General features: G+C 34.9%; 1 long non-coding RNA gene across 1 annotated transcript; it reads right to left on the bottom strand.

Moving 5' to 3' along the window:
* Positions 1-47,618: 47,618 nt before the first annotated feature.
* LOC110478553 (uncharacterized) lies at positions 47,619-49,408 on the bottom strand. The gene is made up of 3 exons (XR_002466775.4): positions 49,266-49,408; positions 48,395-48,448; positions 47,619-47,821 (listed from the first exon to the last, which is right to left on the bottom strand). It is a non-coding gene; the product is annotated as an uncharacterized LOC110478553 (long non-coding RNA).
* Between the last annotated feature and the right edge of the window lie 22,681 nt (positions 49,409-72,089).

Raw genomic sequence — 72,089 nt, 5'->3', positions numbered from 1 at the left:
AGAGAACTGAGAGAGTATAATATTCTCTGCCTACAACCCATGTCTCTGTCAACCAAAGGATTCATGTAAGAGTTGCACTGCCTGAATTTTCCCTGGAACTGGACAAGGAACTCACCATGGTGTTGAGCTGCTTTTTGCAAGGCCTCTCCTATAATAGTTGGCAATAAATAATTACAACTAGAGAAATTAACTCAGTTTAGTAAAATGGGATATAGTTAAATGGAATTGGAGTGATTCAGAAGAGATAAAATTTAAGATCTATTTCAAGAAGCATCTCTGAAACTGACCTTTATTAAGCTGAGGGAATTGCTGTCCTAGTGGTCATAGTTTCTCCAGATCACAACCTCATTTCTTCTCTGCATCATTTTCTCATTTTCCTATAAATATTCATTTATACAAAGTGTATTTCATACCTCAAGCTATTTGCAGATATGATTAAAATGAATTTTTATTTCATATTTTACTTAGTTCTAAGTTCTTCACTGAAGCACTTTGCTGTTGTTAGTTATGTGATATTCATATTTTCCATAGCCTGATCCAAGTGCCCAATGTTCTGAAGGTATTATGATTAATATCAAGAATAATAAATACTAGTAATCATAAATAATAAGAATGCAAAACATGAAGGGAGCTAATCAAACCTTCACACCAGTTACTACTGTGTGACATCTCTGACACATGTAAGAGGCTGACTAATTCAAATTAAGAGGCCTGATAATGGAAGACAAACAGAAAACCCTGTGTAATTTTTAGGCAAAGACTGTCATTTCAAGACATCTCTTAAATATCAATATCTACAGAAACATCAGTTGAGTACACAAGGAATAAGGAGTCAAAACATGCTTATATTGTTCAAAATATGCAATAGATGAAAATTTTAGAATGAGGGAGGTCAAAAGCACCTTCAAGAAAACAAAAGTCTTGCTAGACTCAAGTGCAACTGTATTTTGCTGGTAATACTTAGCATATCCTATGTGCTGAGAATTTTATGAGGAAAACTTACTGTTGCATATGCACAGCAGAAGAGTGGATGAACAGACAACATAATAATTTTCCAGGCTATTGCAGGTATCCCAAAGATATAGAAACATTTTGCTTTTCTCAGATGAAATCCATGACCAACAGTGCCCATGAATATTTGTTATACTGAAAAAAAAAGAAGTGAAAATTCCTGACTGGCAAGTTTATTATATCAACTACTGATTCCTGAAACAAACAAACAAATAAAAAAAGCCACTTTGCACACAAAGTGCATAAACCACAAGATCACTTTTTATCTGATTCCGTTTTCATACTGATATAATGAGAATTGGGAATAACATGGAATTGCAAGGCAATTTATTTCATAAATACCTCTGTGATTGTGTGAAGGAGACCTCTCACTCTCAGCCAGGTACTTGTTTTAACAATCAAGGCATTTACTTGTCTGCTTTTAATAATTTGTGACTTAGCATTAGTTATCCTTTGAGGAAAAAACAGTCCCAGCTCCACTGCCTAAAGAGATCTTTTTACACACCTCAAGCTGATCTTAAACTGTATGGAGAGTCAACTGAAGCTCTCTCTGACAAATAGAGATAAGAAGTTCTCAAATTATATCTACGTGCAGTTTGTATGAAATGTATGAACTTTTGTACCCGTCAGTGAAGATCAGACAGTGACAACGAAAGGTCTGCATTTAACAGAAACACAGGTCATTGAACTCCTCCCTCTTCAGAAAATGATATTGACTTTGTACCTCAGTAGTTCAGTAGAAACAGAGAAATTAGACCAAAGGCAAGTATATTTAGAAAATGTAAAACGTGCTTCAACTTTCTGATTTTACAGTGCATGTAAACTCCACTAAACATGCCCTTCCTGTCATGTGTTATCTGTAGCTAATACTAGACTGGTCTTTGAAAGAACTGAAACAATTTCCCAGTCTGACCAGAAAACCTGACACTGGACTTCACTCCCAGAAACAGAGGCTGGCAGACAGAGTGTACTTAGACAAAAAAAGGAAGGATATTGAAGACCTGTTTAAGGTCTCAGCAATTTAAGGTACATGGTACACAGTAGACTTCTACAGATATGAGGGAAAGTATTAAATACTAGAAAAAAGAATGGCAGGAAAAAGGAGCCATGATGGAAATCCAATGCTTATATGAAGACCAGTGGCAAAATCTATGTATAAAAAGAATCTTGGTAAACACCTTCATCTTTTGCTGTGGACATGCTGTTTGCATGATTAAAAAACAAGGTGCTGTTTAAGATACAACTTCTAGGAAATCTACAGGAATCTGCAGCAACTCTTTCAATCCTTATCAGCTAGATTAGTTTTCAAGGATAGCATATAATATTACCCAATAATTTAGGAAATGTAAAATAAAATAATTTAGGTGAGTATGCTGAAGGGGTAGGTATTCTTGTACTTCAACTTTGGTTCTTAAAAGTAATAAGCAGATAGTACAATTAATGTAGGAAAAGTATTCATTCATTCCCTGTCCTTCATTATGAACTTAGCAATTAGAATACGAGTTCCATCCTCTCTTACAGCTACTTTTCTTACCACAGGATGCTGGTTCCTACCTATAGCAAAGAGAAGGTTAGGTGGCATGGGGCTGCTGTGAATTCAAGACTAAGCATAAGAGGACAAAGGCAAGAATAGAGCTGAAGTCGAGGAGGGTGCAAATAGAGATTAACAGTAGCTGAAATCCCCAAAATTACTTGCTTATTCTTATACTGTACTGTTTTGTATCATGTCCCTAATGGCTTTATTTAGAAAATCTATTAGTCATGCTCTACAATTTCACAAAATCCATAGGATTTAAATTATCACTTTTAACTCATGTTTCTTAGGGAGAAAATTGTCACTGTATTCTGCAGAGAGATTAACACAGAATTAAAAAAAAAAAAAAGGAACAAACTTCTCTAAATTAATTTTATGAAAACAGAATTATAAAGTATTTTATATTTAATTCTACCAGAGGCAATCCTAATGTAGAACAGGCTTCTGCAGCTGTCATCATTCTTTATGTTTGTGTCAATGTTTGTTCTTTCAATTTACTGACTAGGACGTGGTGAGAAATCAGCACTTTTGCACTTCTGCTAAAGAAGTATTTGGATCAGATCTCAAGTTATGCATTCACATCCAAGTAGAGGTATTTGCTTGGTTTTAATTTATAGCTGCAACTTATGCAGCACAAATAAGATGCCTTCATCACCACATATGCACTCAAAAATATTGATCTCATTTAGAATTTTTTCTTGTCCATACCCACTTTTAAATATTCAGCCTTTTTTAAAAAAATCCATGAGGAACAGAAGCAAAAAGCAAACGAGACCAAAGAAGCCATTCTTAAAATAATGAGGAGGCTCATTAAATTTATTGCCATTAGAAAAATTTAAGATATTCCTGTGAGATTCTTAGATGTTGATAATCAGAATTTTCTGAATGCAGTGTCCTTAAGGCAATTTGAAAGATCACACAGTACATATTTTAAGTTTGGGCCCGGAGTATGGCTTATTTATGCAATTTTTCTCATAAAAACTTACTAACTTTCTTAAACAGACTTAATTTTTGTAGACCAAATTTTGGTGGATGCATTAATTTAATTACATTAACCAAGACCAGACCAGTTTTGTGGCATAGCTGGTTGATATAACTGAAAACAACCCAAAAGTTGACACAATACTTATTCTTTATTAATCTAAAATTTCCTTACAGTGGGAATAGTTGAGGTAGTTTACAATGAAAGCTTTAATTGTATATATGGTACATAACAATGACGTTTACAGGTATAGAAATATAGAAGCATATGTCATTAAGCTATTTTAAAAACAGTGACCCACTTTATATCCTGTAATAACAGAATATATACATACTGGTACTTTTCCTAAAAGTATTCTTAAGTATTAAATGCTTAAGAATGTAAACTACAGTGAAACACTTGGAATAATGGCAATGAATAAATTAATAAAGGATGGATGCAGTGTGAGATTTCTCATAGAATTTTGCCTAGAACCAGAAACTTATAATAAATTTTATCACTCAATGGTGATGGCAATAAATACAGTTCAGTGGCTGTATATCAAGTATGCCTACTGCAAAAACATTTTTCAGTATAATAATTTAAATATTTATGACGGGATTTTTTTTTTTTAACTGAAGGTGTTGCAGTGCTTTTTAATGCTTGGAGAACTGAAGGCTTGATTTAATGAAATAGAGCTAAACATTGTATGGGTACGTAAAGAATAAGCATTTTTATTTCTGGGCATTTGTTCCTTTTCCTCAACCAACCTTGGTATTACAATCTGAAAATGTTTACCAGAATATCTCAGTTTTGCAAGTCTGAGATTCTATGTCCTGAAGAAACATTCCATAAAACCTTTAGTAAAACCTGTATTCTAAATTCAAACTGAAATAACTCTGCAGAAAGAGAAAAGCAAATAGGCTGAGTGTCGTGGTTTGACATGGAAAGAGAATATTCCTTAGATGGGGAAATTTTATTATTTTAGGAGTACTAACCACCATAGCTGCTATACAAGTATGGGTTGTTAATAAGCAGTTAATTTCCTGGTAATTAAACTAAATAAATGATGAGCAACAAGGTAACTTTTACCTCCAATTAACCTGCCCTTTAACCTATTAAATGTAATTGTACTCTTGCCTATACATTGAGCATAAATTTCACTATATTTTATAATCTTGTTAGCATTCATGCTTTGTTAATGAAATTTGATCAGCTTATTAAAGATGTTGAGTTTCTGCAGTTTACTCACATCTGTTGTCAGAAGTAATTAGATCAGGTGGCAAATGACAGCACCTTTCCTGACAGATGCTTTAATGTTGTGAGTTAGAATGCCCTAAATGTCTCTTTGAATAATGCCAAGATTTCAGTTAGGGTTTATTTGCCTTGAGCTTTCAAAGTGGAACTCTGGACCAATCTGACATAGTCCCAGACAGGAGTATGTGTGGCTTTCACTTTCAGTGTTAGAGGAAAAGAGAAAGAAACACCTTCAAGATGATTTTTAATAAAGATTTGTCTTGGAAAGTCAGAAGATAATGTTATCAAACCTCTCAATTTGTTTTCCTTTTAGCATATATACACATAGTCTGTTAAGACACAAAAGATATTGCATTATGCATTTAAGCATATCTCAGATAGTAAATTACACTTCACTCTAATGATAACACCATTCAAATAAATGTGCTGACAAGCTGGTAAAGATAGTATTTTATGGCAGGCTTTTTCATCAGACAGCCATGAAATAATGCTGGTTTTTTGCTTGTGGATCAGATAACACACCTTTTTAATGAACTTACCTCATAAGTAAGCACTGTAAAATGCACTATGAAAGTGTCTCTTACATTATTTATCCACAACCTAGTTAGCACACAGATAATAGCAGTGTGAGCTTCCCAGGTCTGTTTGGAAAGACACATTTATGCTTCCTGGTCCATATGATTATACTTAAAACAAGAATTGTATGAATGCCTTCAATCAATTTTCTGCATTGTTTTATGCTTACAAACTATGGTGAAATCATGAGTGCTCACCAGATTGACAGTTCCTGCCCATGCACCATCCAATGCCACCAAGAACGTATTCTTTTTTACTGGCACCCCATGCAAAAATGTCGTAGGAATTTTGGTAGTAGAAAGAAAGATTGTTCTCTGTTAAAGAGCAGAGTGGTCTTTCTTTTGTCTCTGAGACATGAATGTCAATGATGTCTCTCTTGCATTTATGGGTTTTTTTGTCTCCACATCCATCACAGTACTGTCTGGGTCCATACAATTAAAGATACCCCTATTAAATTTGATGAGACAAAAATGTTTTACTTACTGCAATTAATCCCTAAGCAGTTTTGATGGGCAGAATAAAATGAAATTAGGTCAATCCCATTTAACCATGCTTAGGTTTCATTGGATGTCTTCAGCAGGTCACTGCTAAAGTAATTTGGGCCCATACTTCTGGATTGGTTCCTCATTGGTTCTTCATGCTCTTAATAATTCTTTACACTTGGGAATTTGCAAAACAGCAGTCATACTATTTTGCTTCAGTTCCTTCTAAACTGGTAGATTTTTATCAATATAAATTGTAGAAACAGTGATATCATCTGGACTGATAAAGAGGTAGATTATAATCTGAAGATGATACTTATGTCATTCCATTTTTGTCTGTCTTCTTTATCCTTATGTAAGACAGAATAAACACAAGAATGGACATTCATTGCAGGTCAGAAGCATCCTTCAGGAATGGATATTCACAGTGACAATAATTTCCTGGTCTAAAAATGGGAGTAATTCCAGCTGCCCTTTAGCATTGCATTATGTCGCGTCTGGTTACATTTGTATAACAACACACACCAACATGACAAGTCAGTGCATCATATTGGCTTAGTATGAGGAGATAAAGCATAAATGGAAAATGACTGGCTAGGAATGTGATGTATGATGCCTCTAAACAGAACCTGAAAAGAAGAAAAAGTACAAGCCTCATACGGTATGAAAACAGGCAGAAAGATGGCCAAAATATTCATTGGTCCAAATTTAAATGTAAGAAATTGGTAGAAGGAATATAATTTTTACTTTAAAACGCCATTCAAGAGTACAAAGATAGTAATTTATGCACAGATCAGTAAAAACATGAGAATAAAGGTGTAAGATATTGCACAGATCATTAATCTAAGGAGGCCAAATGAAGTGGGGAAAGTCCAGTGCAGTGTCTGCATACAGGGATCACAGGATCTATATGTACTGAAGTATGCTAGGTCCTGTGGCACACTGTGTTAGGTGTGCCAGGCTTCTGGCAGAGAATATGCTGTGTAGCTTTTTCTTTGAATTAGAGTTTCGTGTTGAATTTTCAGTGACATGTCCAATGCCACTGGACAGCACTGCAACCCCCCATAGATAAGGATTTATACCAAGCAGTAGCCTGAAGTATGAAAGACACAGTACCACCTAAAGCAGACAGAAACTACACAGAAAACTGACAAATGTGTGATTTTCCTACTTATCTCACAAGACAGCGAAGGGAGAGGAAAAAGTTTCAGCATAAATGCTTCTCCAGAAGCTGTTGGCATGTTGTCAGGGGCAGCAGTAGGTAAGTGCTGATTATACCAAGACTTGTTATATGATGCAGCACTGAAAATTTGTATCACATCAAGAGTGACAGACCCTTATGCAGACAAAAAGCAAAATTAATCAGATCATCTCCGCATTTCTCTATTGCTATTATTTTGTGGATTTTTATTACCAATCCTTGTTTGAAGCTATTATGAGAAACTATTTCACTCCAGTGAATAAAATGTTTTTTTTCTCCAGAATTGAAGTACTGGGGTCTCTCAATATCTTGGATTTTGGTGACTGAATGATCTTCACAACACTTGCTTATCAGTATGCTTATCAGTATACATGCTCTGTGCTTGCTAATAATTTCTCTATACCAAACACCCCAGTTAGAAAAGACAAAAAAGAAGAAGAAAGCCAGAATGATTTGGGATATTTCAACTGACATTCTATACTCTTGCTTACTGAAACTGACAATTTTTCAAAGTCTTATTTGTTGATATAGTTCTAACCTCCATTCAGTTTAGCTTGGGGATATAGCCAGTTTCTCTTGAACAGAGTCAACTTTGACCTATAGCCCACATGTTCTTACTTTTTGTACCACATATACAATTTATTATAGTAGAATAGTGAAATTCAGCAGTTGTAAAAGGCAATTTTCTATAATTTTCATTTTAAAAAGCATTCTCTTTATTATTTATTTATATCTCTTTATTTAAAAAGGATATTCTTTTATTGTTGCTCTGTAAAATCTTACTCTCCCATACACTGTCATTTCCACTCAAGAAAAAAGCCATTCATTTTTTTCCCTTCAGAAGCATAGTAGAAATCCATTGTACTTCAGAATTAGTTTTTTTTCCCAAATAAATTTAAGTCATTCATTTACTAACTCTTGAAGTTGAGAAATTGTGCAGAAGTGCTTTATGCAGTCAGTATGATAAATTTCAAGTTGTACTGCTAGAAGAATGCAAATAATGGAGAAATTATTCACGAATATATTACCCCCTAACTTTAAAGAAACCATACATATTAAGTTCCCTTATCCACTCCAGGAAAGAAAAAAATGATAAATAAATATTTCTGGACTAATTCATTAAAATAATTTATTTTAAAATTATCCATGCCCTGATTGAAACCCTTTTGAAATAATTGATCTCTCTTCTGCCTGATCAGCTCCATAAAGAAATGCACAAGAAGCTCCAGGCTTCAGGCTCTTTTAACTTCTGTCAACTTTTCCCAGTTTAAAGAATTCTTTTAGTCCCTAAAGACTCAATTTTGCTTCTGACTTCCCCATTCCTTCAGTTTTCCTTCCCCTAATTCTTTACAATTTAAAAATGTCATATTGAAAAGTGTGTGACACAGTTATTTCTTAAATTATTCTGATGGCATTTTGTACTCTTTATTTAACCGAATTGGTACACCATTATATGACAATTACTTATTTTGTGCCTAGTTTAGCAATTTATTCCTTCTGAACAAAATGTTATGTTGTGCAAGTAAGTCTGTTTCACTTTTCCATAACTTTAGAATTGAATCTTCAATACTGTAAAAATATGTGGGTTGATTTTTTTTTAATGAAGAGATTCATATAAGCACTTAAATAGATTCAACACAACACAACAGTAAAAGTTAATTAAGTCCTTTATAATCCAAAGCTTAAGTAAATAAGCCTTCATGTCAGTTGTGTGTTCCAGAGCCTGGAATTAGTTTCTTGGAGAGGAGCAGGAGAATGTGAATGTCTCCCATCTGGGTCAGCAACTCTCTAGATCCAGATGGATTAGGACACTGTCCTTGTCTACAAGTAGATCCTTTTTTCTTGTAGGTTCATATACGGAATGGAGACATCACAGCAATAAATTCTGTAGCACCTGACTATTACAACTGCCTTATTAGGCAGTAGCTTCTTTATAAAACACGTAGAGCTTAGGAATGGCAGCCAAAAATGCCATTGTATAGCTCAGTACCTTAAGCTAGAAACTAAGGAATACTAAAAAACCCCATGTGGTTTCACATCTCTTGTAATGTCTTTCTGTTAGGTTCAAACAAGTTTTTTATTCTAAATCAGAGAAGGGGTAATAATATTTAGGGAGGATAAAGTTTAACTAATCAGCACTTCAACAGCTAGAACATTGTTTTAGGACATAGGACACCTTGTTAGGGTTCCTCCACCTGACATATTTTAAAACCTGTGTTAATGGCTGTTCATTCAATACCATCTTTGCTGTTACTTCTTTATGCGACGGTCCCCAAATATTTTATAAAGTGCACTGTATCTAGCTTAAACACTTGCTGCATTGCTCAGTACCATGACACTGCTGTTTTTCTGTAGACTTAGCCCCAGGTGCTCCATATATTTTATGTAATTTTAAACACACAGAAGAATCCATTACTAATTTAAACATTTCAAATTCTCCTTTTCACCAAAGATGTAAAGCAAATTTCATATGATATGCAATTATGCTGCTTATTTCAGACTACTTTCATTACTGATTTTTTTACAGATTAGCAATTTAGGTCTCAAGAGTACTGGTAGAAGAGATTGCTTAACATTGTTCAATCCTTAATCATTGTAAACTGCCTGGGAGCAAACTTGTACCCCACAGTTATTTTTCAAGATACAAAGAGTCAAGGACCAAAAACAAGAGGGATGGAAGCTTTTATATATTCTTCAGAAGATCTTTCCAGGTTTAATGTCAATTTTGGTTCAAAAAATAAGGAAGGATTTATGGAACCTTTTTTATTTTTGAACAAAATGGATATTTGTGTGACAGTATGGTTACATATACATATAAAATTGTACATATACATAAATAAATTTATAAATAAGTTTTCAGGCTAGAATTTGATCAAAAGTTGAAAAGTCAATAGTTCTGATATTCCTCCAGAATACGAAAGAACAAAGAACAAGCTTTTCCCCTCTTTAATTCAGAATAGAAATATTTGACAATCCATTTGAATGAACTTTTGAATCCATGGTTACTCCATGAGCAGTGTTTCTCCACATCAAACTACTCTTTACATATATTAAAATTATTTAGAAAATGTTTCTGAATCGTGGTTGCTTGTCTTTCAAATGAGGTAAAAGTTTACATATGGGAATTTTCCTGAACTTCTGTTCAAATGTTTAAAAGTGTTGTATGATGCTGAAGTACCTTTGCACAACATGTCTATAAAAAGTTCAATGGCTTCTAAAAATCAGGCCCTAAATTTTATTTTACACATTTATGCTTGGAGTTAACCTGTACATATTTATAATCAGAAATGTCAGTGCCTTTTATCCAATATGCTCCTCAAAACCATTTCATTTTGCAATTCTCTCAGCCAACTTACTCTCTCATTGATATGCATTTCAGATAAGAAGATCTACATAATTTTTTTAATAAATTAGTTCTGAATTAGTAGTTCTGTTGCCTTTTTTCTTTTTCTTTTTTTTTTCCCATTTCTCTGAGATCTCAGAAAAAAATATAAGTTAACATTTGATACAATACAAAGCATGATATTGTGTGTGAGAAAAATGTCATGATAATTTTTCATCAAATTGCAATTTTTTAGTATCTATAGTTAAGTTAATTTTTTTAAAAAATCACATCTTATAATAATGATGATTAATTATTCTATATAGTAAAATAAAATATATTGGGTTTTCTTTTTCCTTGTATTCAAAACTGATGATTTTTATGGTATTGTTAAGGACATAGTACCATTAAGGTGAGATTCATGGCTGTGTACAGTTTATTTATACTTGTAATGAAACATTTTCAAGTCTTTCTTTTGGGGACTTAAAGATATTTTTCATAGTGTAGAACATTTCATCTACTTTGCCAATCATCACAATTGGAGAAAATCTCTCAGTTTCTCAAAACTTTGGTCTTTGGAAATGGTATAAATCAATGTTAATCCATGAAGGGCAGTAGAATTAAAGTAGAATTATTTTAGTTGTAGTTCTTAATTGTTTGCTGTATGCATAGGGTTTAAATTAGGTTTTCAGGCATACTTATTATAAATTTTCCCTAAGATCCCCTTTGTTTCACATTTAAACACCAAGAAGTAAGATTATGGCTTAACATTTGTGATTTTACGGTTTTGTAGTCTAAGTCATTTAGTTGTTGAGGTGTTCAAGACAGCCACCTTAAGAAATTAATTCAGTTTATATGATGAGTGTCAATGGAAAGTTTCATTTCAGAAAAAGTTACACTGTACCAGGTTAGTTGAGGACAGAATTTCATTAAAATATTCTTTAATAATATTATGTTAGGTCACAAACTGAATGGTATCATCTTAAAGGGAAGAAGGTGTAATGAAGTTCATGTAGACAATTTTTCCATTCAGAACTAGCAAATAAATCACCATATATTAATTTTTCATCTGCAGCATTGAAAATTCCCTAAACCTTAAACCTGAAAAAAGTGTTATATGCTGCAAAGATATGATACAAGATTTGCTTTCATAAAAAAAAGAAGCAACAGGTTAGTATATGTTTTCTAGAGCTTACTCAGCCCCTCAATAATTCTCTCAGATTTTTGACATGTTTAAACTATAGTATCATGAACTGATACTATATTTTTGATAATCTTAGTTCATGGTTTAGTATTCCCACAATCACTAATTTTTTAGTTAAAAGTGGTTTATCAGATATTTTTTGTAAATAGGCAAGGATAAATGTATCTTAACTGAATGACAACTCAGATAAATATGCACAGTGGTAGAGAAAAATATGAAAGTGCATACGAACTAAATGTTTTCTGTTTATTCCTTGTCATTCCTCCATGAATAAAATGAGAAATGAACCAAAAAAGTTTTAGAAAGATGTGATCAGCACCTGTTTCACCCTCACAGTTTTTGAGTATAAGATTTTAGAAATGCTCTTTGGATTGTTGTGCATTTTGAGACAGTAATTTATAGATTCAATTATACAGTAGATGAAAAAGGCAGTGTCCAAACCCTGCTTCCATATGAAGCCTTTTTAAAGCCAGTCTATTATATATGTGATTCTCACTCAAATTAATATTAAAAAGTGACTACATTTTAATCAAGGCCTTCCATCTGTTGGTCAGAAATGGTAAAATTTTATGTATTGAGTAGATTTATACACTTGATTCTGTTTAAAAGTGCAGTGACAAAATACACATATTTCATAATAAGGGCAGAATGTGGTAGAGAGCCAGAAAATGAGAGAAAACACATTATTTGTGTCAGGACCAAGATGTGACTTCATTTTAATGTTGATTCAGATGTTTCAGTATATATAAAATACACATTGGGTCTTCCTCTCCAACCTGCATTTGAAACTGATTTAGTTACAGGAAATTAATTACCACTGAAACACAGAAATGCAGCGTGCAGAACCCAAGCAGCCAAACGCACAAACAGGAAGAATTGTCTGAGGGGAAAGTCACAACAGTTTCTGCAGGAGGGTGGTAGAAGGTGCGCTGGTTTTGGTTAGGATAGAGTTAATTTTCTTCAGAGTGACTAATATTGAAGCTGTTTCTGAGATGGAAGAAAGCATTAAAAGTTCTACAGCTTTTTGTGAAATTAAGAAAAATAGCATTTCAAGATGTATTTTTAGACCAAATACATGACTCATGACCTGTGTGAGTGCACATATTTCAGTTAGAATTTCTAAATAATCTGTATCTATTTTCAGAAATGCTTGGTTTCGTTTGTTGCTTTCATTTGTTGGTCAACCAGTCTTTCACAAGACTATTACTGTTCAGTTTAGAAAGTTCTGGTGGAAGTTGACAAATTTTTGTGCTTCTAAATTTTACAAGCCTTTTCAACCTAGAGAATCTATTTCACTAATTCAATTTAGTAACCTTCAGCTGACAATATCATGAAATCTGAATGTTTTAGTCAAAATATTATTTCTCTTTATTTCAACAACTACTGAAAACCCAGAAATACTCTTTCCAGTAACTGAGCAGCAGGCTGAGTTGTTCAGTACAAACAGGTATGATTATAAGTTGAAACAGATACAAAAATAAATCAAAGAAAACTTTTTCTGAAGGCCAGGAATTGTAAGTAGAGCTTCTGTATAATCACTCCTTCCATAGCAGCTATTTTTCTTCTGTAGAAAATAGATAATGGTTTTTGCAGTGACATTTATTTCTCTACAAATTTTTCCTGGATTTTTTTTTTTTTTTTCCCCTCATCCTAAGAAGTCTCATACCATTATGTTCTACTGGGTACTGAATTGGCTGTGCAGGTCCAATTGATTTCCAATGGTATTGGATTACATCAATTTCATCACATTTATGTCACTATGTTACCACAACTTTGGCTTTTGGGTAATGACATTTCTGGAATTCCATGAGCAGTTTCATGGACTACTGAAATACTGTCTCTGGAAAAGGAAAAAAAATAAAAGGGAGTTGGTTATTTCCAATCATCTTCCATTCCTTGATTGCTAAGCTAAAATGCTGGTAAAATTGCAGGCTCTGTAGAAAATCTGTAATTGAAGGACAAATCAGGAATAATTTCTCAAGGAGCTGAAAAATTTAATCTTCAAATGGCTGCTTCTAGAGTCTTGCCAAGAGTCACCTGGAAGTGATAAATCTAAAAATATAATTACAGAAAAAAGCAATCTTAAGGGTGCTTTACTGCTAATAGAGATGTTGTGTTACCTACCAGTCATTATGAAGACGTGACAGCTTACAGATCAACTAGTTTAACAAATGAGCAAAGATTGTTTCTCTCAAAGAACAAGATTAAAGAATGTAAGTTTTGAAATGGGTATGCAGTCTCAAACTCAAGTCCTTAGCAGTATTTATATGCAGTAATAAAAGGTACATATAGTAGCTCTCAATCTACATTATGGTGACTAACTGCTTGGTAGTACCTTAGTGATAAGGTGGCATTCTGCACTGAATATACTATTCTTTTGGGGTTGTTGGTGTAGGTGCCTTTAGGCAGCCTGTTAGTTAAACAAAATTCTTTTCTTGGATGGAACTCATATCTCTTACTGTTGCAAGATCAGTTAGTGACATTGGCTGGATGGTCATTTACTTCACTGGGTATTGTTATCTACATGTGCTTTCTAGAAAACATATTTCCACTGAGGCCTAAGACTTCTGATGATCACAGTATCTACTTTAGTCAGGAAAGCTGCTTTAAGTCTTGTAGGCCAAAGACCACTGAAAAATATATAGATATTTATGTAGGTATCTGAAGGGAGTGTGTCAAATGGATGGACCAGGTTCTTTTCAGTGGTCCCAAGCAATAGGACAAGAGGCAATGGACCAAAACTGATGCACAGAAAGTTACACCTGAGTATAAGGAAGACCTTTATTGTGTGGGTGACTGAGCACTGGATCAGGTTGTACAGAGGTGTTGTGCAGAGTTTCCCTTGTTGGAGATATCCAAGAACCATCTGGACGCAATTCTGTGCCACGTGCTCAGGGATGACCCTGCTTGAGCAGGTAGCTTGGACTGGACAACCCTCTGTGGTTTCTTCCAACCTGACCCATTCCATGAAAACATTAAAGAAAGACATTTTTTTGTTTTACTTCAGCTACTCCAAATTTAAAAATAAATAAATAAGACTTGCACATATATTCATTAAAAATTAAATACGAACACAAAAATATTAATAAATCATTTCAATCAGTAATGGAACAGGTAATGTTTGATAGCAATATACATTCTCAGATTTTGTTCAGGGCTCAGAAACCCCAGTTATTTACATGCATGGTGCATTTACACATACAGCAATTATCTGAAAGAGTAATTATTTAAGACATTATAAAATATTGTTGACCATTCATGTATAATAACCTGAGTAATAACAAAAAAGCACCAGTTATAACAGTGGAAAATAAAAACCTGGGAAAAAGGAAAAGCAGGTACAGGAAAAACACAGAATCTTGAAAGTAACCTCTTGAAGCTAGAATGCCTTTCAAAAATACTTGAAATTACTTTGATGAGAATTATGCAAATTATACTAGCAGTGATAAGATTACATTTGATTTTAATATGAATGATTAGAGAAATTAACTAGTGTTGGATGGAATAAACACTTGCCCATAAGAATAAAAAGAACTTAGTGCAATAGCCCTCTACAAAGGAATGGGCTATGTAAGACCATGATGCCAAAATCCCATTGTAATTAAGTGAAAATACTGGTCGTATTCTTATCAGTATAAATCAGCATGTTTTACTAGCTTGTTTCTTTTTCATAATAAACATATTCTTGTACTTGAACCAAATAACAGGAAATGAACCTATGGAATGGTTTTCAATGTCTGCATTCCCAGAGTATGAACTTCATGAAATTATAATCAAACTAGTTTTAGCTTAATTATAACCTTATAATAATGCAGTGAATTTTCCCCCACTGCCCTGGTGAATGATTTCCACTTCTGCCATGGTGAATGGTCTCCACTTCTTCTACCTGCGACAGCTTCCAGTTGCATACATCTGTTATGAAAAGCTATAGCAAAATCAGAATAGTGACAGCAGATAAAGAGGTTGTAGGCCTGTTTGAAAGGCTTCAGAGGCACTGAAAGAAATGGCAGGAAAAGTCACTGAGCATGTAAAAACATCTCTACTGGCTTATGTCAAACCTTGCCTATATTAGCAGCTAAAAACTGACAAGATAGGAGACTAAATTTAGTATGTATGGCATATTTTGTGCATGGTCAATCCATAACCATTTTGGAAGCTTTCTAAGTCTCCCTCACTTCTGCCTACCATTAGATTTCTCTTCCTTACACACATCTAGTCTGCCCTTCAACTAGTTTAAACTGCCATCTTTCCAGAGTGGATATTGTAGGAGGAATTGTGGCCTTTACTACTATTGCTATTATTATCATCATAATTATTTAATCGCTGATAATATATTTGAATCACTCTCTTATAACCACCTTGACTTTGTAGACCTATATCATATCTCCCTTGATTGCTTGATAGTCCTAGTTCATTTAGTTGCTTCTTGGATGCAAGAAGGCCCATCATTGTGAATAATGTAGAGACCTTCTTGAACCTGACCTTTCAACCTGTTCTTATATCCCTGAGATAGGGAACCAGAATTTAAATAGCAGGTGAAACATAAATTTATTCCATGGCACCGTAATTTGCTATGTTTTGCACTTCATTCTTCTCCTAATAACTCCTGACATGCAATTTATATTTTTGCTTTACTTAATTTGCTTTCTCTAGGAACACTTGGAGAAAGATTGCCGCAGAATAAAGTTACTGAAAAGATATGGAAGAGAACGAGTTCTTTGCAGTTTAACAAAGGTTTCTTTGGCTAGAAAGCAATGGCATGTAAAAAGACAGAGTTTTTAGATTTCATGGCGGAAAATTATCTTAAGGACATCAGATTATAGTCAAACTTCCAAGTTGAAACTATGTTTCTTATTTTTGTAGAAATGAAAATTTGCTACAGCATTTGAATGCTGAAACAAGACTGTTATATGTTGCTTGACCATGACAGACCCACAGATTGCTTGTACAGCAGGACTCTTCATGCTTACTTCCTGGTAAATTATGATATTCCTTCAGAAGCTATCCCATTCTAACAAATTATAAAGTAAGCTAGATGTGATAATGCAAAACTATTGTGCCCTAAGGAGTTCAAGCCTATTGACAAACTGATATTATCCACAAAATTAGAACTGAATTAGTAGCAATTCACTTTCTTAGAAAGGATGTTGCAGTATTACTAGCAGGTGTTTTGAAAATGTGCCAAAAACTCATTATAGTGATTAAACTTCAACTGATATTTACAGGTGTTTTCCTCACTTACCAGTAAAGAAACTGCATGGTTTAATAATATTTTGATAGATTATAAATGCTCATTTCTTGCCCTAAATTTGCTCAGCCTCTGTAAGCAAAATTTAGAACAGTCTGCTCAAATGCAGTGTTTTTAAACTGTTTACCTGATTTACCCTGTTGGTTCTGCTAGCATAGCTTTTGCATATTTGAAAACTCAACTTGAAATACTATCTGGTAGCGACTAATAACTTAGCCTGACTGCTGAAGATCTGGTATTATATCAAGTGTTCTTGTCAGTGGATACACATCTGTAGATACAAAGAGACTTGACTGGGTTGCCTATATGAATTGATTGTAGAAGTGGAACTCTAAATGGTACTTAGAAAATCATTCCCTGGGATTCTGTAGGTACTGTAGGTTGGGTCAAATGGTGTATACACTGCTTTGGAACTCCTCTAAGGCAGTACTATATGGCCTAAGAGCAGCACTGCACCTTTCTGTACTGGCAATTTCAAATTATAGTGGTATGTCAGCAATGGAAAGCAAAAAAAATCTAAAGACATTAATGCATACTTCAAAAAAGTAACAAATATGCAAAGAAATATGATTTCACATATATACATAAAATTTTTTTTGTTATGCCTTCTTTGTAAGTAAACTTATTGATATATATTGTCTTCATTATGTTTGTCTGAGGGGAAAATTAGTCTCAGAATATTCATCTGGAGTTGGATATGATATAATAATAATAAGGGTTACATTACTGAAGTGCTCTAGTTTTCTCTTATCCTGGAGAGAATTTTTTCAGTGTTCCCTGTGAATGGAGAGATCGGGTTTTTTTATTTAAGATTTCATAAATTGCATGTTTCTGATCCAAACTAAGTAGTTTTTGACTTGGCTTTCCTCAGGGTATTGTTCAGGAGCACCACTAATCCTACCCCCTCCATTTTGAGGTATAGAATCAGGGTTGAGTAAACAGCATCTACTACACACACATTGAGGATTTGGAGGAAGAATCCAGCTCTATAATATGACATGTGTAAGTAATCACACTAACTTTTGGTGTAATCTTTTTAGAAGTATTTCCACCATTGTCATATAAACAAGCACAAAAGATTCAGAACAATGGGAATTTAGGACCATCATCTAAGAAGTGAGCTTAACATGGAATTATTTGGGATTAATACACCTTCCTAATCAGCTCAGCAGAGGATTTATTTTAAATTAACACAGTTCATGAAAACACAAGCTTTGTGGTTAAGGTGTTATAAATGGTGTACAGTCTTTAGCTAAGCCTGTTAGTGGCATGAAAATAACACTCCTGTTTTGTAAAAGATATTTACCAAACAAGCCTCACAACCCTGCTATTTGACTTTGTTGAAGAAAAACAAAAATGAACACGTTAATTAATCTAGAATGTTTAAATTTATTTCTCTTATATAAAACTGTTATGATTTAGCAGTTGATTTATTGAATATGATTTTGAAATAAGTTGTGACAGTTGAGGTGTGTGATGCTTAGCACAGTTTTTAGTAAACACATTAAATCCTGGAATCAACAGCTAGTGTTTTCTGTAAAGTCCAATCCTCTATGAGAGACATGTACTGCCTTAGCAGGTTCAACATGGTGTAGCTCTGTATTGTGCTGGTTGCTATTAATGGACCACATCCTTGTACTAGCTGTGGTTAAGTTTAAATCTTTTTAAATGCTGTTGGGCCTTTGGGCATAATGAGTCAAATCTTGGCTCAATTAGCACAGGCATCTACTCTGAAACTTGTGACGCAACAGAAAGGTCTTACATATTTTTTTTTTCATTATCCCTTCCTATAATTTTCATCCTGTCCTATCCCACCACCCCCAACACCCCCCTCAAGTCTCCACATAGATAATTTTGAGTTTTAATTAATTGATTTGAGATTTTTTCCCTTGTTTTTCTTGGTGTGCTTTAACCATGTAGTAAAATGTAGACTGAGTCTTGCCAGCAAACTTTGTCATGCTGCCTCTTTGATATTAAACCTGGTTTTGCCAATACCTTTGATGGTGATTCTTTAAACATCCTTAAAACACTCATTCATGAGAGATATATAAAGGCCTAAACATTTGCTTGCCCTTGTCTAGACTTGTCTGGTCTTATTGTAGCTAATCTTGGTTGAAGCAGAAAATTGGAAAATAGGTGACTAGAGTTTAACTTGCTTTAACTGGCTTTATTTTAGCTTTATACATCTAGATTTAGCCTGAAGAAATTACACCATATACTGCAAGTGTCTAAAAGGTCAAAATTTTGAGTTTAACATTTGTTAGACACACTTCCCAGAACAGTCATCACAGTTTTTCTCTAAGCAGATGCCTTCAGGTCAACAAATATTTCTTCCATTCAGAGGAATAACTTTGGTTTACAGGACAGTTTGCTAGGAAAGGTGCACAGCTGAAGCTGCTGTGATGGATGAATTTTGCCAGAACCCATGTGTTTACATGGTTGGTAATGCTTTAAAACCCTGGCTGTTGCTGAAATAACATTGCAAACCTGCACCTGCTACATATTGCCAAAAATAACACAGGGTGGGAACAGTTGGTCTTCTGGGTAGATTTAACTTTTTCTGATCCAGTCCTTCCTCTTCCTCGCTTGACCTTTGATATTTTTTTCTGTGTTTTTGAAAACAGCACAAGTTGCCAAATATATTAGAATTCCTTGATAGTGAAGATAGAAATAGAAGAAAACAGGGTTCCAGTGGGAGAAGGGCAGGTGGCAACAGCAAAGGTAGAGTTTACTTTAATAGATTTTCCACATCCATGAAGGATTGAGAGGGAGAGAAATAAATAATTGCCTTTGCTCTGAGCAGATAGGTTAAATCACATTGCCCTGCTCCAACATTTCTCATCTAGAAAAACAAAATCCTGGACGGCAGTCATAGTCCTGTAGTGGTAACCCTTGCCAGAAAACATACTGAAGGTTATTTGCTGCATGCACAGGAGCTCACTGTGCCCAAAGCAAAATAGATGCATCTTCTTGCCCCAGGCACACACAACAACAAATCTCTTCTGGATATCTGAGAGGAAGGACTGATCATGTGGAATACCTTAGTCAGATTAAATTTCAGAGAAGAAAGAAGGTTGTTATATCCTCAACTGTTTCTTAGACATTTAAAGTAAGCAGTACAAAACAATCTACTTATTTTGTTTAAGGTTATTTTAGATTTCATGAGATTTCCCTGCTCAGCTCTCCCCCAAGCACTGTATGCCAGAAGTAATCAAGAATTGACACAGACATGCTGGCAAGCAACCTGAGTTAGTAGACCAGAAATCCTCATGCTGACTCCTTTCTCTTCCCTTGGACAGCTGTTAGCTACATGAGCCATCCTGTACCACTGCTGCAGCCTGAAAAGTGAACTTACTCTCTCTGGCCACAGAGGATTTGAGAGCAGCCAGCTTTAGCTCTCATTAATTTTTGGTTCTTAAGAAATTGATAAGGAGTGTAAATAAAGCACCTAGTACACACTGTCCACCAAGTAGTTGGGCTTTCAGTGTCTGAGGATGCTTCTTTATCTTTCAGCCTTGAGAGAGACAAAAGTACTTACATCCTTTGTTCCTCTATTTCTGGACTCTAAGGAAGAGAGTGGTGTACAAAATACCCCTCATTCAAGACAGATTATCTACATCTCTTTTTAGAAGGAGACAAGAATGTTTTGACCTCATCCTAACTATTAACAGGGCTAAGGATGAGCAGTATCTTACAAAACATATCCCAGGACAGGTCTTCAAATCTGCAGAAACCATCTCCTTGGGCATAAACAACTCATCAGTTCTTCCAAATTTAGGGTCATAATGATGGAGGAACCTATATCCCATGATGTGTTGAAGGTGTCATTTTTTTTTTTTTCAAAGAAGTGCTTCAGATTTTTCTTCATTTTAAGAATTTATGTTAATTATTTGCTATTAATTACTAACATGTGAATCTCCTGCTATTTCCAGCTGTGTCTTCCCTTCCATAAAAAAAAAAAAAAGAAAAAATCTTTCAGTAAAATTTTTTAGCATTTACCCTGATCCTTTCTACTTGTCTTGGTAATGTAATGGATAGCACAGGAAAACTGTTACTGACAGAGAGGTGATTTCGCCAGCTTTAGAGAGCTGAAGTCAGCTCTATCTCATTGTGGTAACCAAGTAGCAAAACCCTCTGATCTACAGCTACAACACTGGGGGTTTGAACAATTCTTAACCTTGTATTTGGGAACTTCTGTATGTCAAGCATCTCAGAGGAGACCCTTCTATTAAACATATCTGAACCTAACTCTAAATTGTGAGAGCAGCAGCTGAGAATTAAGCTCCTGTTCTGGCTAGGTCATTTCTGCACATAAGCAGAAGCTTTAAAAGCTTCCCTGAAAGGATAAACTAAGCTGAAATGAATAAGGACAGTCAGAAACCTTAACATGGGATTCAGACCTAAGATGGTAGTTTGAGTATGGTCTTGAGGATGTTCTCTTTAGATTATTCTTCCAAAATAATGCTGTTTTCATTATGTCAAACCTTGCTATTTTCATCAGTAAAGTTTTTTATAATGCAGAAGCATATGCCAATTAGTTTCAAAATATCATTGTTTTGTTTTAGTACCTGAAAACAGGGAGGAAAGGATAGGAATCACAGTGTTGGGATGGTGAATATGATTATCTATATATAGCCCCAAAGTGTAAACCATATTTTTAAACTTTGCTTTGGTACAGAAAGAAAATAATTCAAATATAGTGAAGCTAGTGTTGAAAATGAAGCTTGGTTATGACAGTAATGGGAAAACCCTAAAACAAAAAAAGTTGTGGATTCTTTATTGTTATCAAAAATGCACAGAGGTACCTTGGATATACTTCAAGTTTGATTTGAGTAAAGGGTAACAAAGGCATTCCTTTCCTCTCTGGAAAAGAAACAAATTATGTCTATCTGCCACAAAGCAAAGTAGCATTGACCTGTGATTTTGGCATTTTCTTTTAGCAGCTGAGTCTCTTCGACTGTTGTTAGAGTTGTTTCTTATCTCCTTTCCCACATATCAATTATAATAACTTCTTACTCTCCAACATGTTGTCAAAATGCCTAATGCCTTTCTGGGTAGCTGCTCAGTAGGGATATCTGTTTTGAACATCTAAGATCCTAAAGTTCTGTGAGTCATTCTCAAAACACAGCTGGAGTTGATAGCTGTGCTATTGTCCTAAATAAAGATATTGGAATAGAGTGCAGTCTGAAATATAAGTGAATGAACAAAGGAAGATAAGGAGAAATTCTCCAGAGAGTCATACTGCACAGGATGTATTACATTGCAGGTATGCTGTGAATGACAATATTTTCATGGTTATTGCACTAAATTTTAATTCAGCCTTCTTAATGATAAGTGTTTGTTTCTATTATGTAGCAAACCTCTAAAAAGAAATGTGAAAACACTAATTTTATTTAAGTGTCATCTTCCTCTTGCTGTGCATGTGGCAATAAATCAGAACTTATTCTGATGACATTATCAGCCATAAACATTACAAACTGACACATTTCTTAGTATGCTCAGCATTATAATGAACTTTGCATACTGCACATTGATATTCAACCACTGTAAAATGCTTTCTTACAGGACATTTTTGTGAGCCTTCAGTCATGTACAAATCTAACCAAAAACAATCTGCAGAGTTAAGGTTTAGTTTGAAATGTCAGTTACTATTCATAAACATCAATAAAAAGTATTTGTCCTAATAACATTTGGAAGCAACAAAAAATAAACCAATTTGTGCTTCAGAATGACATCATTGAATGATTGCTTAACACACTGAAAACTCCGTTGCTGCATATTTGCTCTTTATTTTTAGAGCTGTTAGGTGTACTTCAAGCCCAAATTTTATGTTTTTCAACACTCATAAAAATTGTTCATATATAAAAAAATCATTGTATTATTCCACTAACTGATGTACTAAAGCTCCAAGCTCCCCTTATCCTTCATCTAATACAGAGTTTTGAGTCATATTTCATGGTAGCATGGTAAGTTCAGTTTTTATAAATTTTATAGTGGAAGAAGGGGTTTGAAGCAAATCAGAATTTTTTTTTGCTCAGCCTCAATGTTTGGTTTTATTCTACAGCTGGTGTCTTGAACTAGTTTAGTAACAAACTTGCATGGAGTTTATGACATAACACAAAAAGTTCTTGAAACAATGAGATAATGACTATGTTGAAATTTGGCACCTACCAAAGTAAATAGCTGTTCCTAAATTGAAAACCATGCTTATTTCTTTCCTTATTTATGTATTAGCTCATAATCTATAATGAACTTGACATTTAAGAAAGGAAAGTTAAGAACAACCATTTTACATTTTTGCCCTCTTGAGAAAACCAGCAACTGACAAGTACAATCAAATTCCCTGAAATAGAAGAGGTTTTGCCTTTAAAAAATGTTTTAATTACACTTACAAACAAACACTGATTTCACAATGGCTTCTAGAAGGTTGGGCCAAGAATATAGATAAAGAAATTATTATACTAGCTTAGTACACACTTTGAACAAGATGATGTGAAACAGAATACTGTCTTGTAATGAATCTGTACAAAGAACCAGGCTCCCATGGAGGGATGAACATGAAAGTAGGAACTGGGACAGTCACTCAACTGGTAGGCCAGAAAGAACTGTGCTTGGAGTGGGGGTGCAGAGGACACACACACACACAAAAAGGAATTGACTCACCATTATGCCAGCTTTAAATCTTTTCTCTTTTACTGTCAACAGTCTGTTTCAAAGAACTTCCTTTTGAAAAGCTGCTGCTTCAAAGGGAGTTAACAGTTTCTGCTGTTACCTGTTTCTGTATTTCAGACATCAAAAATCCCTGCAGTAGGTCAGAAGCACAGAGAATTTTTAGCTATAAAATAATTCCCTATATGGGTCTAAACTGCAGCACCTATTTATACAAATACAACAAGAAGCAGAACTGACTCACAGTGGTCTCTCTCCTCTACAGACACACATGCTTCTTCTGGCTTATCTAGTTCTAGTAATTTTTTACATGCTCCTTCCTATCTGAGACATAGAGTAGAATGTACTATGTTAACTTCAAGGTGAAGTTATTCAATTGACTTCATACATGTTTGAAATCCCACAGGATAAAGAAGGCTAAGATCTGGAGTTTGCTTGGATGCCAAACTCCTTTACAGACAATACCATTTCTGTGGCATTCACATTCTCCAGACAGAGAAATATAATTCTGTCTCTCAGGAGAAGCACAGTGAGGAAGACAAAACAATCTTTATCTTTGCCCCTTTGTTTTCTCCATGTGGAATTTGGTATGAAGATTCTTTACCAGAAGTGATTGCTTGATTGGATTCTGGTGAAGGTTGTTTGGGTTCAATGACCAATTGGATCCAGCTGTGTCTCGGGCTCTTCAGCAGAGAGTCAGGAGCTGTTAGTTAGTTGATAGGTAACTAAGGCGTATGTATGTAGAATACGATAGTCCCTTTTGAAATAGAATATTAATGTCATATAGTATAGTTTTAATAAAGCTTTCCTTCAGCCTTCTGATCTGGAGCCAGACATCATCATTTCTTCCCAGTCAGGGATGCCCTTTTTTAGTATGCCATTTCCTTTATCACTATTTTAAGCCCAGAGGGTTGGTACTGATAAAGTCCATCCAAGAATATTAGTCTTTCCCTGGTTTTAGGACATAATGTAGAGGAACCTCAGTAGGCTGATAGATCTTCATATTCCTCCATCAGGCAAGGAGAAATGGGAAGTTAAGCCATACTAAGCCTTTTTATTTACTTTGGTTTGTTTGGAATTTTTAATTACCTTTTTTGATCATGGGAGCTTTAGCATTCATTTTCTCAGATGCTTAGTTCTCAAGCTGTTGTAAAAGAAATCAAGCATTAATGGTGGACACTAATGCAAAGAGTCCACCAAAGCACTAAATAGATCACCTTTGAAAAATATTAGAGTCAAACAGCTGTGCATGATAAAAATTGAACTGAAAGCTACCACTATAATTTTTCACTTCAGAAAGAAAAGCTACATATAGAAATAAAATAGTTACAATTAAAATCAGAAAGAAACTGAAGTGAGTCAATATCTAAATTGTCTCAGACAGTATAGAAAAATAAAAACTTTACAGGAGGCAACATTTGAATACTGATTTAAAAGATTAAAAGGTGCTAGTAAACAGCTAAATGTAAGGGATTGTTAGAAATGTTTAAAAAATAACATCCAAAACCAATGATAATGGAAAAAATACACAAAAAAACCTTCAAACAAACAAAGAACACCCCCATAGTTATTCAAAAGATAAAGTTTGAGTCTGAATGAAGAAAGTAGGAGAAAAGAGAATATATGATAGTGAGCTAAATGTTGCTGTTTTGAAGTGTTTAGGAGTGACTTACTAACATCATTAAAACATACAATAGAGGATTTTTGAGCACAGGAAGTCAGGAATACAGTCAAAGATTCAATGAGGTTCAAAAGATGATACAAGTGCTAAAGACTCAAGGAAGAAATGTGTATAGCACAACAGCTAAAAATGTAGTGTATTTGTACTCCTAATGTGTCTTCATAGTGGTTCTCTATTTTTTAATCAAGGAACACTTTAGGAACTATCTCAAATTAAATTGTCAGTAAATGACTACTAAGATAAACCAATAAAAATATTAATAAGACATTGACGTGAAGAGATGATATTCAGCCAGGAACACTAAAGGTAATCAAATATGAAATTGCTAACTTCCAGTTAAAATCAGAAGGATGGAAAGGATCAAATAGGACATAAATTTTAAGACTCCAGGACAGAACTAAGAAAATGAACTGACAAATCTGATTTAATTTCAGGCAAACTGTTGAACTCTAAGACTGGAAAGGGGAAAAAGAAGAGAGAGAGAGAAGAGACAGAGAGAGATGGAGAGGGAGATGTAAAAGGGAAAAGAATCAATGGAGATAGAGAGAGAGCATACTTTCCATCTAAAATCAATACAATACTCTAAAAAATCAGTGGCTACTTTGGGAACATTCCTAGGCAATGGAGCTCGATTTTATTTACCAATAAACTGTTAGAATACTCTGTGGAAAACTAGTGACTCATGCCAACTGTCACTGTCCTGTTTACAATTTAAAAGCTGACACAATCCCCAGAGAGCATTCTCAACATGGAGCCATGTTTTGGAGAATATGAAACAAAAACTGTGCGCTTTTCTGAGATCAAGTGTCAGAGAGCAGTTGTAAGCACATTAAATATGTTGGTATTAATATATCCCTAAACTTTGAGAATAATGAAGATCTAATTGTTAGAATGTGCATATATTTGCAGGTGTTAATAAGGTTTTCCATCAAGGTGCCCTACAGAAATGGTAACAAATTCAAAAATGAAAATCTGTACCTGGAGAGAGTAGAAAGGATGGGAGAAGGGCACTTGTGCTAACTCTACACACATAATAAAAGAATTTCATTTCATTGTAACTGATGTAGAAATATTTGATGTTATTTGGTGTCATTTAAGAAGGGTAAAAGATTTCTGAGAGCAGCCAAGAAGGTAGAAAAGCTGTTTGGTGTTACTGTAAATCAATGAATGATTGAATTATTTAGGTTGGAAAAGACCTTTTTCTCCAAAGTAATCTCAAATCATTGATTCATGTAAGAATTTTATTAGGCCCTTGGGTCTTTAACATTCACTTACAGAATTCATAGAAATGAAAATTTTATTTGCTGTTTTCAATATAAAATGTTCAATAAAATATAATGGGGCAATGCCACTTTGACTTTAAGCAGACAGTTCCATACTTGCTATTAAAGCCTCAAAAGAATGGAAAGTGAAAAAAATTATTAGGTATCAATACCTGAAGTACAGCTGAAATGTGCAACATGAAATTAAATTAAAATTGAGGAAGTACAAAAGTGATGCACAAAATAGTGTAAGAAAATTTAATATTTAATATTAAGTCTTGTGATTCTATGGAAAAGTAAAAGCTTCTAATAAACAAGTAAAAAGTTCTATTAAGTAATTAGTAAATATTTAGCATTATATAAATAAAAAACAAAGTTAAAATGCAACTTATATCTAATCCAAAAACTATAATAAAAATAGAATAAAATAATTCATGATATGAAAGTAAGAATAAAATTCCTACATTCCCAGATAATTATAAAGTTAGCAAAGACCAAAATAGCCTCTGGTACTTTTCTTGAAAACGCTTCCTCTGGTATTTTTCCTCAAAACATAATTTCATGCCAGGAGTAGAAGCCTGAGGGAAAGGTCATGTATAAGTCAATTTTACTTTCTAATCTTTTTCAGCCACCACTGTAGGGATTGCTTTGAGGTTGTACCTGGATAAAAACCCCTTCAAATATACATTGACAATTCTAATTTGACTCAATTGTTTTTAATTTTATAAATTTGTTCTAGCTTTTCTTTTTTTTCTTGTTAAATTCTGAGTTGTGAGAAAGCAATTTTTTTTCTGCTATTTAAACCTTTTGCACAGGGAACTGGTTGAGTCCTCATTCTTGGAGGGATTTAAAAGGTGTGTAAATGAAGTACCTACATACATGGTTTAGTGGTAGACACAGCAGTACTAGGTGGCAGTTGGACTTAATAACCTTAAGTGTCTTCCAACTGAAATTATTCTAGGATTCTATTATCAATTCTCTGTGACAATAATAGCATATGAAATATGCCTACTTTGTTTTCAAAACTTACATATCTTGTTCTGATTGGATTAAAAGCACAAACACTAGATAATGGCTAAGTGTGCTGCTTTGTAAAATAAGAGATGTAGCATCTGATCCATGCAGCTAATTATATTCCCTTATTTTTTGGTCTATCAGCCACTTTTTTTGTAGGAAAACAGGAATATTTTAATATTTTTATCATTTTTGTCACCAGTCAGATGATTACTGAAATGTCACAAGCAGTCAGTTCTGGAATTTAATAACTCCAAGAAAGAAAAAAAAAAATTGCAACACTTACAAAAGTAGTATTTTGCTTTCCTATTTTTAAATAACTTTTCTGAATCCAAAGGCAATTTCTTTAACTTGCTTTCTTTTCATTTTACTGCAACAATTATTTTCTTATTTCACAACTACATCCTAAACTGACCAGAGTGTGATGAATCTGTAATAGAATTAAACTGTGAGTCTTGACCTCAGAGTTATTAGCAGTAGACCTCGTATTATTTTGTTATTTATGGTGTCACTCTCTTCAGCACATATTTTGTCTTCATCCTCCTGGAAGTTTCTTCTGACTTCTTTTATCCAGTAGAGCACTTAAATAAAGGAAGTGCTTTCCAAAAATCATAGGCAGAAGTGAGAAAAATGGAAAGGACAGGGACATAATGGCAATATTTCTCCATCATGAAATACAGTGGAAGACCTCTGCAAGGACATACTTCATATCATTACCATCATCTTACCATAACCATCTGTCATATGCTCCTCAAGAACTAGCTTTAAAACTTTTATATATTAACAATTCAACTTAGTCTTTAAATATAAGCAATGAAATTCCCTAAACCTTTTTCTCAGCTAAGAAACTTTGGGCTGATATCCTCTCTACTAATAATGTGTGCCTCCTGGAAACATTGTAAAAAGAGCACATACGGCCCATTCTGGTTTTCTTCTCCTAGAGAAGACATCTATAATTTTTCTGCAATGTCAAACTGAGCCAGACTATGACACCTACAAACTGCCTTGTTACAACAAGTCTTATAATAAGAAAAGGAGCATATTTTGCAGTAATAAAAAATGACAGACCAATTATAGCGAGCTTTAACTTTTATAAGTAAATTACACACAACAGATTTTATTAGTTCTAAAGTAATGATTGTTATCAACCTGTCCTTTTATTATCTTATGTCTGCTAAACCAGCATTGTTCAGTTGATTTACACCTCCCAACTTTCATAGACAAGTATAATATAAAACACAACAGCAGTAACAGCAACTGTACTATAAATGCAGATCTAATACTAATACAAGATGTCATTACTTACACAGTTTTTCAATATTAAAGGGACTGACTCCATGGTATAACAAATTACTAGAGCAAGTATTAGTTTGGTGGTTTTTTTGGGTTTTTTGTTTGTTTTTCTTGTTGTGTTTTGTTTTGTTTTTTTGTTGTTGATATAGTAATAAATTTGGCTTAAAAATTATTTCATAACTTACAAAGTCCAACGTCTGCCAATGAAAGATTGTTCTCTATATTATTTTTTTTGTGCAATTTAAATGATGAAAGTTGTTGAAATATTGTTTTCATTTCCACAGAAACAGTTTTAAAACACAGATGACTGATCAAACAGCAAGGTATATTCCCCAGTCTAGTGTAGTTCAGCTGGTAAGAGACTGTACATTCTCCATTAAAGCTTCATTTGGCTCAATTCTAATAGTCCACTGTTAAGTATCTGATTAGTAGGATCACAGAATCATTCAGGTCCTAACAGGCCTTTGGACACCATGGAGTCTAACACTCTTGCATAGAGTACAATCAAGTATAGCAGGGTGTTCAGGTCTCTGTCCTCTCAGGTTTTGAATATCTTGAGGGATGCAAACTGCACAGCCTCTCTGGGCAACCTCTTCCAGTGTTGGACTTGTTTTTTCTTGTGATAATATGAAAACGTTACGCTTTTCAATTTCTATCTCTTGCCTTCTGTACTGTCAGTGGGCACCACTGAGAAGGATCTGACTCCCACTTCTTCATCCACTCCCATCAAATATTTATAAACATTGGTAAGACCTGCACCAGCCCCTTGCAGTGCCCCCAAACCTTCTGCAAAGAGAAATGTCCTACGTATCCCAGCTCCCCTTTCATGAAAGGTGCTCCAGTCCCATAAGGGTCTCTGCAGCCCTGCACTAGATTGTCCCCAGTATGTACATGGCTCTTCTGACAGAGAGCCCAGAACTGGACACGCTCAATAGTGCTGAGTAGAGGAGAAGGATCTCCTCTTTCTCTCTGCTAGAAATGCTTTTCCTGCTTAGGATGCTGTAGCCTTTTTTTTCCACTCCTGGGACACTTGTGATTCATGGTCAAATCATGGTCCATCAGGAACCCTAGTTTCTTTTTTGCAAAGCTTCTTTGCAGACAATCAGTCTCCACTGTTTACTGGTGTGTGGATTTATTCCTCTTCAGATAAAGGACCTAAAACTTTTCTTTCATCAGCTTCATGGGGTTCATCTTAGCCCCTTTCTTCAGCTTGTTAAGATTCCTCTGAATGGCAGTCCAAATATTTGAGCCTTTCATTGACATTTTATTTTCATCTATAAACTGGCTAAAGGTGAATATTAAAGGTAGACTTTCTGATATGTGAAACACATAGTGTTTTAGCAGGGACCTGCTGAAAATTTGCACTCTTAATTTAAGTGTTAGTAAGGTAGGCATGATTTAAGGAAGTCTGTTTCTTTGGGCTTAGATAATTATAAACCAAATGATCCATCTCATACCAAAGATATGGACATACCTTTAGGATCCTACAAACACAATTGCATGTGCTCAGAGAAATTTCTCTCCTGGGTGTTAAAAGTAGGATTCAGTTTATTCATCTCCCATTTTCAGCTGTCCAGTTGTACAAGTTGTTCTCTTAGGGCTGGCAAATATGATATATGATATCAGCTAAAAAGGTTCAACACAGTTTTTGAAAGGCAAACAGAAATCAAATGGGACACTTTAGCATATCTAAATTGGCACTAAATAAAAGTAGACAGGCAAATAAATCGTAGTTCAAGAATGAAAAGTTGGCTACATTGTAAGTAAGCTAGTATTTTCTCAAATCAGTCTTGAACTAGGCTCTTAAGCTCTGCTTAACTGGTTTGTTGAATGCCAGTCTTGTATTTTGGAATGGAATCTAAAGCCTTTAAATTTCCTGTAGAAAAGAAATATAGTGCTTTATGAAACATTTGTAGGAATATAACCTTCATCTTGAAAAAAGGATTCTGACTTCAAATCTCCACAAATCTCCAAAGATGACAAATCTCCAAAGATGGAGTCGACAAAAGCCAGTTGAGATTTTCACTTATTGGATTATAGTATGTTCTTTTTTTTTTTTTTTTTTTTTTTTGGTCTCAGTGAATTCGAAATTCTTTTCTGGGATCCTGATGTTAGAGGAAAGTGATAAAGTCTGCCTTACTCTCTGGATGTATATATGTAATCAGTAATGAAGGGATGAGAGATTTCTAAAGGAGAGTGAGAGACCTCTTCTTTCTGTGGTAGATTGGTAGATTGTTCTTGATTGGACATCAGATGCCCACCAAGTGACTCTCACTCTTCCTTCATCAACAAGATAGATTGAGAAAATGCAGTGATAAGCTAGTGCGTTGACATATCCATTACTGTCACAGGCAAAACAAATTTGGCTTGGGGAGATGAATTCAATTTATTGCCAATTATTTGTAAACAGAGTAGGATCAAAAATAATAATTAGACTAAAAGATACTTTCCACCACCCCTCCTTTTTTCCTGGGCTCAACTTAATTCTTAACTCTTCTGCCTTCTCATCTTGGAGTCTATTGGAATAGGCTTCTTCCAACACAAGCCATCCATGCAACCTGCCCTGCAACCAAGATTTTGTCATGAAAAGGCAATATGCTCTGTTTGCTTAAATCCCTATGTAGAAATGGAGGTCTGATTTATATTAAGGATCTTCAACACCCCAGTTAAAAAAATAATAATTTTCATAGTATGGCTCATATATTTATCCTAACCTACATCTTCCTCTAATGTCCATGTAGGAAGAAAAATTCAGCTTTTGACATAATGTAGGCCACAAATGTATCTGATTTTACCAAAGTAATAAAATTCTATTAGCACTGGAAAAGAAATTAATCATGTGAGGTGAATCCTATGATAAAAACTTGGCAATTGTTCATAAAGGAATATTTTCCCCTGGGGCAAATTATCTATTGATTGTCACACAGAAACAAGCTATATATGAAAACAAATGGTCTCCAGAGTTCTAGTCTTACACTGGTCACTTCATCTCCCCAGTTCATACAGAGCATCTACATCCTCGTACCTTGCAGGCCTCAGGATGTGGCCATATTTATTCAAATTTATTTATATGTAATATTTATGTAATTTTTATCACATACTGCAACAATAAAAATGTTTTTTATTAAAACAAACCATAAAGCAGCTGTATGAAGCCCAGAGAGAGTGCAAATACATTTTATGGTGTTACTTTGAGCTCATTTTCTGTGAATGAGTCAAGTTGGAGCAGGATTTGAATACTGCTAAAGCCAGGTCTCTAAACCAGCAACATGAAAATGCATCTTATTTTCATTTAAGTTGTAATAGCTTCATTGTAATTCTGTTAACCTTGCTGTAATCCAGGGCAACCAAATTAAAAGTTCATCTGCATGCATAATTAATTTTATATTTGATACTGGTCCTGTCACATTATACATTAATGACATAGTAAGCTAAGGACTGACTTAAGGACTTTGTCTACTGTATAAATTTCTTTTAGAGCAAAATAATCCCTTTATAAATACTATATGTCTATCAGGGCTACACATATAATTTTGTTTGAAAGTCAGTCCTGGTTGTCTCCAAACCTTGAGAGAAACCAGGTTTGAGTGGTAAATACAAGAAAAATGTCAGAGTATATGCAAATGCAAATGCAGCTGCAAACATGCCTAGTTAAAATATCTGAACATCTAATATGTTTATGCTTATGTGATGCATGTCTTCTAGCTATACATCTTAGTAGAATGTTTCTGAATTTTACTTGCATGAGGTCAATTGAGGAAATAAATTGTCCTTGAGTTCAAAGCAAATAGGATTTTAAATCTGAATATCTCTGTAGAGATTCTTGAAGTATAAAACAAAGGGAATAGAAAACCTTTTGCCAGAGAAAGGGACATGAGATTCTCAGGACTGGTGTCGGGGTTCAGAATTAAACAAGACAGAAGAGTGACCAGAACAGGTCCAGCTGTGCAGATATGATTTCAGTGATGTGATGATGACAAAAAAATTATGCACAAGTAAACCAGATAATAGTGATTGCTTCTTGGACACAGACACAGTGCTTGTAAAAGTAATCAGATCTGATTAGTGAGGACAACAAAGAGACAATTAAATGAGCCAAATAGAGGCTTGGTTGATCACTTACAAATAGGACACCTTCAATGATATTAAAACTCAGCCAAATAAAAACCCTCATAAAATCTGAAGCCAAAATACACAACCAGAATAAAGCATAAAGCAAGAAATTTGATTAAAGCCATTTGCCTTGCAAATGGTGATGAAACAATTAAATGTACTTGGAGAAATTTCTCAGAATGCAAACTGAGGCAGAAGAGAAAGAATGAGAAGCAATGTTCATATTTTCAGCATTGTAGAGCTAAAAGGAGCACTGATTCTGCTTTGTCTGCTGAAGAATGCCTCTCAAACTTGCATCAGAGGGTCACAAATTTTGCTTTAGAGGTTACAAACAATATTGAAGATACAATCTTCAGTAATAATCTGCATCATTGCTATTAGGATTTTTTTACTTATTTAGAGTTGAATTTTTTAAAATACCTTTCCAGTTATTATATTATTAATATTATAAATTATATAATAATTTATTAAATTTGTAGTATACTTATAATATAATTATATATAATATAATTTATAATATAATTATATCATATAATTTATAATATAATTATATAAAATTTATCATAATATTTAATTATAAATATTATAATATTATAATATTATAATATTATGTATAATATAGAAAACTTTCCAATTATTGACTTTTTATTCCTTTTTTAGAAATGTTGAAAGCCTTTCTCCTTCCATCTAAATATTGGCTCCATATTTAAGCACTTATACTCTTTGATCCTGTTAACTTCTTAATCTGTTTTCTCATAGATTGCTGTATTAGTTTATGAAGCTAGACATCTAAAGTCTTTCTCACACCTCTCTGGATATTTTAGAAATAATTTGAATTGTTACTAATGATTTGTTGAATGGTAGATATTGTGAGAATAAATTATATTCCACCACAAGACTTAATGTAACCATGGAGCAGATATTTTAACTTCTGTAAGATTTTCTGTCATAAATTTCACCAAGCATTACATTAAGAGTACATGAGACATCATCTAATATGATCATCAAATACTTCAACTCACTCCTTTTTAAAAAACATTCAGTTTTGTAAATATAGACTCTTTAATATGCTACCAGATACAATGTAACAGGACACTTTCTAACAGAAATGAAGTAACCACGTCTTCACGAGCTTCAATCACCTTTGTAGCTCTGGTGAACACCATTATTCATTGAACCTGCAATCTGTTACCTTTACATTTAATCAGAATTATTTCATTGCCTAGGTTATTTATAAAGAGGATTTATTGAATATAGTAGAGGACACCTAACTAGAAGTACTTATGAAGGGCTCCCTTGCAACACTTAAAGCTTTGGATCCTCCAGTAAGCAATTTTTAAGTTATATTATTTATATCTTCCTAATTTCAAATATTCTGAGTTTAAATAAAGTGCCATTTTGTGTTAGGTCAGATATCCTAAAGATGCCAAAATATTATGCACCACAATAATAGCAGTTAGTAAAAATAATAATAAAAAAAGAAAGCAGCATGTTATTGTCTCATAATGCAAACTAACCACAGAACATTCTCATTGGCAGTAAGGGATGCTCTGAAATAATTTTTCATTAAAAATATTTTCTTCTAGTTCTGGTTATAAATTATTGGGTTTGAGGTCTGGATTTTTTTTTCCAAAAGGTCCAGTTTGAAGACTGTCTCTTGGAGTTATGCTTTGTTTGAATCCAGAGCCCTCTTCTACCATGATGCTTACCACAGGGTAGGACAAAGGACGGAATGGTACCAATGGAACCAGAGTAGTTATCAACTTAATGAATTATATTTTTGAATTAGTTGTTGATTTCAGTGCCATAACTAGGTAGACTGCACTTCCAGCTCCCTTTTTTGTTTTTGTTTTTGTTTGTTTCAAGCTCATGTGCATTTCTGACTTAGTCTGATTCCAGAGGAAACAATGTACTCTAATCCCATTGCTTTTTTCTGTGAAAGAAGATACAGGGGGAGACAGCAAGAAAAGAAACAGTAAGGGTATCACTTTAGGGCACAGGAAGGCAAAACAAAAAGTGGAGTGCCCAACTGCTACAGGTTCCTTGCTCTGGTAAATTCACATCTGAGCAGGCAATAAAAGGGTGTTGTTGCACTTAAGTGAACTGTATGAGCTGCAGTAGTTATCCACGACTGCCCCTGTCTTATCTTACATGTGAAATAAAATATGTAAGCTTAGAGTACCCTCACCATGTTACCCACATCAGTAGTTAAAGGTTGACATTAACTTATGCACTATACTTTATCAGGCCAAGAATACATGCATAATAAATAGATTGAGAATAACTATCTTTGAATCACAGCACCATGCTTTTCAGGAAGATAACATTTTTAAATTATGTAGAATAATTTCATTATTTCAGATTCATCTGTTCTGTGAATACCTCCATGCTGTAGCTGAAGTGAAGACTTCAGATTTCCTGTAAATAAGAGGTACACATTTTGCATTCATTATATCTTTAATCATCAGTATTATATCTTTAATCTTTAGGCAACTAAGGTTGCCTAAAGTCCCTGTTGCCCTTATGAGAGCAAACATTTTGAGTCCTTTTGGGAAGAACCTGAGGGCATCTTCAAGGGATAATCCCCAGACTATTTTCTTTTTTTCCCTACTTGATGTCAATGAAATGGCAAATAGAATAGCTAAAGGATACGTGCAAATATTGTTGCTGATGGTTTGGGTACATCACCAATTCCCAATGCCATCCAGGAGTATCAGCAGGTTTGCCCCAGAGCTCGCCTTCGGGATGACTGAAGAAGCAATCAAGGTGGATGGCAAGCTCTTCTGGCCTTGAGGCTACCCTGAGGGCTGCTCTACACAGTAACATAGACCCAGCATCTGGGACTCTGCAGGCCATCAGTGAAGCAGCCTGTGCTTTCAGAGCTGATGCTTCAGGCTCTTGGCACACCACTTATGTCTTGCTAAACAGTTCACACTTTTTGTAAAGTACTCAGAAACTGATAGCAATAAGCCTGTTCAGCTATGAGATGTGAATATATTGGGTGCTAGTGAGATAGCATTGATGACTATTTTAAAGTGGAAAAAATTAACAGATATAAATATTGATTGGATGACTTGGACACAGAGTGTAAAGCTGAATGACAAAGGGCCTGATCCTATACTGGTGCTATGTATAACTCATATTGTCTTTGATTTTGACTTTTCAATTTCTTGCACTCTTTTACTTTCTAACCATTAGAAAATTATCTCCTGTTTATTCAAGTCCTAAACAGCAAACTAGTGTCTCAATAAGTTTCCTACATATGTGACTTTAAGATGTGGAAGTGAGAAAAATAATTATAATTTTGCCCCAGTAGATATGACTGTTCAACAGAATCTCCTCTAGCTGGTCTTATTTGCATGCAATATATGTAGAAGAAAAGTATGCAATGAATTTAATGGCTTTTTTCTTACTCAATATACTAATTTATGGACTTATAAGCACAACATAATTTGTTGAATAGTGCTGGAGAACAAGTTTATCAGCTCATTAAAATCTTGACAATACAAACTGCAATTAACAAAAGGGAATGCAGAATGCAGTGTGTTATAGACTTTGTCATTCAGCTAAAGGTTTCTACCTATTTGCAATAATTTGAAAAGCCAGATTGCAAGAGTTTAATTAGTTTAATTGTAGTTCTTGGTGTTCCAGATGAATTCATACTTGGACAGTATTCTAAATATTTAAAATTCTCTTGGAGAATTGGATGGCATCAAGTTGCTGCTGGGAATCAAGAAGTGGTAATAATGTTATGCAGTGGCATGTGATGGGGGATTTAAACAATCAAAGAAAAGTAACACCCACACATTTTGGATTAAAATTCACTTTTGGCAAATCTCAAAGCAGACTCTCTTGAATAGCATTTCCAATTAATCCATTATGAATAGTCTTAGAAGGGTATTAGGCTAAATTATTTTCCATATAATTATGGGAATTAAGAATGGATTGAAAGAAGCTCTGAGAAAGAGACTTGGGGATGTTGGTTGACAAGATGCTGAACATGACCCACCAATGTGCACTCAGAGCACAGAAAGCCAAATGTCTTTCTCAGCTGCATCAAAAGGACTGTGACCAACAAGTTGAGGGATGTGATTCTGCACCTCAGCTCATCTCTGGAGAGACCCCACCTGCATCCAGCTCTGGGGTCTCCAGCATGAGAAGAACAAGAACCTGCTGGAGTGAGTCCAGAGGAGAGGCATCAAGATGATCAGAGGGCTGGACCACCTCTCTTATGAAATAAGGCTGAGAGTTTGGATATTCGGTCTGGAGGAGAGGTCTCTTAGAGCAACCTTCCAGTACCTGAAGGAGGCCTATGAGAAGGCTGGAGAAGGGCTTTTTAAAGGTTCTGCAGTAATAGGATAAGGGGGCATGGCTTCAAACCCAGAGAAAGTAGGTTTAGATTAGGTATTAGGGAAGAAATTCTTGACTGTGAGAGTGGTGAGGCATTGAAACAAGTTTCCCAGAGAAAATGTGAATGCTCCATCCCTGGAAGTGTTCAAGACCAGTTTGGATAGGGCTCTGAGCAACCTGGTTTCTGCACATGACCAGGGGATTGGAGCAAGGTGATTTTTTAAGGTCCCCTCCCTTCCAAACTATGACTGTATGATAATTATCCTGTTTAAGCAAGACCATTGCTTAAAATCCTAGGCAAGTATGGAAAATTTTAAATGCAAAATATCTTTAGTATCTGTTTTAAAGTTTATGACTACATGAACCAAATAAGATAAATTCCCAGGGTCTATTTATTCATACAGTACCATTGACATAAATTTATGGATTACTGGCAAGCATCAAACCACAGCTTTTAAGCACAGAACTGAACAGAAATGAATATTACTTTCCCTGGTGTCATTCCACAATACAATATCTGTACAAAAATGCCATATACCTTTTCCCAAAAGGTACTACTAATGGCTGTTCTCTTTCTATCTAATTACTGGATTTTGTTTGCTTGTGACTTCTAATCTTTCTTACTTGTGCAGAAGAATGGGTGTTCATAGGAATCGAATTTTGGAAAGCCTGAAAGTTTTCTATTCCTCTTGTAGCTTCATTTACCACTGAATCTTGTTCCTAGTTACACCAAAGAGCTAGACATAGAGAGGGACTTTTTCCCTCATTTGAATCAAATTAAAAATTTGTATCTGACATGTATTTAACTATTCAGTTGCCATACTGGTTACAATGTACACCCATGAAAATACTGACACATTTACAGGACATGTATGAGCTGTATTAAGAATGCAAACTACATCATAGACAAAAAGCACATTTTGAATAGCAACTTGCAAGAATTATTCTCATGCAGAAATGGACATGCTTTAGCATATTTGATCAGTGCTCCTGTTTTTAGCACTTGGAAATCAAATGCTCCTCCATTGTTTACCTAAAATAATGTGAACAGATCAAACACATTTGTAGCAATCCCCATGTATGTAAAGCTGTAAGCCACAAAAAGGTATGTCCTTGTGTGCCACTAATATTTTCTAAGAGTAAAAAATTTTCATTTAATCTGAAATATTTCAGTCAAAGTTTCCCTCAAATCAAGTATGCAAAAAGGGAAAGTTTCAAGATTAAAATGAATTTGAAAGCTGTGTTCTCACCTCCATTAGTTAATTTTAATGGATATTCTGTCAGCTGAATACACTACTAGAAGTGTTGACAGAAGGAAAAATAATATTTTCTGCAAATGTTAAAGAAAACTTATAGAAGGTGATTTCAAAATTCTTTATGGCAATTACTTGTAATGTAATTTATGTTCATTTAGTGAGAAAGAGAAATCTCTCAAATAAAAGCTTCTTGTGTGACTAAAGCAGTCTGAACTTCAGATACAAAATACTCCCAGTAACTCAGCTATGTACAATGGATGTACAGAATTATGTTTACACCACTGAACTATTTGTTAAAGCTGTAGGATTAACACCCAGTTAACTATATGCTCCCACTTAATTTCATCAACTTTCCTCAGCCTCATGTAGTCACTCAATTTCTCCTTGTCTAAATTTACCACACCAGAAAATAAACTAATGCTTACTTTCTCATCTAACTAAAGCTGAGGAAATAAATGGCTTCAGACAGAACCTTCTTTTGCTGTCACAGAAGAGTAGTGTTTGACTGAGAGCTCTTTAGGACTTGAACTGACTTTCACTGTTTGCCTATAGAGCTCCTTGCAGCCTGTAGCAATATCATGAGGAAAATAAAAAACACTACACATTTTCTTGTTGTTTTTTTTTTTTAATAATTATTGGATTATTAAATAGAGACCTACATATGTAAATATTTCTTGATTAATTGGAGAACTTGAGTCACTCCTGAGCAATTGAACCAATATGTCACAAATTAACACATGGAGCAAATTACTCCTGCTCCTCATATTGGGGGTTGTAGTTTCTAATGGAGTTTTTGGTTAAAATATATTTTTTTTTATGGAGGAAATTTAAAATTTTTCAAAAAGATATTTCCATGCAAATATGTTTGCTCCATTATGGGATTAATGAAATACAAATTATGACAATGAAGATATAAATTAGGATTTCATTTGGTGAGTAATTTCAAATATCAGATGTATTCAAACAGTAATATTATCTGTGAGGAGATAAATATGTTGTTTGCCTGCTATATTTCACTGCAATTAGTAAAACCTTTTTCTCCAGTACAAAAAACTACGTAATCCTACATAAAAATTAGGACATGTTTCCTTTTCCTAGGAGTATTTTTTTCCATTTAAGAGCAAGCTGATTCTTTTGGTACTACAATACTTCGAAAATTCTATTACTATCAACTGTTAAGGGAATGTTGCCTACAGTTCAAGTATGTCTTGTCTTTGTTCTGAGAAAAGTGCTTGGAGTTACATGTCAGATTTTTAAGTTCATAAGAAATATGAACTTCATAAGATTTGTCTTGTCTCACTGCAATAAAACTGCTATAAATTAGTGTCTTTCTCACTGAAAGAAAGTTTTCTGTTTCTAAACGTCTTTGACTTGTGTCAAGATCTTTCCTCAAGGGTTGATACCTGTCCTTTTGTGACAAAGTGAATATCAAAAAGAGAAACAAAAGGAAATTGGAAAAAAAAGAGAGATACATTTTTGAATGAAGAGGTAGATCTTTATAATTCCTGTAAATTGAGACAGAAGTAGTGAGTGGGTAGAAGAGACTTGTATGGACTTTTTAGTGCAGTTTAATAGGAAATTAAGCACCTTTATATCTGCTCATCTATCATGCATTCATCTTTATCTCTTGACATGTCCTTAGTAAATGGTGACATTTGGAAACAGTTCAATTAAAGTCACTGTGTTCTGGGTATTGCTGCAAACACTGCATATGAAATAAATAACTTGTAAATTGCATTGCATGAATATCACTACTGAAACAGCAAGTAGTATCATAACAATGAGTATGTATAACAAAGTTGAATGAATACTGATTAGTCACTTATTTTATGGTAGTTCTATGGTCAAAGGCCATTGTAACCTTACTGTTCAAGATTCATAAAAATTATGTCTATGTTAGAAAGAAGGCTGGAAAGATTAAACTTTTCTGTAAGCCGAAATGCAGGTAGAAGAAAAAAATTAATAAATTCTCTCTCATAGCTTAATCTCATAGTTAAAGGAAGAATTTTCCTTTATTTTGGTGTCCATTTTTTTAAGGTAAATCTATACTAAGGTAAAATGTCTCACTCTCTTTTCTTTCTTTTTTCTGCAGCTGAATTGTGAAATATATTTAGAGCCATGTTGAGGGAGAAGGGAACATTTAATAATTGTACATACATTCTACTTCTCCACCAGATTTCCTTTCCCGTGATATAGGTAAGGTCATGTCACCTGTTACACTCAATGAAGAGAAAACATATAAAAATATTATAGACAGTAGCCTGACTAAGGGACTAAAATGGAAATTAAAACATGGGGTACTTCAAACTAAATGTTCCAGAGAATACAGCTGTGGAATTTCTAGATCAAAGTATTTTAGTTTTCAGTTCTCTGTAAGAAACTTGGAAATCCTTCCCTGGGCCAGGGTGGGGGATGGTGGTGGTGGTAAAGGGGATGGGGCTATGTGGAAAAAAAAAAAAACATTTTAAGATATTAAAATGTGGGAAGTGAAATTTTCCAACTGGCTTACACAATAAGTGTGCATGCAAATACATAAATAAGACTATATTTGCCTTTAAATGTTCTTCGTTTGGCATATATCAAGGTATTTTAGTAGAAGAGGAGTCTATGCTGCAGGATTGCTGATATATTTATTACAGAATCTTTACAACTTCTCAGATTAATTCTTGAAGAAGTTTCTGTCCAGGTCAAGAACATCTATTAACTGAGATTTTGAACCAAGCTATGCAGAAAACAATATTTCTCATCACAGTCTGTAAAACTACTTTCTCATCACAGTCTGTAAAACTACTTTAGAAAATAAGTTTTCAATGAGTTCCCATTTTACAAGTATCACAACTTTTTTATTGTAATGTGGTCAACTGTTCTCCATTTACGCAGAAGATATAAATAAATCTAGGTTGTTAGAAATTATTGCTATATTGAAGATTGGTATATCATATGGTATGGGTGGTCTTTTGGCGATCCATGACTTGCTATAAACAAGCACCGTAAAACTACAGGTGTGCCAGGTGTCGTACATAATGTAGGACACAAGACACTGGCTCATGACTCACACACTCTTTCACACACATTAATGCAACTGTGCAACATTCCTACACTTTCTTCCCTGATGGGAATTTGATCAAGCTGACAGTGATGGTCACTATGTCAGAGTGAACAGTAGGCACTGAGGTATATATCTATCAGCATAAAACATCTACTAGAGCTTCATGGTGGTCATGTCCTTCTTATTGGCAGCCAATCCAGCATAACCAATCTGTTTTGTTGAGTTGTTGCACATTTTGAAATGTATGATGGATCGAATCCTTATTACCAGCCAAGAGTCAAAGAGGAAAAGAGCTGCTCAATAGGAGCAGCTGATATAGTATAAAGATCAACAATGTGATGTTAAATCTTGTGAGCTCTAATGTGAGCACATTAGCAAGTAGGTTGATGCTAATTGTGCATATGTTGAGATGTTGAATGCAGGTTACACATAGAAGTATTGCTTGTTGTACAGTGTTATAACATTTTAACAGTTGAAAAAATACTCAGTAGAAAGTAGGCACTTCTATTGTTTCAATTACCTCAATGAATCCATATTATTATTCATAACTTTATGCAAATATACTACATACAAACAATGTAAGTCCAATGTACATTAGAAACAATATTTATACCAGTTACTAACATGTCTCTGTCCCATAAAATGTAAGGCTTATACCCAATAGGTATGAACAAATGAAAACCATAGATCTCTGAAGAAAGCAAATAAGCAGATATGTAGTCCAAGATGCAGCAAAGAAGACAAGCCTCTGCCAAAGAGAGAAAGCTAGTGAGCTGATCCTCTGCATCGCACCTTCTTAACTATAAAAAAAAGGAGTTGCCCAGTGACCTAGACTGACTGCTTTACTCTGGCAACTAAGTTTGTTGAATTCTGAGTGTAATGGATTACACTCAAACTTTTTTTCTTTATTTCCTAAGTTTTTGTAACAGATTCAGAAAAAAGTCTATATCTAGTCCCATTTGTCCAGCTTTTGCTCTGGTAGGGTGATGATGCCCATTGTAACATTTCTTATGAGTACAGCAAATCACAGAAAATACTAATTAAAAAAGGACAATCTGAATCTTTATGGCTTTGCGTGTGTTTCCAGTATGGGTTTCTTATTAACCTAGTCTTGCCATTTACTAAGGAACTCAACCTAAGATAAAGAGTGAGTATGTTTCCCTATACAGCATGTTTCTCCCCTTTTTTATCTCTATATGCACACCACAAATTGGTTTTTGAGTGGTCTGCTTTGTAAAGCGATATAAGTAGGGACTGATAGGCTGCTGTTATGGGTAATTCAATAAAAGGGAGAGAAATGCCAATTCAGGATGCCACAAAATCATGGATGGAGAAAACATAGAGGGAATTTTTTTAACTTTCAGCCTAGAAGAAAGTATGTTAAAAATAAAATACAACAAAAAATTGTGAACAGAGTTATTACAGGGGAATTACAAAGCATGGGTCTTTTAAATTTTTTTTAATATCAGTGTAATATTTTTCCTCCTTCACTCCTCCCCTTATCCAGTTTTTATAACTTGCAGCTAGTTTAAAATTAAACTATCTTCTAAGGTCTGAGAAAATGTCATTGCATTTCATCTACAAAGCATCCAGCATACCTCAGAATGCTGTATAAATAACATGGAGGTCTAATTCTGTGCTCAACCTCAAGAGATTCAGAAGAAGCAGAAAGATGATTTTAAAGTTATTTTTATTCTGTTTAGGTTTTGCTTTGACTGAGAACAGATGGTGTGTTGTAACTCTTTTCAAATGAGCCGAATATCTACAGGTTTGAAAGTTTAAGGTAAATCTCCTTGTCATACTCTGCATGAAGGAGATCCTATGCAAGTAAAGTGTATTTTCTCCACTAGGTGAATCCTCTGCTTGGGTCTTAAGACATCTTCATTAATGCAGTGATATACATGGGGCAACTATATGGGGCCACATAGTTCTTTAAAGACCCAGAACTGCAGCTGGCCCTGTTTGTCAAGACAAATAGGTGCCAGAGATGAGAAGCCACATGGAAGACTGTTTTCCAGCTGGCAAATTTAAAAGGCTCCCAGTCAAAAAGAGGACTCATGCAGAGAGTAGCTTATTAGCTAGAGGATAGAAGAGACTAGCTGCCTGATTTGAAAGGTTCTAGAAATTGTTTTCTTTTCCTCTTCTCTAGAGGGGATGGGATTGTTCTCTCTGTTAGCTTGATGGTTAATCAAAGTCATGTGTATTCTGTAGCTGAATTGCTCTGGTACTCATATCAGGCTTTGACCAGTGAACAAGCACTGCACCACAAAGTTTGAATCAATATGTTTTAACTTAAAGGAGATTAGTCACAGAGGCTGGTTTTCTTGGTTTGTTTCTCTCACTGTGTTTTCTTTAGACTCAACACAGAAACAAAGCCTCTTTCAGAAAGAGCTTAGAAAATATCTGTTAGGCTGGTTCAGTCATCCTTGAAGGACTTTCTTTTCTTTCTAAGGAAGCTCATCAGATTACTTCTCCCCTTCTTCAGAAGTATGCTCTTATTGATACCTTTCTCTTTGTAAACTGCCCTAAGAAATATGATGTTAAATATTTTGTCAATTTTAGAAGGCTCATTGAAGCAAAATTTTGTGCATTAAGCTTAAGCCTTGCAAACTGCTGCCTGTATCTTTCTGTTCACATTCATAGAAGTCTTCAATATTGTCTAAAGAAAAATAGAATTTAGACAAATCATTGTAGCATTCATTGTAGGATTATGAATACAGAAATATTTCAATATTCCATACGGTCCACAAAAGAGTTGTGCTGTGGGTTTTTCTATGTGTGTGTGGGGGAATGACTAGCACTAAAACCATTGGGGGTTTTATTTCAGTGTCCAAGTGATAATAGAAAACTTGAAAACACACTTTGAAAGGAACAGATTTTGTTAGAGGATTTGTTTGTTTGTTGGTTGGATGGATTCAACTGTACAAGATTGTTAAATCTTAAAATAAAAGATGAGGTGGAGATGATTCATCTTGCAAACATTTGTTATGATCCCTTTTGTTGTGAACATTTAAAAGAAGAAAATACATCATCAACTCATATAATTTATGTGGCAACTTGAATAAATCTGTTACTTTCTTTAGTATAAAGTTCTATATTAGGAATATGGCTGTTTGACAATCTGGATTTTACTAGCAGCTGATTACTCTTATCCTGTTTACCTCCAGCAGGAGGCAAAACTTAAAGGTTATGAGAAGTAGGAGGAAAGCAAAAGTACCTGGGGAATCAGCATCAGATTCTACATGACTTCATACAATTTTATATAATTTCTTAGTTTAGAATTCTTCTCATCTGTGAACAACACATAATCCACATAATCCCAAAGCTAGGTGCTATGATATTAGTCTCTGTCTTTTGAGAAGCTCTTTTTCTGTGGATGCCACACAATATTCCTATCATAAAGTCCTCCACGTGAGACTAGTTCTTTTCTGCATGAATTACTATTAATCCTTGGTGACTTTAGCATTTTTCCCAGAGATCCATAAAGTCAGTGCATGGCCATCTAAAATTCTACAAGTTTTTTGTATGTTTGTAGAATTGATTTCACTGGCATTCACTGCAACAAATTGCTAAAAATCTATGGTGTAAGCCTCTATGCATACTCCATTCTACTGTATTTCTCCATTCGAATACATGAACTTAATTATTTTCACCTATTTCAACAGGCATCTGCCAGAGACATTAATACTGATGTAAACTACATATTTAGCAGTTGAACCAAAGCTTTTAAGAAGAAAAATTGTCTGTGAGACACTTTGTTTTGACTGAACTATTCTCAGATACCATCTCACTGATAGCAAAACCTTTCTATTTCCTGAATATACTTTGGCAACATGCCTTCTGATTTGCTTTTTTTTGTGGTCACAAATATCTGATGTTTTCTGTCTGTGTGGAGCTCAATTTTCTCTCATCCCTCTTTCATTATTTCTGCAAATGATTCTACCATTTGATCTATGTCTTTCCTTCTTGTTTTCTCTTCCCTCTAATGGGCTTGCTCTGTGTGTGTGTTCTTTTCCTTTCATTGTTTTTTGGCGTGTTTTTTCTTGTTTTTTTTTGTTTTGGTTTGGTTTGGTTTGGTTTGGTTTTTTTGTGGGGGTTTTTTGGTTGTTTTTTTTTTTTATTCTTGTTCTACCACTGCAGTCCAGCAAATTTGCTGTTGAACTGTTAAGACATGTAACTGTCTCTTCCTCTACCATGCATGCATGGTAAATATCAAAGTCCAAAAGTCTGTGCTCTAGTTATTATTCTGCACCCTTTTATCCTTTATATCTTTAAATATCAATGTGTTCCACAATCTTTTTTACTTTCTTTTATGATTTAACCCCAGACAGGAGCCAAGTAGCATGCAGCTACTCACACAACCAGCAGCATCAAGGAGAGAATTGAATCATAAGGGTAAAAGGTAAAAAACTTGTGGGTTGAGATAAAAACAGTTTAATAGGGAGAATGAAAGCCATGCACACAAGCAAAACAAAACAAGGAGTTAATTCACTGCTTCCCATGGGCAGGCAGGTGTTCAGCCATCCCCAAGAAAGCAGAGCCCTGTCCCATGTAATGGTTACTGGGGAAGACAAATGCCTTCACTCTGACTGCCCCTTCCTCCCTCCCCCATCCACTTCCTCTTTCTTCCCCCCACTTTATATACTGAGCATGATATCATATAGAATATCCCTTAGGTCAGTTTGGGTCACCTGTCCAGACTCTGTCTCTTCTCAGCCTCCTGTGAATCCCCAGTGCGGCAGTATGAAAAGCAGGAAAGGCCTTGGCTCTGTGTAAGCTCTTCTCAGTAATAAAAAAACCATCTCTTTATTATCAATCTTATTATCTTCAGCACAAATCTAAAACATAGCCCCACATGAGCCACTGGGAAGAAAATTTACCCCAGCCTAAACCAGCATACCTTCATCTTTACTTCCTGAATCTTTACTTTGCTAAACTCTGCCGGCTGATACTTACTAAAAATACAAGAAGTCTGTATGTGCTCTCTGACTAAAGACTCTTATGTCAAGCGGTCTTTTAACAAGACCTTATTTCTGTTGCTTTTTCTCCTTCCTTAGGTCACTGCCAGTATCATCTGTGAGCATCATCACCTTCCCTTTCCAGCAGACACCTCTGAAAAGGAAAGACAATAATTGGAAAAACTGTCATCTAACTCCCTGTTTTAAGCTCTTTTTACACAATTTCACATACCTGTATAACCATACTGTTGTACTAAAGAAGAAATTTTCTTCTTAACTTGGTTGGTAGTCACTGAAATTTCAAATTCTAAGCCAACTCCTTTCTATATGAAAAATTTTAATTCCTTGTAGCAATATTAGTCATCAAAATGACTGGTAAGGGTAGCCAGGCATATATTCAATCTTCATTAATGTTGTTCGTCAGGAGATCAACAAAGATGTTTAGAAAGAATTGGGAAATTAAAGGTATTCAGTAGTTTACCCAAATGTTTTGGATTAAAAAAATTATGCAAATTCAAAGTGTCAACAACAACCAAGCAAGCAAACAAAGAGAGGATTATTTTACCTACAGAGTTCTAATGCAGTAATTCTGACATATAATTTGATTGCAGTCACTGGAAGAGGTTTCACACAACAACTTTCAGGACTGCATTCTTATTTTTTCTGTATATACATTTTGGTTTAAACATCTTAATAAAGCTTAATTTAGCTTGAGCTCTTTAGCTTGAGCATCCTTTTTCTTTAATTTTAATTTTATTGAAACATGACAATTATGTCTCAAAACAAAATCAAAATTCCAGAAACCATCAGATTTTATCCACAATGCTAACTAATGCACAGTCTGGCCATGGAAAATATGCCATTCATCTTTGTGCTACTTAAAATAGTTACTTTAGTATTGGCAGTGCTGATTATAAAGCAAACTTTTAACAGTGGTATGCAAAGCATCACAAAATGAAGTTCAATACAGATTAAATCTTTGTATAAATATATATATGTATTCATACACCCATATACATATATATATAACAACTATTTATTTATGTGTATATATATATATATATATATATACACTCATAGATTTTAGCTAACACTTGAGATCCATTATAAAATTGATCTCCTTAATGTTAAGTATAAATGAGGGGAAAACTGAAATGACAGACAATACTGTACATACTGAGTTTTGAGATTTTATCATGGTTTTTATTTCTTTAAACTAAATCTATGTCTGGGATGTCATCCTTTTCAAAGAGGAGGAGTAGACTAATTGGGTAATAAAACCAATCATGTACATAGGGCTGGATCCTAAGCCTGTCACAATCAAAGTTTATCTTTCCATTGATCTTCCACCTTCTGAAGTGTTACCAGGTATCCACAACACTGAAAGAAAAATAGCAGAGTAAAAACAGAGAATGTTTTTTATTTTCTTTCCCTGTTACTTAAGTGTAACATGATTTTAAGAAGTATAAAGCTTTTCTGGGAAGGAGAACTTAAGTTTTCAGAGGCACTGTAATCTCAGCTACTCTTTTCCCTTCTAGTAGTTATAAAGATATCAATAAAATCTGAGAAAAATATCATGCACTTATGAAAAGAAAATAGTTTCAACAGAAGACTGTAGAATATAGTTATGAGGCATTAAACTTTTCAATAACTCTCAGCTGCATTGGAATTCAAGCATGACATAGCTCAGGTACGTTCTGCTTTTGAAAAAGTAGTTTTTAAGCATGTATTCTGTATATTATCAACACAATAATTTGAGGTGCAACCAGAGGTGCAAGACTACAGGTATCATGTCATTAGTTTTTACCTTGTCATTACATTCCATTCTGATGGAAATTAACAGAAACATAAATCTTATTAACAGATTATTTATACAGAACTATATTTTTAATTTGATTTGATATCTGTGAGGATCTATTCATTTCAGAAGCAATAGAAAAGATTGTAACTCACCTCATGGTTTGATTCATACCTCCTCTACCCATCAGTGTATATCTTGCTTGCTGGCTAGAATCAAGGTAGAAACATTTGGAAAAGAAGCATTTTTGGCAATTAGAAGAACTAATTTTCAGTAAGTGTGCCTAGCAAAATCAGCAACCAGCTTTCCATAAGACGTTTCGCTAGAAATTATTCCTTCACACCAGAAGAATATGTTAAGTGAGTAAGAAATCCTATTTCAGACTGGGATTTTGCCAGCAACACTGAATTCACAGAGATATATTTTTTTATTGGCATGAAAAGCTGCAATAGTTTTAACTCTCCTCCCAAACACAGACACTCTCATCTTCTTTGCCATTACATTGAACTTGGATTGTTTGTTCAGTAGCAAGAAAATCTCTTAGCTGATGCCTAAGTGAAAGAGGACTGACATCTCAGGTAAAATAGATTCTGATCCTCTAGATATAGTAGTCTCAGGATGCTGAAAATCAGTGGCATTTAAATGTGATAGTAGTCATCTGAGTTGGTAAAATAAGTTGTTAGGTGTTCAAGCCTAAAAAAATTTAAATTCCCAAATTAGAATCATGAGAAATAAAAGCACATTTTACTGAGAGTATCACATCCTTTTTTAAAACTAAAATGTTTAAGGTTTTTATTTCTCTCTTTAATTCCTTTGGCAAAATATTTTTTCCAACACTGTCATGTCCATTGGTCTTATCTGTTCGAAGAGTGCACTCGACTACAATGATGTGGTTTAGTAGCTGTAATAAGATCCTGACAACAGTGCTTTTGAGCATGGATAGAGAGCAAACGGGATTTTTTTCTGTTTTACAGGCATGTTTTCAAGCAAAAAAAAAAAAAAAAAAAAAAGGTTTAAAATTCTTACCTTTGTATCTCATGCAGCTGGAGAACCTTATCTGAGTTTCATTATCTGTCCTAGAGAAAGTCATCCCATAAAGTCAGAGCTCCAAATTTCTGCCTGATTTGAAGCTAAAAAACCACCCATATTTTCACATGGTATTTGCTTAACATTTTTTCAAATGTTCTTTCTTCCACTGAGAGAGAAGGTCAGAGCTGAAATGTTGAGATGGATTTGTTGAAACTTTCATCGAGGAAATGTTGGTCTTATGCAAGGTCAGAATCAGAATTTAATTTGCAAAATCCTGGTGAAGACAGGCAAAACTGTGGGTTTTAAAGGGAGGTTTAGGAAAGGTCTTATTGTTGAAGTACAGTAGAACTTTAATCCTGTTTGCTTTGAACAATGAGTTCATTGGCCTTATAATGATTTCATAAACTTTTCAATGAAAAATCCAGTGCAATAATTAAGGAAATTACTAGCCTCTCTGTAGAAGCAAAAATTTGTAAGCAAGCTAACAAAAGATTAGTCCAAATAATAAAAACAGAATACAAAAGTCAAGCTATGTATTAGGTTCTTAAATACAATGGCAGAAAATGTCACTTCTTTATCATATCTTCAGGGCAAATTACATCTGCATCTAAAGCCAGGACATGCTTGGAAAAACACTGTCTTTTTTAAAAAAACAATTCCATGGAATTAAATAGGAATAAAACGCCTATGAGTAAATCTGATTTGATCATCAGTCTAATATCATATTAAAATTGTTTACTGGGAGAAGGCCAGGCAAGAAAATCAGGAAAAAAAAAAAAGGAATTTAAAACTCCTTAAACTTCAAAGAAGTAATTAAGTTTGTTTCTTACAGACCAGTATATCATGAACCTGATTCTCACAGGACATCTCAGTCAATTTAAAATTTGTTTGCTCTATCATCTCACGGGACCTATGATGCTTCTATAAGGATCTTGTTTTTGTATCAGCCTCTGTGAAAAGTAGTGAGTTATTATTTTTTAGTGAGGATTCCACACTACCTAAATATGAGCTTTTACATTGTAGAGTAACTGTGGACTGATTTGTTTATATTTGTATTAAAATAGGGAATCCTGTTGGATTCAGAGCCATAAGAACAAGAGGCCCCAGTGATCCTAATCAGCCTCCCCTGGAAACCCACACCCACATCCTTCTAAGCTCCTTGCTCACCTGCCTGCAAGGGGTACTCTTGCCCTAACTCTGAGATCCTAAAATAATAATTTCTGTTGCTTGTTTCTCTGAAATACAAAAGACCTTAAAATTAAAAGATTAGTGGCCAGAATATTTTTGATTATATGATGCTCATATCCTTAGTCTACAGTAAGATGCAGCATCCCATAGTCTCCAAAATACTCAGATTTAAAATCCACATGATCATTACTATATTGTGAAATCTGTTCTGAACCAAATCCTTTGGACAGCAGTATAACATATCACAGAAATTTTTAATCTATTTGCTTCTGAGTATAGAATTACTCAGTAATATAAGGTATAGATAAACAACTTTGTGAGGAAAAGGCACTAAAATATCCCTGGCTAGTTAATTATTACAGCTGAAAAAACAGACTAAATTTTGGGATAGGATGGCAGGTGGCAAGGGCCCCAGGAGCTTCCCCTTTCATCTGGCTACCATTTTCACTCTGCAAGAGCTTATGAGTGAAAGTGTGTGTTCCAGGGAACCATGTGAAAAGAAATAAGCCCTTACAGAAATGGAGTGTAATAAGGCTAGCCACTGGGAAGTAAAATATCAATGTCTGTATGACAGTCTGGAAGGTCACCAGTTTTGGGCCTCCATGATGCCCAATAAATGGGGTCATGGAAGATTCTTCTTGATTTATTTTCTTGCCTAAAGACATTCCTCTCTCAGGTTAGACAGATCTCTGCTTGCCTGTCAGTCCCGACTGACTTCACTAGAAGCCACATAAAACAGTATATAGGAAAGCAGCATCAGACTCAAGTAGAAAGTGCTAAATTCTTACTTGATATCAGGCCATATGCACTTTGGTTTGAGATAGATTAGTGATCCCAAACAGCCCTGAAGCCCTTGATAGTCTTTGACACTGGAACAAGTAGCAGCACATGGCCTATGTTTATATCATTAACATTACACAAGCTACAGCAGAGAACAGTCATGATCAGTGGTAGTTCCTTATTGGTGGTGAGGAACTGCTCAGAAATTATGTAATTTGGCCTGATTCAAAGCAATGCTAGGGAAACATCCTAAGAATTTCAAAGTGGCCAATAAAGAGCCTAGTGAAAGATGTGCTCCTTGTCAGAAACAAGATTCCTAAGTGGCTTTGTCAGCTCTGTCTTCCATTTGCTGTAGATAGTGAGTGAGCTAACAGGTGGGTATGGATTAACAGGAAGGGCAAACTTATCCCTTGAAATGTCACTTGTCAACACACCCTATTTCACAGCCATGGTCCAGAAAGGCAGTTCTGCAGTGATTTCTCTCTAATAGCCCATGAGTATATGCTAATTGTTCAACATGGATCACTGGATAAGTACCTGTGTGAAGTCTTTTTGCTGGCACAGGTACCAGTATTTGGTAATTCAGGGGAGTAAATTTTATACATTTTATTGCTCTATTAATGAGAAGCCCACAAACAGCTTCACTTTACAGTCACAATTTTAAAAGGAATCATTGCCTTTTATTCTGGAAAATAATGCAACAGCTTACAGAAGTTAATGTTGCATTGTGGATTTTATAGTTGTACTTGAAATTTTACAGTAAATATTAAAGCTTAATTTAATATAAATTTAAATGTTACTGACAAGAATTAGTTCCAAGTTTCCCTTTCTCACAGAAAATAACACTCTAATTATTTGGGTTATTTTGTGTTAGATTTTGCTTTTTCCTGAAGTCATTCTGTCCTTCCTAATTTTGAATATATTTTCAATGTATTTTTGTTCACCTTTTATGCTCCTCTGTCATTGTTAAATCTCTGCTCTAATGCATAAGTTTAATGCTGTGGGGTGTATATGCCTTATTTAAATTTAAAAAAAATATATACTGGAAAGATATTGGAGACGTGGAATTGACGATACTTCCCATTCACCATCTCTTTTGCTGCACTGATTAATTAAGATGCAGAGATACTGCTCATATTGAAGTTCATGCTATCTTCTCCTGTGTTGGTGCATAGTGGACCATTTTGTGTAATATTCTCTCTGTTGCTATAGAAAAATGTCCCGTTTCTTTTGCAGGAGCAAATATTATCACTAAACCACATCTCATCATGAAGTAAGAAGGTGTTCATTTAATGAATATCACTAAGTACAAAAACAATAATCCAATTTCTATCTTTGTAGAGAGAAGATGAATATACATACAGTGTTGGCTACTCTAGGAGCTGGACATCTTAACCAGGTCAACACAGAGCACAAGTTGCAACACAGATCTTTTAAGTTCATATTTCTTTACTGGCAGTTATGTATTTCAGCTCTGGAAGATACTTGCATTATACTTGAAAACTCAACTCCTCAGCTACTGATAATAAAGGATATCACTGAACTTGAATCTATCCAATTTAACTATTTTGCAACCAACCAGATCCCTAATATTCATTACTCTAAATGTATAAAAGATGCATTTATTAAAATAATTATTTTGTATGTCTACTTTGTAAGATCATGTGTAGTTTCATGTGTAGTACTGTGTGGAATGGAAAGGGAAATTATTGGTGAGATATTGTCCCTCTTTGGCTTATCATTCAAATTTTTATTTTTATATCCTTTACTTCATGTAAGGAACTATATCACTTTTTCTGTCTTTGAGTTAAAAGTATTTTCCTACATGGAAAGTACTAAACGAACCCTTAAAAGTCCTGAACATTTACAGTTAAAAAACCCAAAAAACCCACAATGCCTCTTCAACATCAACGTTTTTTCTCTGCTCTGACAGATGGTACACATTTCTGTTTGGATCAGAAAAATTGTCATGTTCAGAAACATTTCCATGTAACTTTTATTTATGCTATTTGAAAACAAGCCCGAGTTAACCTGATCAGAAGACTTATACCAAAAAAGCATTACTCCCAACAGTTCACTACCCCAACCTTGCTAATTCAAAGCACTAATTTTCTTTTTGCCAAACAGAAGTGTCAATGAAGAGGCTAATAAGAGATAAATTCCTTCCTTTTAGTGAAAGTGTTTAAGACAAATCAGTCATTATCAGTTATTGGATGCTGTTGGTCAGCTGTGAAGATGCTACACTGCAGCCCAAAAACACACACAGCATTCTGCTGTTTTTTGTTGTATGCTAGACTGCAAACATCTGACAGGATGGAAAACTAAGTATGTTCAAATAAACCAGAAGGAATATCTCCAAAAACTGGCGTGCACATTAACCCAAAACAACTGGCTATCCAAATGATTGCTAATTCAGTTTTCATTATCACTCTCTTATTTTGTTTACTGAAACATTCTTTAGAATGTTTTAAAGAACCACAGGGGACATGCTACAGTTATATATTGGGGAAAATTCTATTACCATACCCAGTCCACTCTATTATTCTGTTCCCTCCTGGAAAACAACAAAGATTTTGCTGGTTTATAATTTTCTTCTCTTTTGCAGTAGGAATTTGGTGCTTACTGAAGAAAGACGATTAAATTGTAAGTTTTGTATTTTTTATAAAAACCTGTCTCAATCCTGCTGGTGACAAATGTTCTGCTATCCTGGAGGAAAAAAATCAGTGTGAAAGTATTATCATGCAACAAACACTAGTGGCAAACAGCTTGAGGCTAAATAGACTTTCCACAAAGCCATGCATAGGACTGTTTTTGGACAAGATACCACCTCTAGAATAACTGGAGATTGTTCTTCCTGCAAGTACTTTGTTCATACTGCCCATATTTTTTACCATGTCTGTATAAGATTGAAGGACTTTGAAGACCTATATTCTTTGGGACATCACTCACTGTGAGTAATACACAGCAAAGAAACTTATGCTGAATCAATTCAGATTTCTTACTTCTTCTTTCCAGAAGAACAAGTAGATAGGTCTACAGAGTGAATATTTTTTAAAGCCATTTTTTCTCAGAAAAAGGAACAACAGAATAATGAAAGGAAAAAAAAATACTTAACTGATGATGCTACTTCCAAATCAGTAAAATATATAATGACATGCTTGATATAATCTCTAATCAGAAATTTGTCCTTACCTATATGCTTTCCCTGAAAAAATGTGTGGTTCTGTCTAATCATTCATCTGTTTATTCTTAGTTAAGGATCAATCACTGAACTGGCATTTCAGGAGCAGACAGAATAAAGAAACATAATTACCTGGAGAAAAAAAGAGGACTCTAAAGAGAGAAACTATTCAAACATCTCTGCATAATATTGGTGCAGAACATTACTGAGAAAATTCCTTGCACTGGCCAAGACTCATTTCAGCATGACAAGCAATAAACTCTGTGTAATATTTGAGTTCTAACCTCCTGTTAAAGGCCCCTTCTAATTACCTAGATATGTCAGGTGGTAAGTCTTGCCACTCAGAATAAATCTGACATCAACAGATTTCTCCTCCTAATTTTTATTTTAATAAGTAAGCCATACAGCAGCTGTGAAGTTACTGATAATGAATGTTAGGAAATAGGATTACTCAAGTGAGTTAAATCCTTCTGCCTTTTCATTATCTGCTATATAATACTTGAAAGCCACGTCCTGAATAGACAAGTAACTGGAACCTACATATTTGATCCTTATGCCTCTAGCTCTGTAACTAAACAAGGCTCAGGCAGGAGAAAACCTGGGATGACCACAGTATCTACATATGCTTATGTGCATTGTTTTGCTCAAAAACTCTCCAGCAGGTTGTGGGTGTTTGGATATTTGCATGTTTGTGTGTGTAAGATTACTTTATGAAGAGTAGGCTGATCTTGTTTTGACATGATGTGGGCTATTTTTTAGCATCTAGTCACAAATAGTTTGGCACCTAAAACTCCAGGAGGCATTTATGCTTACAGTCCCTCAGAGATCTTGAGTTACCATGGGGCTAATTTATGCACTTCCTGAACTGCCAAGCTGCCTTGCCTGTTCCTCTAGCATGCTTTCCCCTGTAAAAGATATGCTGCTATTGGCCTTTTCTTCCCAAGCCTGTGTGATAATGGCACTGGACTAGACTTCAAGTTTGACTACCTGGACAAATAAATATATCAGGTAAATTCTTTCCAATAAAACCGGTAACCATTTTTCCATGTTAAATTCAGCTAGATTAAGTTATCATTTTATCAACAAAGAGATCACATAAATACGACAGGAAGTATGGATTCATACTGGTAACTAAAAGTAGATCAGACATGCAACAAATTACATGGGATTCAATTATAAGGAATGCAGCTCAGTCTGAGACATTCCTGCCTTAATAAAGTGGTCTTTGACATTGAATCATATCTTGATTAAAAACTCATAGAAAATATAGATAGCACATAATAAATAGCTTAAAACCACCTTAAAGACTGGTTAAATCTAGTATTTTTAAGTGTATAGGGATCTGTAAGTGGAGCTGTTTTGACTGGGATTCCACACATAGAAATTATTATGAAGTGTCTAATTAGACCATGTTATGAACTGTATGCTAGACATACTTAGGTCTGGAATTGTAACAAATAAAGAGGACAAGTGATCAGTTACCTGAGTCACTCTGAAACCAAATGGTCACAACCTACCAAAATGTATTTTAACACACTTCATTGTGGGTAGTAGCAAAGGAAACAAGTAATTATATCTATACCTACAGAAGAGGACACTACCTCAGAATGTAATTATCCAGAAAGCTACTTGAAATCATAAGAGAACCTTCTTAATGTGAAATTTTAATCTCATACTGGAGTAAAAGGCCATTGTCCGTGAGAGAAGACTGTCAAGTTAAAGTAAATAAATAAAATTTTGACTTAGTATGCAAAAAACAGACTTCTGCCAGGATGTGTATACTGCCAGTGTCTACATCCAGACAAATATGAAAATACTGAAGATAGTTCAAAGAATGGATATAAAAGGGCTCTAGGAATCAGAAAGAGTCTTATTATCTGAGGTTTAAATAATTCAAACAATTTGGCACATCTGCAGAGAAGGTTAAAGGTGATTTAATCAGAGTACAGATCCTCATTCAAATAAAAGAGATCTGATAGTGAGAGTGCTGAGAATTTCAGACAAAGACATAAGACTCTCCAACACTTGAAAGATGAACTTGGATAAATTGAAGCTTGGGAAATTAATTTTAAAGCACTAAGAGTAATTTATGTAAGAATAGATGTCATAGACACACCAGCATATGGACTTTTTGAAGGGCAGTCTAAATGTTGCATTTAAATAAATGTTACATTTAAATACACCTTCTAGAAAAACTGAAAAAGAGAAAAGGCTCATGACTGTTTTTCCCTTTCTGGGTTTCAAATTTCAGACACTTAATTACTAATTCAGAAAAGGGAAGGGAGTTTGTTTTGTAAGAGGCATAAACCAGAAAGTGCAGCACTTTGGAAACTAACTTGATATCCAGTGCTGCTGTAGCTTGTGATTGACTGGCACAGGCTTGTCTGTAAGAAGATAAGAGGTTTACCTGTTGCTGAAAAATTTACCCTCTGTTTGGACTGTTGTGCAAAAGAGGGTATGAAATCTTCCTTTGACCATTCTATCAGTCACACTTGCTCTTTTATGTTCCTTCATTCAGTTTTGTTGACATTTGCAAAAGTTTTAATTTGTTATTTTTGATGTTTAGACCACAGTAAAAGGGATGGCAGGACAAAGAATTCGAACAAACCATTTTCATTTTTTTAGAGATGAGGTGACAGGAATCTAGGAAAAGTTCTTGGCTTTCCCACTCCTTTCTCAAACCAAGAGTATTAGAAACTCTCTGAAGTCTTTTAGTGACTTTGCTGCTGATTTAACTTCTGAAATGTGAGAGTAATGTGAAACTATATAAAAGGCTAAGATAGAATATTGCCACCTTTCTCTTTGTTCATAATAGTTGACATAGTCTCTGAGCAAACAAACTTCCCTTAACCGGAATAATTCTCCATTTCTCCAAACCACATTTATCAAGTCTTTATTATTATTATGCCTTCAATCTATGGGTCCTTTAGTCACATAGCAAAATGACAGATTTGAAGCTTACAATATATTTGTCCCCTGTTTTAATGCTGTGCTGACTGAATATTTCAGCAGTGTCATCTCCAGTAGGTTGAATAAATACTTAAGAATTACTTACCCTATTTCATTATATGAAACCCGAATAACTGTTAAATGTCTGCAACAGATACTAGTGAGAAAAGTAAATTTGCAGATACATTGCCAATGAAACTAATTATTGCTGGTGAAAATAATTTGCCTTTTCCAGGAATTGAGGATTATCTAAATAATCTTGCTGTTAATTTCTATTCATTCAAATTGTACCCAACACCAATGGTTAGCTAGAGATTAAAGTTGAGTTTTCTGTGCAAGAGCAGACACCTCACCTGATGAATGCTGAAGATATGACCATTTTGGTTTGGAAAATCTTCCAGAAGATAGTTAATTGGCATTGCATCCATTGGCATAATGTTGCTTTCTGTCATATTGATTGCTTGAAGTACTCTAACTGCAAAAGTCTACCCCAACTGAACATTTCTGCCTTTTAGCATATGACTTCTTGCCAACTGTTTGCTTCAGCCATTTACTGTTAATGTTTTACATGGAGTGGCTAGCCATGTGAGTCTCATGGCATTGTCCCTGCTTCCTAACTCAACAAGTTATTCAGACGAAAGTTGTACTATGGAAAGTTGTTTCAGTCTATATTAATGTGTTCTTCTGCTGCTCTCAAATATTCAACAGGTTGATGCAAATTGTTGAAAGACAAATACATGCATGTTGCAAGACATGTGAATAGACATAGACGAGTCAAGAAAAAAAAGACATCTAATTGAGTAAAAATAAGAGCATTTAGTCTCTAGTACTAAGATTCTGATTTCTAGCAGTTTACATAAGTTTTATATAGGTAAAAAAAATTTACCTTTATAAAGTCATAGGAAAAGAATACTGCACTCTATGCATATTTGGTTAGGATACATATTTTTATGTAATCTGAAGGAGGTAAGTGTATTCATAACTAAAACTGAATGCTGAGCAGCTAAAAGGAGCTTCTAGAAAAGTGAAGGAAGGAAAATAAATTTCCGCAGAGCTATGAGCTGGTCCAATATAGAGTAAGATTTTAAAATGTTTTACTAAACTTTTTTGGATTTTTTTAAATTTGACTTTGTAAGATTAGGTCTTCAAAAAAAAAAAAAGTATGTACCCATAATTAGTATGTATCAGAATATAAAGACACATTCTTATCTATTTGCTCCATTCCTTTTCTCCCCCTCAAAATTTGGAAAGCTACTGAACATCTACCAGATTGGTTAGAGAAGCATGTCTGTGAAATATTTAATTTCCACAGAGCCTGTACAGGGTCACAGTCATTGGTTTGACTTATCAGCTCCTGTGAGGCGAAGAGTTTTGTGGAGTTTACAGGGAGGCCAAGAGCAGAGGACAGACAGGCAATCAGCACTTCTTATTAACTGGCCAAATTACTGCATACAAAATTGGCAGAATCCCAGAAAGGAATAGAGAGGATAGTTTAAAATGCTGTAATAGAAGTATATAAGAAACTTGACAGAGGACAATGTAATATCACAATTCAGATACGAAATGGACAGTCAGAGAAAGACATGTTTTATTACTACCTCTATTGAAAAACTTCTTGTACAGTTTTCAAAGCCTATTTTCCCTCTATTATACATATGAGAAGATTTTTTGTCAATTTTCAATGTTTTGAAAAAGAGGCATATTTCTGGATATGTGAAACATGGTTTAATCCTATAACTGCAGTAACTTGTTAAATAGCTGGTTGTGACATAATATCAGTAAAGAAATGTTTGTATGAGACTTGTTTAAAGTGAAGTTCTAGTCAGAAAAAGAAAATATGATATGAGGCAATTAATACAGAAGAATGTGAATGCAACCTGAGATTCTTTCTAATGCTGAAACACTTCAACATTAGCCAAAGAACCCTCCTTGGAACTACCCAGGAGCATAGTGTGTTAATAAGATGAAGGAATGAAGTTTGAAGGGAAAGTTAATGCATTGCTAAGAAAGTTCAGTGAGAATATCTCTGCCTTTAAGATTTCATGGATACAATAAATTTTACTTTCTCACTTGAGGCTCTGTGGAACACTGTAGAGATAGAAGTGCAGGTCCCTGTTTGATGAATGTATTGTTTGTAGAGTAATTTTTCTAATCAAGAAATTACTTGTTCTCTCCTATCCTACCTGTCCATGCTCAAAAAAGCAGAAGAGAAATAGGACCAGTTTGGATTTAAATGATGCCTGAAAAAATGCATATTCTTTTATTACAGCATTTGAAATATGAAAAAAACTAAAAATCTTGAAAAGGAATTGACCTTTGGGCAGGATGATCTTTACCTGACACTACTTATTTCTTTGAACAGAAATTTTGGCCCAACAATATTTTGTGTAATTTTTGTAACTTTTTCTCAGTTGATAGACTTCATGATAGAACACATCTTGGAATTTAGGAACTGAAATCCAAGGCAAAATAACTTTGACTGTAAGAAGGGAGAATCAGTTAATAAGAATGACATTAAATCGAGGTGTTTGTGTGAGGATGATTGCACACTTGCCCAACACTCAAACTCTCTTTACATTAAAGGTTGAGATTTTTTGCCTAAATGCTATCATATAAAGGTTTGTGAAATGCCTCCACGATATCTGAGACATTTGCATGGAACTGGAGGAAAAAAGACAGGATGAACAAAAGACCCACACGTTTATGGAAAGATGAGGCTGGACCTGTGTGACTGAGTTGAGTCTACATCTCCATTTAGTGAAATGGAAACTTGGGCATTTTACCCTGTAGGGGATGCCAACTTTAGGTCATTAAAACTGAGGCTAAATCCCATTCTGCCTGTTTGCAGCAGCAGCAGTTGCTGTGTCTCAAAAGAAAAATATGTTTTGAAGTTTGGCTTCACTTGAGTTAAGAAAAAAAGAAGCATGAAAAAAACAGGCAAACACCAGCAAAAAAAGGTAAACTGACTACAGTTTGATTGTTTTGATTTTAATGTGACACAGCCAGTAGTACATTTTTATTAAAACTTAAAAAAGAATGGCAAAGGTTATAAGCACTTCATAGCAATAATGCAATATCATTAACAAATTCCTTTTATATGTTTAACCATATTAATTTAGCATCCAGTTAATAAGAACTGCAGGGTTCTCTTGAACCTGTCACTAGTGATTTATTACGTAAATTTTATATTCATCTGTTTATAGATCAAACATGCAGAAGATGGGTTCAACAGTATTGAGTACATTTAACAAAAAAAGAAAAGAGGAGAATTGGGTATTTAACTTTTAGGTTACGCATTTTCAGCAGGAAGACGGTAATTAAATTTAAGCTACTGGTTTGATCAAGGATAAATGTTCTATGCCTCTTAAATACCTCTGAAATCAATACACCTTTATAGAGCAACAGTTCCTGAAAAAAGCTGGCATTGTCTTGGCAGTGAACTGAGGTTTCACTATGTATGTGGTTTGCAAGAGTGAAAATTTGTAGTCAGCTCTGTTGCAAACTGATTTCTGACATGCAGGTAAGAAACACCAGTGAATCAGACACTGCATGCTGGAATCACCCCATGAATAAAGAAAAAACAATCAGTTTAAAAATGTTGAGTCTTCCAGTTACCACCAAGACACTTCTGTCTCTTATAAGACTTATTATGCACTTCAGAGTAGCAGCTACAAAAACTGCTAAACTACCATTTAAATATCAACAGCAAATTTTATGAAAATTCACTAAAAGATGTATTAATTTTACAATGATTTTCATGGTAATGAAAAATTAAGTTCTTGAACTATTTGAAATTTTCATTACTTTGGACATATTTTGAAAACAAAATTTAAAAAATTGAAAAAATTGAAAATTTTCAATTTTCCATTGAAAATATTTTAAACTTTTAAAAGAGTATAAGCTTTTATTTGTAATGTCATAATGTATGTTGTATGAAACTTTTGCAAGAAAAGAAATTTATTTTTTTAGGATTTGCTTATATGTTCAGTTTCTCGGTGCTGTATCTGATAGTGACTCCTGAAGGAAAAATGAACTTGCAGCTAAGAAGAACCCACCTCTCCAGCAGAACTTGATGATGTGAACACACCACTACAGAAACACATCTGCACACATTTTATTTATCAATTGGCTAATAACATATGATATTTAATTTGTTGCTTGTGCATAGTCTTCTGTTTCTTTGGTTTGATCATATATAATGTTTCCTGGTCAAAATGGGACAAATAGCATCAATGGGACATCAAAGCAGGTGTCATTGGGAGATTATTTTGCCTGTTTGGGATATGAGTACAATGCTCACACAAGTGATCATGTTCATGTTCTCCTTCATTTGCATCCTGAAGATTGTGCAAGTGAACATGTTAAACAAGCTTAATGAGGACATTGGTCAGAATTTATAGCTGATAGAAAAGGTAGAATAAACATTTTGGCCCTCTACTCTGAGACATTATGGAAATGCAATCTTCTCAGCAATGGTTAAACATAACCTTTAAACAAATACTATTTGTAAGTGAACTAATTTTAAACTATATTGTTTTAAACTAAATTTTAGACTATCTTGTCTATACTATAGTTTCATCTTTATTACTGTTTAAGTATGTTGGTATAAATATATGGATATTATGTGACAAGTATAATAACACATAATTCAAAATACCTTTTATAATAGGCTGAATTAAAACCAGAGAATGTGGCGACCTATTTTTAAAAAATCTTCTATTTATGCTTGGAAACAAGATTTGACAGAGGGGCAAACCTGGCTAGCAAAATTGGTCTTTGAGTCGTATGTTGAAAGCTCAAAATACAGTTACAAATTGATGTTATTAAGGAAATAATATCTTTAAACTATAAAGAAAATACCACATTAATTTTAGAGTAGATACTGGTATATAGCTAGACTTTGTAAAGGTAAAATAGGGAGCAAAAGTACCCTGGAGTCAGACTGTAAAAAAAAATCCAGATCAATGGTACACCATTGCCTAGTGTCTCCTTGTGACACTGTGTTTTTGCCAACCCACAAATACACATCTATTCTATCTCTTCTGAAAGCTCCCTCTCCCAATAAATCACCACAAATATTAACATTTAATACCTAACATTACTACTTTTTTTTCCCTCTCTTCATCCAGAATGTGAGAAAAGACAAAAAAGAAGGATCATATCTGGCTTCAACTATTCTGGGCAACAATTTACAGCAGAACATTCTTGGGAGTCTGCCTTTATTTTAAAGGATAAACTGAGTCACCATGTTTCTATCTCAAATACACTTTAAGTAATTTCTAGAAATATTCAGATATGTTCTTGTTTAAATTACTCCTGTTTCAGTGGCATTCATAGCTCACAGTACAGTCTTATGTAGTGCAATGCTTTATTAGTGTCACAGGTCTTACAAACAAGGAAAAACACTTCAAAGAGCAACTGCTAACATCACAGAAGTATATAAAAAAAAAGAGTTATGTGCTTCTGCTGTTTATTTTGGTTTGTACTGCACTGTGACAGAAAATAGCACTTGGTGATTAATTTGAAAAGAATAAGACTTCCTGGAGAGGTTTTTTTTTTCACCGAATGACAAAATGATAAAAAAAAACATGGGACATGAAAATAAATTCAAATTAAAATTTAAGTTTTAAAGACACAGCATGCAATGTTGTGAAAGCATAAAAACATTTGCAAAAAAATCATAAGAATAAAGGTTGGTTTACTTAATGAAAAATGAACAGAGAATGCATCATTTCATACCAGTACACTCAAATAAAGGCTCAAGTTAAACACAGAGACTGGGGAATATCCTGTTATTACACATATTACACAATCTGGTCATTGGAATATCATGAGCAACAACAGATAATATGCTAAAACTCAACAAGCAGTAGTCACATAAGAACCTAGGTAAGATTAGGTTAAACTTTTCAAAGTATGACATTCACATCTGGTGTCTGAATGAAATGAGAACAGTTATTGCTTCCCAGACTGTCATATATAAAAGATGTATGAAATTTGAAAGATTGGAAAAGCTTTTGTCATTTTTAAGGATGCTGGTAAATTCTATCAAATAATGTGTTTAACAGCTTCTGATAAGGAAGATGAAAAGTTTCAAGGTGTTTCATTATGGGTATAAGAATTTAGCAGAACATAAACCCCCTTGCACTTCAACTGATTCTCAGAGATCAAAGGAACTGGGTGCTGCTGAGCTTAATTTCTGATTATAGCCAATTTAAGCACTGTAAATCTGGGTGAGTTCAAAATAAAAACTTGTATGAGCACAGATGAACAAACAGTGCAGTTTACCAGTCCTGTCCTATACATATGATCATGCTCAACAAGGACTTTGCATGATCTAGATTCATGACTAGTATGGCTTATTGAAACAACAGGAAAGCATGTTCAGGATTGCTGTACACTAAGTACAGAGTGGTAATGTGTTACAACAGAAAGTATAGCAAGGGAGATTCTAATAGCTGCATAGGCATATAAATGAATTCTGGTGTGTGCTCCAATGCCCTTGCAGGAGCAAAGCTTACCAACAGGTGATAGCTTAGGCAAAACACAGTTTACTGAGCAGGCAGAGATGTTTTCTTTCTCCAGAGAGATTTTTCCCCACCCACCTTTTCCACCCTGACACTCCCCTTTCATACTATAAATTTTGGCCTCTCCCGAGGGAGTGGAACAATTACATATTATAAGTGGAGTTCTGTGACTTTGGTCATACATGCACTACACATCCATGTTCTTCATTTGCATCCTGAAGAATGTGCAAGTGAACATGTTAAAAAAGCTTAATGAGGACACTGGTTATTTTGGGTGAGAATTTATAGCTGACAGAAAATCTGGAATAAACACTTTAGCCCTCCACTACTGAGGTGGCAGTAAAGGCCCTCATCAGAGGGTCTTTGAGTTCATCTTATCTCCTAAATGAAGCAGATTCATAATAAGGCTTATTTTTCTCAGTAAAGTGAATGTGGCCAGAGGTCAGGTGCTATTCTGTGCCTCACTGAGACAGCACCAGGCTGCTACACCTCCACTTCACTCCAGACAACAGTCAGTTGTTAGGCCCTAATCCAGCCAGGTGCAAAATAAGGAAGAGGCACAGCTCATGCTTTTCTCAACCATTCTCATAAGTTTTTCACCATCTTAAAGCAACACTGTACAGTTCTGACCATTTACCACACAGGATAACAGCACTGGCATTTGCTGATCTTGTGTCAGTGTTGGAATTCACCTTATTATTCATCAATTTTTGTTTGACCTAGCATACTACTTAAAGATAAGTTCCTTACATTTGAGGAGTTAATAGTTTTGGTGAATATGTCAGCAGCATCTGACCACATAGTCATAAGCAATTCTTTGAAACATGACAGTTCCTATAACTGTATTTCCCAGAATGCATTGTCCCATTGTCCCATTGTTATTTTCTAAACTGGCTAGTTTTGGTCTTGCATTAGTTGGTCTTCTTTATTTCAATGACTGAGCATTAGTGATGAGAAATTGCTAAGATGTATTTGGGCTAAAAACTAAAAAAAAATTAATTTTAAGATGTTTCACACAAGGAATTTTCTGATTCTTTGACTGTGGGGTGTTGTTTTACACTTTGGGAAGCTGTGTCCAAACAATTTAAATTTTTATGTCAAAAATAGCTAAAACTGTTAAGAAGGAGAAGACAGAACTCTTCTCTATTTAAATTGTCATTCATTCATAATGATTCAGCCTGAAGAGTTTAGTATCTGTTAATTACTTTTTGTTAAAGAGTATAGTTATCTACACTCAACTTCATTGCATAACTAGTTTGGGCCATTGACACTTGACACTGAAATACAAAACAGTTTAGCTCCTGGTCAAGTTTTCCACTGACAAACCTAGTCATTAAGTTGTTAGTAATTACAAACTCTCAAACTCCATTTTCACTTGTGCTCTTCACTGCCATTGTTGTGAGAACAAGTTTGAAGTGTGTGCAGTTCTCAGGTGAAATAATTTTTGTCTTTACATTCAAAAAAGTTAAATTCTAGCCCAAATTAAAAAGTGTTTGGATGTAGAACTATATACCTAGCATGTTAATTTTGTATGAACTTGAAATGAAAGCAAAAATAGAAAAAGGAGCTTTAAATAGACAAGCAACCAACAAATGAACAGAACTAAACTGAAAAAAATCCAAAACAACACCCCACAAGAAGCAAACAAAAAAATTAATAAAAGCACCTGTTTGTGTTCTACTGTAGCTGTAAGTTTATTTTAATTATATATTGAAACATTATCTCTGTTCAAAATACTGGCTAATTCCCACTGTTCTCAAAATCACTACCCCAATCACATCTCTGCACAAATAAATCCTTCATATTCTCTAGGGGCAGAAGAAAAATAAGTGTCTCTTTTAATATTTTTTTCTTTTTCCCTCAAGAAAGAAAAATTCAGAAAGCAAGCAAAGACAAACTCAACTCTTTTGCCTTTTTAATTTGGGATAACTGAGGTATGACACCATATGGACTATTGTGTATAAAAAAATGAACAGTATTAAAATGATGTTGCCTGCTCCTAACTTGATGCTGTAAGCGTCCAAGCACTCTCAGTTTAATGAACACATCTATTTGGAATGCATGCCTGTTAGCATTAGGAGATCTTGATTCCTTTTTCCAAAGCATGAACCAAGATAACACAGACAAAAGCAGTGCAGAATATCATTAGCAGAAGTGTGGACATGGATTAATAGGTGATGACTTACATGGAAGTTAATCAGCTGATTTTATAAATGACATTTGAAATCTGTCACCCATTTCTTGGGTTACCTTTAGGTTAGGTGTGTGAGGAACGACTGCTCACCTATAATATTTTAAAGGTTTATTAAACCTTAACAAAAAATTACAACAAAGGACTGAATAAGGAAAAATAACAGTGCTGAGAACTCCCCCTGTGGCTACTAGCCATGTGGCTCATTCACAAAATGGTTGCTCCCCTTTTTATAACTCTTGATGCTGCATTAGGTAACCTTAGCCCTTCCCAAAGTCTGTCAGTCAACTCTTCGCAGCATGCATTGGTGGAAACTGCTTTCTTGCAACTTGATTGGAGGTCAGGTGTTGCCATGCTGTGCCCCTTAGTAACAGGCTTGGACTCCCTGCAAATCCCCTGACCACTAAAGCTATTGCAAGGGGAGGGGAAGGAGGACTATGGGAGACATATTTCAATAACATCACTACTCAACATACATATAGTATCTATTACTTAATTGTGAGAGCCAATTTTGATATTACTTATCTATAACAGGTGGAAATAGATTTTCAATTATGAAATTACAGTCATTATTTTGGAAGGCAACGTGGGAGTACTGCAATACATCCGCCTGATCAAAGCAGAATCAACCTTGAATTCAGATCAGACTGTGTAGACTTCCTCTAATAATTTTTTGTAAGCTCTAAGAACAACCTTCCAGGGCACTCTGTCACCATGCTTAATTATCTTCATAGAGAATTATTTTTATCTTTTAATACCCATTAGTACCTTTGGTTTTGTTTTTTGATGAGTGTCTTGTTTTCCTGCTTCAGTAGGCTTGTGGTTTCTGGTCCTCTCTTCTTAGTAACATCCACCAATGTACTAGCAGACTGCTGTTATGTATCCCTGAAGCTGCCTCTGTTCATGCTAAAGAAGACTAGAATCTCAGCCTCTCCAGGTGAGTGCTCCGCTTCCAAGCAGCTTGGGGCCCTCCCCTGAAATGGCACCAGTTTGTAGTTGTCTTTCTTCAATTGTGGAGCCCAAACCTGGATGCAGTATTCCAGATGAAATGTCAAGTACAATGTCAAGTAATTAGTGTCAAACCCATCTTGTTTCCTGCTCTTTTATAACTGCCTCTTTGAGTCAAACTTTTTTTACTTGTTTTCCTAAGCACTGAGATGCAAGCATTGGAGGATCTTTAACACATACTGTATTGGACACCTGAATCCTTTAGAACTGCTGTCACATGACCACACCTGACAGTTCCTTTAGAAAACTGATTTTTGTTACCATCCTTGCAAAGAAACTGCTTTCCCATTTACCAGCCCACCTGCTGTTTTTTGGGATATCTTTATTTAAAGAATAATGTCTAAAGAATGTGACAGCTTCTTTGTGAAAGTAATTTTAAACACTTAACTGGCTTTTAAAAAGTCTTGAGCCATTAGACGTTTAAATGTTGAGGTTTATCTTTTTCATAATTTAAGCAATTTATAGCTGGATATTCAAGAATGTGGATGCAACTGACACCTACCTCCTCAGGCAGTACAAGATAGTGTGGCGTTCATGACTAGCACAGCAAGATCCTCCTTCACCTTCCATATGAAAATTCAACTTCATTCATGGGCCATTTAATATCTGTGTGCAGAGATAAATACATTTTAAACATCACTGAGCCAAAGTCTTAAGTAACAAAATTTCCTTTCCATTTCAGACAGCCTCAATCCCTTGAAACTCACATTATGCACACTTTATTCTGGTTGAAAACTGCAGCTGCAGGTCACAAATGATTAAAATAAGCCTCAGTAACTTCCAGTTCATTAGGGCAACCAAAGTACCAGAAAAATATTTGGCTTTTTCACAAGGCTTAGACAATCCTAAAATATTTTCTGGCTTTGAACTCCAGTTAGTATTACAAAACTATAAAATAGCCCTATTAATTGTCAATTACTGGTTTTCAAATACTGAAAAATATATATATGTGTTGATACATAAATATCTGCATAGATACACAAGAACACACATTTATCTTGGTAACCCTCTTTTTAATTGGATGCCTGGTTAATTGGAAGACAGGTTTCCTTGTAATCTCTCATTTGCATTTGGCTCAAAATTTGAAGTAGGCTTGAAGCAGGTATTAAATTCTCTGAAATTATACTTTCTATCCTCAGGCATCTTACATCATAGAATACTGTCTTGTAAAGGAGAGTAAGATGAAATTAGAAATATAAAACCATGCAAAGCTTTAAAAAAAAAATGGGAAGAAGTGTGATTACATAAGAAATTCTAATATTTAAATCATAATAGTTAAATCATATGGATATTCAAATGTTAGTTAAAAATATAATCAAAAGCTCTATCTGTCTGGAGTTGAAAAGACAAGGGTTTGTAAAAGCTTTTTATTCAGAAAGAGTAAAACATTTTATTTTTAAAAGAGCTTTGATATAATTGTAACATGCAGATAAGCAGAGACCAATCATTACCTTCCTAAGTAATTTTTGCAAGGAGATGGAAACTTGCTGAGTTCCTTTCTAAATGTTAAAGTATTTTATAGTACATGATTGCAAAATTCCCTGTCTCTCCTGACTTCAGCATTTAAACAGCTTTCTCTTATAGGTGATGCAGTCCTATATTAGAAGAAAAAAAACTCAATAATCCCGAACATGTTTTTTTTATCTGCTGTTTTCCCAGTCATAAAAATTTCATTTGACTGCAAATTACATCATAAAGATATATTTTAGACTTGCATATTTACAAAAAGACAGGATTTTTATATCAGTGGTCTGTAATTCATTACTTCCATACTGGAACAAAACCGAGGTAAAAGTGATTATTCTCTAGGAGGATGCTTCTACTGGTCTGTGTAAAGCTATACGGTGAAATATGATTGATTTTTTTAAAAAAGACAGAGAAGTTTCACAAATGCCCAGGAAAAATGTAGAATCCTGTGATAACATCAAATGAATATAGTAGTGTGTAAATAGCTAATGAAATTAACAAAAGAATAAATAATTAACCTAATAATGGGCCACTAAATCAAAAGATTTTGAGAAGTAACCCTTGAATTTTTTGACATACACTACATTATCTTTTCTTCTTTTAGACATTTAATTAAGCTACAAGTGTTGTAGGAAAAAAGATAATTTTATAAAATGTATGCTGTATTTTGCTATGCTGCTAATCAATGCTGATCAGTACAAATCAATTAGAAGTTTGCAACCTGTAATTAAAACAACATAAACACATGTGAAAAAGTCATAATAATGTTGGAACTTGCAGCACTATGAAACTTAAGGTGATAGAAGAAAAAATGCTTTTTCTTTCCAATAAAAGATGTTTTTTCAAATTTAGAATAAAGCAATTACCATCAAATGGTGTCAGTACACATATATAGAAGAAATCTGAAATGTGGAGTTTGTGCCATAGAGAAATATAAAACACTGATTTCAACTCATGGTTGCCATTAAACTTTTAAAATATTAGTAGAATTATTCAATGTGTTACTATTTTCATTCTTCTAATGAGTATAAAAGTTGCTTCCGTTGCATGTTGTGCAGCAACCCATTCATTGGACACATGGCAATGTGAGCAGCTAGGTGCATCCACTGCATGTTCTGAAGTTCTTTTACCTGTAGCTTCAGAGTTCTTGGGAATTTTCTGGGGCAGACGTCTGTGAAGAAAGCAAGAGTCTTTATCATACAGTTTAACTATTTACAGTTTACAGTTTAATACTTTATTATGCTGTTTAACTTCCTCTTTCATAATATAAATCTTATTAACTATCTTATCATTGCTTTATTATGGCACCTTACCGAGAGGGGCGAACACAGCGACTTTGATTTCCCGCTGGCATGGCACAGGGGATCGGCGTGGCACAGGGAATCAGTGCAGCAGTGACCCACCTGCCTGGCGGGGATCCGCCCGGTGTTCCTCAGGGCGCATCCACAACTATCCCTCACATCCCTCCAAAGACACAGAGCAAACTGGCATCCCTCTCAGTTATCCTCATGTCCCCTCAGTGGCACACAGGGCATCTGCCCCCCCCACCCCGCCCACCCCCAGTTACGTGTAGGGTACCCACATGCCTCTAAGACACCCTCATGGTTCCTCAGTGACACAAGGAGTACCTTCCTCCCCCTCAAATGCCCTTCATGTCCCCTCAGCAACATGGTATTTGCTCTATGTGATTGATTTGCCTGTATAAATGTATAAATAGTGTAAATTTTTGATTACTGGAGAGATAAGCCTCTCTGAGTTAACATCTAGCTCCCTACTTTGCACAAACTACAATAAGAAATAAAAATACCTCGTCTGGGTATGTGAATTGGCACTGCCTCCAGGTAACAAGCCTGCCTTTGGGACAAGAGTAGGTAGTGAGAAAGAAAACCGTAACTCAAAACATCTTTCTCCCACTCCCCGCTTCTTCCCAGGTTCAGCTTCACTCCTGAATTCTCTCCCCACTACTCTGCAGCGGCCACTGGTGAGGCAGGGAACAGGAGCTGCTGTCAGTCACACACTGTCTCTGTCTCTCCTCCCTCCTCAGATTAAGGACTCCTCACATTCTTCCCCTCCGACATGGGAGTCCTTCCTATGAGAGACAGTCCAGCACAAAGTCCAACCAAGTCCTTCCCTTGGGCTACAGTTTTTCATTATCTGCTCCAGCATGGGTCTCCCACAGCCAAAAGCTGGCTCCATCACAGGCATCCCACCGAGTCGCTGCCTTCTTTGGGTATCCACCTGCTCTGGTCTGGGGGTCTTCCATGGGCTGCAGGTGGATCTCTGCTCCACCATAGACCTCCATGGCTTGCAGGAGAACAGACAGGGATATTCTGCTCCAGTGCCTCAAGCACCTCCTCCCTCTCCTCCTTCCCTGACCTGGGAGTGTCTGCAGAGTTGTCTCTCACATATTTTTACTCATCTCTCTGGCTGCAGTTCCTGACACGCACGGGGTTTTCCCCCACTTCCTAATTACATTATCACAGAGATACTACTACCAACGCTCATAGGTTTATTTTTGGCCAGTGGTGGGTCCATGTTCAAGACAGTTAGTGTTGGCCCTCTGAGATATAGGGGAAGCTTCTGATAGTTTCTAAAAGAAGCCACCCCCTATAGCCTCTTCTCTGCCAAAACCTGATCATATAAATCCAACACACAGTATGTTCATTTTTGGGCTAATACGGTTAAATCAGATTTCCAACTCTACAAACATTTATCACAACAGGCATGTTTATTAAATCTGAATCTCCTAGGTGACTGAAAAGACCCACAAGTACTTGCCAATGAAGCAGGTCTGGATCTGGTGGTTGAGGAAAGGTCTGAAAGGGCTTTGTCCTTCCCCATGCATCTCCACTTGCTTCTTCCCCAGTGCAACACTGTGAATTCACATGTTCTCCATATAGAGTGCTTTTGTTAGCCAATACATTAGCAGTGTCTGACATTTCCAGATTAAAGGAAAAGAAGTGGTACTGTACACGTCATCCTATTTTTAGCTCTGCCAGCCAGTGGAATGGCTCAGCTCTTTCATTCTGCTACATCCAGCCAGCCTTACTACTGAACATCTGGCAGCTGGAACATCTAGTTACCTTTTGGTCCTTGATCTCTTTAGCTATTTCATTAGAGCACTCCACAAGTAATGACCTTGTGGATTTTTTGAGCAGTGCTTTTTCCTTTCAGAATCATTTTCCCTTCTCCAATACCCTAAAATTCCTCTAGATGAGGAATTAATTCTTCATCTTTTCTGGCTTTAATTCCTCCTTCAGGAAAATTGAGGAAGAATACTAATAATACAACAAATGACAATGAAGCAGTAATACTTGATTTTAAATAACAATAATACAACATCTTTCAGTAATTTAAAATGCCCAGTTTAAATTTGTGTTACAGGGTGAGATTTCTGGCATTGTCTGTCTCCAATTCAGTTTATGTTGATCTAAATGCACTCTTCTATATGTTAATGTTTCCTAAAGGATCATCAAGATTCTTATTCTGTAACCTGCACTGCTCAAGCACATCTTCTCTGTGCTGCATCA

The sequence above is a fragment of the Lonchura striata genome, chromosome 1A (assembly GCF_050655825.1).
Source record: "Lonchura striata isolate lonStrDom1 chromosome 1A, ASM5065582v1, whole genome shotgun sequence".
NCBI lineage: Eukaryota > Metazoa > Chordata > Aves > Passeriformes > Estrildidae > Lonchura > Lonchura striata.
This window is presented reverse-complemented; position numbering and strand designations above follow the sequence as displayed.